We start from the raw sequence: 59893 nt of genomic DNA, 5'->3' as shown, positions 1-59893 counted from the left end.
TGCATTATGTTTAGTTTAAGTGAAACTCCTTTTACACTTATCTCAAGACTCATTAACTGAAAGTAGATAGTGTTTTTGGCTTATTCGTTTCTTCTAAAGACCGCTAGATGGTGGTAACTTTTAAAGCATATGTACGTGAAGGAATTTTCTTTGTCTTGCCCCTTTACGAATGGTATAAAAGCTCTGTGTTAACTAACATTAAATTGTCATCTGTTCAGGAAGCAGATGTCCGAGTATAAGATTTTCGTCCTTAGCCTATCCGTCTCTCCTTTGGGAAATCTCACGACCCGACAAGGGGCTGGACCCCTTCACTGCAGTCCCCCTGCTGGGAATATATCTGGAGGAACTCAAATCACTCTATGAAAAAGATACCTGCACACGCATGTTTATTGCTGCATTATTTACAACAGCAAAAACATGGAACCAACCATGCTGCCCATCAAAAGAGGACTGTATAAAAAAAATGTGGCACATATATATGATGGGATATTATGCAGCAATAAAGGACAAAATTATAAACTTCACGGCAACTTGGATGAACTTAGAGGCTATAATACTAAGTGATCTATCACAGAAACAAAGAACCGAGTATCACATGTTCTCACTCATAAGTGGACCATGAACAACTATCGTAATACTATAAGAAAGGGATTGCCAGTAGTTGGGAAACTGCCAGGGGAGAGTGGGGGCGGGGTTGGCAATAGTAAAAAACTGCCAAGGGATGGGGAGGCACACCTCATCAACAAGGGTACCTGCATAAGGAACATTTGTATACCTAACCCTGAATAGTACCACTCATATTTAAAATAACAAATTTGTTTAAAAAAAGGAAATGTTTGTTTCAGTTTTGCTCTTCGTGTGCTTCATAACTGAAAACAGCTGCTCACAAATGTGTGTGCTGCCAAAAAGCAATGTCATGATGTCATGAATAAGGGGTAATCATTAACTTCAAAAATTGAACTATGCATGGGATCACAAAGAAAACAAATGCTAAAAAAAAAACCACACGATTTTAAAAGATTCTGTGGAGCCGCATGACTAGCTGTCCTGGGCCACATGCGGCCTGCGGGTCATGGGTTGGACCTGCCTGGTCTAGATAGTGTGACAGATATCAAGGAGTGGATATTTCACTGGATGAAGTGTGGGACAAAAGTGAAGGTTGACGGCAGAGAGGTGGAGCGGTCTCTCACTCTAAGTTTACAGGCACCCTGCCTTGGGTGATGGAGCCCCAGTCTTTCCCTGATTTGCTTATTGTCCCCTGAGCCAGGGCTCTCTCCATCTAGCTGATACCCAGAACACACCATGGTGTGGAATTGTCAGTAAATTCCAGCCACTTGCCCTTCATCAGCTTAGTTGGCAGAACAGGTTGGGGGATTCAGGAACTCAGCCCACAAGTTCTCCAGCCACTGGCTCTCTGTCTGGAACTGTGAATCCACCCATCCTGTGACACTCGTTACATAAGTATCAGGCTGATTCATCTCCCAGGTCTCCTCTTAGTCCCTCCATCTTGGACATATATTTTGCAAACTGATCTCTTTGCACAGTCAGGGTTAAGGAATGAAAAGCTGGCAGAGGAGGGGTGATTTATTCTCTCTGCTTGCGCTGGGACAGCCTTCTCCTCCCCCATGGACATTAGCACTCCTGGTTCTCGGGCCTTCGGACTCAGCCCTGGTCCTACACCACTGGCTTCTCTGGGCCTGAGGTCTTTGGGCTTTGACTAGAGGCACAGCATGGGCTTTGCTGGGTTTCCAGTTGACAAACAGCAGACGGTGGGACTTCTCAGCCTCCATAATGATGCGAGCCAATCCCTCATAATATACCCCTTTATGTATATCTATATAGATTCGATTGTTTCTATTTCTCTAGAGAACCCTAATACATTTCCTTTCTGGTATCTTCAATGACTCCTTTTTGTAAAAGCTTCGTTGGAATATAATTCATATACATATCCTACATATATAATTCATATACTATAATTCACTGCTTTTTGTATATTCACAGAATTGTGGAACCATCACCATAATCAATTTTATAACCTTTTCATTACCCCCCAACTAAATCCCGCACCCATTAGCAATTATTCCCCACTTCATTTCAACCTCCAGCCATATCTCTATGGATTTGCTTATTCTGGATATTTCATACAAATGGAATCATATCATATGTGGTGCTTTCAGGCTGTCTTCTTTCACTTAGATAATGTTTTCAAGGCCAGATGTGATGGCTCACACCTGTAATCTCGGCAATTTGGGAAGCCAAGGCAGGAGGATTGCTTGAGTCCAGCAGTTTGAGACCAGTCTGGGCAATATAGAGAGACCTCATCTCTACAAAAAAAAAAAAAATTGGCAAATTAGCTGGGTGTGGTGGTGCATACCTGTAGTCCCAGCTACTTGGGAGGCTGAGGCAAAAGTATCGTGTGAGCCCTGGAGGTCGAGGTTGTGGTGAGGAGTGATCGTGCCACTGCACTCCAGCCTGGGCAACAGAGTAAGTCTCCAACTCTAAAAAATATAATGATAATAATATTTTCAAGGTTTATTCATGTTACATATATCAGTACTTTCATTCCATTTTTGTTATTGAATAATATTCCATTGTATGGATTTATCACATTTATCTTATCCATTAATCAGTTGGTGGACATAGATTGTCTCCGTTTTGGGGAATATTATGAATAACAAATACTGCCATGAATATTCCATTTTTGGTGAACATGTGTTTTCATTTATCTTGTGTATATGCTTTGCAGTGGAATTGCCCAGTCATGTGGTAACTCTATCTTTAATCTTCCAAGGAATCACCAGATTGTTTTCCAAAATGACTGGACCATCAATTACAAGTTAAGCATCCCTAACCTGAAAATCTGAAATCCAAAATACTCCCAAATTCTAAAGGGGAATTCTCATATACTGTTGGCGCGAATATATGCTAGTTCAGCCCTTATGGAAAGCGGTTTGGAGATTTCTCAAGGAACTAAAAATAGATTTACCACTCAACCCAGCAATCCCATTACTGGATAGCTACTGAAAGAAACATAAATGTGTTCTACCAAAAAGACACCTGCACTTGTATGTTTATCATAGTACTATTCACAATAGCAAAGATATGGAACCAACCTAGGTGCCCATCAACGCTGGACTGGATAAGGAAAATATAGTACATATGCCATGGAACACTACAAAGTCATAAAATCATGTCCTTTGCAGAAACATGGATGTAACTGGAACCCATTATTCCAAGTGAGTACTGCATGCTCTCATGTATTTATTTGTTTGTTTGTTTTTAATTTTTTTATTTTAAAGATGTGCAGTACAATTCAGGGTTAGGTATACAAGTGTCCATTACACAGGTACCCTTGTTGATGAGGTGTCCGCCCTCTCCCCTGGCAGTTTCCCACTACTGTCAATCTTGTCTCCCCACCCCCAACCTGGCAGTTTCCCACTACTGCCAATCCCTTTCTTATAGCATTATGATAATTGTTCAAGGTCTACTTATGAGTGAGCATATGCGATGCTCAGTTCTTTGTTTCTGTTATAGATCATTCAGTATTATAGCCTCTAAGTCCATCCAAATTGCTGCGAAGTTCATAATTTTGTCTCCTTTATGGCTGCATAATAACATGCTCTCATTTATAAGCAAGAGCTAAACACTGGGTGCCCACAGGCATAAGAATGGGCACTGAAAGAGGAGGAAAGAAAGGTTGAAAAAACTATCTATGAGGTACTATGTTCACTACTTAACTGACAGGTTCAAGAGAAGTCCAAACCTCACCATCACATAATATATCCATATAGCAATCCTGCACATGTATCCCCTGAATATAAAATAAAAAATTTTTAGATAATAACAAGTAAATAAATCTTTAAAATCTGAAACTTTTTGAGTGCTGACATGATGCCACAAGTGGAAAATTCCACACCTGACCACACAGGACGGGTCATAGTCAACATGCAGGCACACAACCATGAAGATAATAGTGCTAACTCTGCAGAGAAAATGCCTATAGATGACATGATGAAAGCATGTGATGGGCTTCTGGAAGGATACAGCAGTTGTGCTCATAAAAGAACTCCAAATTATGTCTGTTTATACAGTCAAAGAGAGACTTCTAAGACAAGAATCATTGTCAATGAGGCAGATGACTCCAGAGAAAACATCTTAAAAAATCATCCAGCTAGAATGCCTCCTCATCCTTAGAGGACCTATTTCCTGGTCCCTCAACAGTTTCTCCTGTTTTTTCTCACCTAAAAAGATAAAATACAGCATACAACATCCTTTTAATCAAAACACAGCATCACAGGTAGAGCCTGAAATCCTATGCCATTGTTTACCAGCTGACACAGGTATTTTGGAAATGCTACTGTGCTGTGTAGTTACCCTAAGCACATGTTTTTTTCACTATCGTATTTTTTACTTGTAAGTATTTATGTGTGAAAAGTGTAAGAAAATGATTCTTCTAGGTCGCATATATATTCAGAGTCAGGAATGATGGTGATGCCAAAGATTGTCCACATGCGTGGCTGAGATAGTGACAACTTTGCTTCTGATGGTTCAATGTACACAAACTTTATTTCATGCAAAAAAAATTATTTAAGATATTGTATTGCCAGGCATGATAACTCATGCCTGTAATCCCCAGCCTTTGGGAGGCCAAAGAAGGAGGATCAATTGAGGCCAGAAGTCCAAGATCACCCTGGGTAACATAGTGAGACCCTGTCTCTACAAAAAAACCTAAATAGCTGTGTGTGGTGGTATGTACCTGTAGTCCCAGCTACTTGGGAGGCTGAGACAGGAGGATCCCTCGAGCTCAGGGATTCAAGGCTGCAGAGAGCTATGATTGAGCCATTGCACTCCAGCCTGGGTGACAAAGCAAGACTGACTCAAAAAAAAAAAAAAAAAGAAATATATAAAATTACCTTCAGGCTATGTGTATAAGGTATCTATAAAAGATAAATTAATTTCATGTTTAGACTTGGATCTCATCCCCAATATCTCTCATTATGTATATGTGAATATTTCAAGATTCAAAACATTCAAAATCTGAAGTGCTTCTGGTCCCAAGCATTTTGGATAAGGGATACTCAACCCATACCTCTTATTTTAAAATTTCTCAGTGTTCTAAAGATGTAATTACTATTCAATTAACTTTCTTCTTATTTTTCTATGGTTTTATTTTTTTCAATTCATTAATCCCATATGAACTTCATTCAATATATAGTGACAATCTATATTTAGATTTTCCTCCAAATTCATAGCCAGTGATTACAGGTCATTGCTGAGTAATCCTTAATCTCCTCATTGTTATGTACTGCCTTCTTTTACATATCAATTTTTCATATTTAGTAAACTATGGTCCTGATTTACTATTTTTTAAAGACAGCTCTCCCAAATTGCTAAGATTACAGGTGTGAGCCACCATGCCCAGTCTGATTTACTTATACTGTTCCCTTGATCTGTCTATGTCCATATCAGTACCACAGTATTTTAATGACTGCCACTTTATTTTAATAACCCATATGAACAATCTCCCTTTATCACTCTTCATTTTTAGAATATTTTTTATTATCTCAGTTGAACTTTAGAATGTGTGCACCAACTCCTTTGATATTTATATCAATCCCCATCGACTTTTTAAGTCACTATTGCCTTGACTCTACAAATTAATTTGAGATAAGTTATTATTTATACAATATTTAACTATTCCACCTTGAAAATTTCTGGAGGATAAATTTCAAAATATGACCTGCAAATACTTAGTTGTGTGTTTGCTCTGTGGATTAAGGAAGAAGTAAAGGAAAGGCTGGGGTCTGGGGTCTGGGTGACTAAGAGAAATGAGCCAACAGGGCATTGATAAGGGTTATCAGAAAGAAGACAAAAGACCTTTCAGTGTTATGATAGAGTGCAGAAAAACAATGTTTCAGTGCCATAAGAAACCATGTTATTATACACTGAAAAAAAAAATGAAAATGCTGCCCTGTAAAAAGGTATGCCCTTCGTCTCTGGATACATTCAAACTGAGGATTGATGACCAAGTGTCAAAAAGACAGCCCTCTTATCGCTCAGAGTCTGTGTTGAGGTGGTCCTCTAAGAGGGGTGACCTTGGTGTAATTGAAACAAGTGACTAAACTTGTGAAGAAGATCAGAATCAAGAATTGCACTTTAGGTAGTGCTCAAAGGAAGAAGAAAGAAGAGCCAAGAGGAGAGAGAGATGATGTGGCCGATCAAATAAGATAAACACCAAAAAAAAAATCATAGAATCATGAATGACAACAGAGGATCAAGGAAAGGTTGGCTAATAGCCAAGAGAAGGAGAGTAAAATTTAGAAAGTCACTAGATTTGAAGAGCAAGTCATGGGACGATCTGGAGAGTGACGTTCCTGCAGGTTCATGTGACAACAGAATGATATCTAAGTGGCAATGTAGAGTCAAGTGAGGATTTGTTTCAGGATGAGGAGGTTGTGTACACCTGAAGTCCAAAATTCAGATATTAGTGATTAAAAGATAGAAAGTAGAGTAGAAGCTTGACATTTGTGCTTTCATATTTACGGTTCTTACCGCTTGTCATGGGCCTCCATGATCCAAAACATGTAGTAATTTTTCAATTCTGCCAAGACACACATTGGAATCACATGTGCTAAGAAACTGCTACACGGGAGTGGAGTGAGTCACTGATTTGGAGAACATGCCAGCTATCCAACATCTGTGTCATATCATGCCTTGTTACACTCTATTAATCTCTGTACATGCTGTAACTATCTTGAAGTGATGGGGGGTGACTCTGCTTCTTTGTAAACCTAGGTGAATTCATCAATAATGTCGCTATTAAGTATTAAGGTGATGTACAATGGCAAATCAATTTAACACTTTAGAAAATCATCTAAGGGGCCGAAGATGTCGCTTGATGATTCAGGTATTCTTCTCAGCATTTTATGGGGGTAATTATATATGAGAGGTACTCCAAAAAGTGGAATTTTTGAAGCTCTCAGAATATATTCTGTTCCACAGTGGGCAGGTCTATACAAACATACCCCCAAAGTTCAGGAAGCTGACAGGTCAAAGAAAGAGCCTAACACATCAAATTTCTCAGAGACTTAGAAATAGAAGCCATGTCTTGTCTTAGGCAGCCATGAGATGAGGTGGGTTCCTGCATCATTATCTCTAGACCCAGGACTTATATACCATGGGGAAAGGGTGTATGTGCTTCCAAAAGAATGTGGATAACTATTCAAAGGTAGGATTTATGGTATGATAACATTATTTAAGGCTGTTTTGATTTAAGGGCAAGATTCACAGTAAGTACATGTTTTTACACAAGGAATAGTAGATAAAATTAGAAATCTTAGAGGCATTCCTGGAACTGAGGTTAATCAGATTAGCATCCAAGATGGAGTTGCTTTCACCTCTACACATTCCCTAAAACTATCAAGATCAGGATTCTACTGATTAGAAGTTAGGCTATTATTATAGGAGAAACTCTCTTAGGAGTTGGGAAGAGCTAGTTTTTAGTTCACAGGTAGAATAATCTATTTTAGACTCTGGAAAGAATAAAGAATGTTTCTTAGCCTAATTTCCCCAAAGAGCAGAACATCAGAACAAAACACACACACACACACACACACACACACACACACACACACACACGGTGCCAAAAATGTATACACATTTTAAGAAAGGGGAAAAAAAACATATAAATATTGTAATACTCAATATATCCTGGCAACAAAAGATGAATACAAGTCACATTTGACTTCTGCAATCACAAGAGGTGCTCAAAGTGGCTACCATCAGCATCCAGACATTTCTGGAGGCGAACTACTGCAGGGCTTATTGCTATGTGAAGCCTCCCAGATCTTCCTTTGGGCATATCACACACAGTACCATGCGTCTCAAACTTATCATGAATGTGTGTAATTGTTAAGTGTGTTGGAGGTTCTGTTGCATACTCACACTGTACTTCCACAATGTTTTTGAATTTCAAATACCACTTCACAATGGTCTTGCGCTCTTCAAATGACAACCGTGCTCCCGCCAGTTTCTTTGACTTTCCTGCCTGTCCCAGGTGACGCTAGTATTCATTTGACTAATGCATCTTTTGAGCAAATGTCATACTACATATTGTTACCATAATTCAATTCAACTTCCAAAAGTAATACTTAGAAAACATCTCTTAAAATGTGTATACATCTTTTGGCACCTCCATATATACACAAGTTCTTTCCTGGAGACTGTGATCCCTAGAACAGGAATCAGGGCGAGTGAAGTAGTGAGAGTCAGCACAAGGTCTGTTATTGAGTTGCTTGATCCCATGAAGCACCTGAGAAGCCAAATGACACACATCTCAGGACTGCATATCTGGGGTGAGAAAGATAAAGGCATGTATCTGCCAGCTTGAATACCCCATTGGTCAAAGGATCACTCCACTTAGGCATTAACTCTCTGGCACTTCCAGGTTGTACTTAAGAGGATACCAAGGTGTGTCTGCAGTGCCCCAAGCCACAGGGAAGCCTCAGGATGGGAGGTTAGAGGTTCATGCAGCTGAGCAGATGCATGGCAGAACTGGTCACCACCGTGCTGGTTGGATTAGATAGATGTGACTGAAAAGATCTGAAGTGGTGCCTAAGAGGTCCCCAATTCAAGATGCTGGTAATTTAAGAAGTATGGGGGTGAAAGCAGGATGGTAAGAAAACCTAGCCCTGGTTCCTGGCTCTTCTCAGATGCAAGGCCTTCTTATAAGGGTGAGGATGCTGCAATAGAAATGAGTATTTGACACAAGTAGAGGAGAGTTATCAAAGCTGCCGGGGAAGAGCCAACTGGAAGGTCTCATGTCATGGGATCTCTCAAGTGTTATTTGAAGGTGAGTATTCATTCTTTGTATTTTCTCCATGAGTGCCTGCATCCTAGGACTGGGTGTTGAGAAAGCAGACCATGAAGGGGGAATTCAGGGGCACACTGGTATGGAGCAGAGGGAAAGGTCATAGATTGGGGTCATCTGGGTGGGGCTGAAGGCAGTTCAAAAGTAAGGGTGCATGGAGTCAAGGGTGGAGGTAAGAAGAGACCAAGTAAAACCAAAAACACTGATATCTAGAGGTTTTCTGTGAGAATGGAGCAGGGCAGGAGCATAGAAGAAAAAACGAATACAGAGCCCTATCCTGACGGCAAGATCTAGGCACATCAAGGCCACTAGGCAAGGACATGAAGATCCATATCCTGCAGCGAGTAGAGAAACATGGATGCTGAAGTTGCCAAAGAAGGAAGGGAAGGGAAATTGGGAAGGAAAGGGAAACCTCGAGATGACTCCTAAAGTTGCCCAGAGGGGAAGAAACAGTGATAGAAGATACTAGCAGTGATTTGAAAGTGGGTTAAGTAGGCAACTGCAGAGACTTCAGATGAAAATACCCGGAGAAAAGGTGCAGGAAACACTGGATTTGATGGCTTGTGATAAAAGATTTTAGGGAACCAGCATATTAATTAACAATCAAAACCACTGTTCAAGTTTGGAAACAATAAGATTGGCTCTGATGCAGATGCTACTTCTACAAGATAAGTCAGAGGGGGTTGTACAGTCTCACTTTTACTTGACACATTAGCTATTATCTGATTGTGCTAGTAGAACCTGCAATGGTTTTGTAATGAAAACAAAAGAAAAGGAAGAAAGAAAATAAAATTAGTCAAGGACAAAACTAGAATTCAACCTCATTGTGAACAATCACGCGTCTACCACCCACTGGGCCACAGCTGAACAAAACAGGCAGTCTGAGGTGGGGTTTTATTAGTCTTCTCAACACACATTTTTGCTAAGTCAACTTAAACTATGTGACCGGGTTAATGCAAGAGCAAATGGAGACAAGTGCTTTAAAAAGATAGGGAGATAGAAAACCTGGGGTAAATGTTTAACGAGCCACACACAGAGCCAGTCACATGCCATCAGCAGCTATGTGTATGGCCTTCAAGGAGAAATGCCTGCCTCTTCACACTCTACCTTCATCCTGGTGTCTAAAGCAAGAGGTCCCAGAAGGCATCCAGGCCATAAGAAAAGTGGCAAAGAGTAATAATGATAATAGCTACCATTACTATGTATGCCTTCTTTGTGCCCAGTTTATGCTAAATACCTTATGTCATTTACTATTGCTAGTCCTTAAAATAAAGCCATATAAGAGGCAGTGCCAGCAAACTTCCACTTACCTTGTATTGGCCAGCAACAAGGCACTGGTATGTCATTCAGGGCTCTCCTAGCTACAGACAACAGTCAACTCTAGCTGGTTTAAAACAACTAGGAATTCCTTAAAACATATAGATAGCTCCTTGAGTCATTGGGAGGACTAAAGAACCCACTCCAGTTTAAACTCTGAAAGTCATCGTAGAATTGGGCCATCAAGCGAGCTGCGGCCCTTTCCACCATTAAGAAGTTGCTGAAGTAAGAGACCACATTCTCCAGTGCCATAGTCCTTGGCTCCAGAGTCATGCCACACCTGTCACAACCAGGAGACAACTCAGTCAGAAAGCCACCCCCACAGTAGCTGCCAGCATGAGATGTCCAGTAACACTGCTCTCTCTCATCACCTAACTCAATTCCCAAACAAAGACTCATGAACCTCTCTTGGTGACTTCATTCTGAATCAAGTATAAATAATGAATAAAACTTTAATCATATCTAGAACCCCAGCTGCAAGAGACTCTGGTAAGTTGAATATTGGCCCTTTCCAGTCTCTATAGAGAAAGGTGCTGTAACAGAGGTGGAGTCTGCCAAACAACTGTATTAGTCACAATTGTTCTGGAAAGTTGGGGCACCCAGTGTATGGTTGACCAGTCTTCCTCTCCCTCAACCTCAAGCATCTTGTCCACATATATCATCTCATTTAGTCCTCACCACACCTTTCAACAAAGTATATTATTATTCCCACTTTATAGATATGGAAACTGAGGCTCATAAAGTTTAAATACTGTGCAAGAAGGTAACAGAATCCACACCAAGATCTGTTTTGCTATTATCACATGGTAGAATCTATACATTTGCTTTGTTGAAGCTAAACACCCAATAATAGTAGAGGCGCTCTAGTCTTAATTCCCTTTCTTCTGCCTATGAGTCACTGACTCAAAGTAGCTGAATAGGCCTGGTACTCTCCCAACCCCAAACCTTTCCTTAATTGCTTGAGTTCCTCGATCTCATGGATCATCTGAGAATTTACATGTGTCAGAACTGTCTGGGCTGGGAAAGGAGGAAGAATTTATCCATCAACTCACATCCTCCATTGGTTAAAGAATTACTCCAGGAAGGATTATTGCCCTTTCTCCCCATAATTGACTGCTCAGATTCCAGCCATTCTTTAAGGCCCAGATCAAATACTACCTTTCCACAAAGACTTCTCCAGTCTCTCTGGTAGCCCTGCCTTCTCTGAAACTCCCTTATACTCTGTCTGTACCTCCCATCAAACATTTCCCACAATCAAATTATATAATTGCCCCTTCTATAATATAACTTCCTTAAAGACAAATCACGACATTTATCTGTGTTCCTTATATCTCCTGGTGCAATATATGTGTGTGTTAAAGATTCACTGGATGAATAATAAATGAATGAATTTCCTTAGGAAGATGCTCTTGTCTTTAGAATATTGGATAATGTGCATCTGAGTAACTACAAATCGATTGCTCTAGTCTCCTAGTCTTTTAATTAGTGAGACTTTCCTCCATCGCCAGTATCCATCTGATTTCTTCCACATTTAATGAGTCCTCATTAGTTGCTAAGGACTGGACGTTTGTGTCCTCTCAAAATTCATGTGTTGAAATCGTAAACCCCAAGGTCATGGTATTAGAAGGCAGGGACTGGTGGGGCTTGGTGGCTCAGCCTGTAATCCCAGCACTTTGGGAGGCTGAGGCCTGAGCCCACAGGTTTGATACCCACCCCGGCAACTTGGCAAGACTCGTCTCTACAATAAATAAAAAAAAAATTAGCCAGCCATGCTAGTGCACGCCTATAGTTCCGGCTACTTGGAAGGCTGAGGCAAAAGGATCGCCAGAGCCCAGCAGGTCAACGCTGGGGTGGCCATGAGCATGCCACTGCACTCCAGTCTGGGTGATGGAGTGAGACTCCAACTCAAAAAAAAAAAAAAAAGAAGGCGGGACTTTAGAAGGTAATTAGAAGTGATTAGGTGGTGAGGGTGGACCCCTTACGAATGGGATTTGTGCCCTTATAAGGAGCTGAAGAGACCAGACTTCTCTCCCTCCTACCATGTAGGAGGACACAGCTAGAAAGTGCCAGCTGCCAACCAGGAAGCAGGCCTCCACCAGACAGTAAATCTGCCAGCACCTTGATCTTAGATCTCCCAGCCTCCAGAACTGTGAGAAATAAACCTATTGCTTATAAGCCACACCGTTTATGGTATTTTGCCGTAGCAGCCCAAATGGACAAAGACATCAGTTAATGCATTCAGAATTTTTTTTTTACATATTTATTAGTTTTGTGGCTTCTAACATTTTCTTCAAATGAACTTTTTTTTTTTTTTTGAGTTGGAGTCTCACTCTGTCACCCAGACTGGAATGCAGTGGCCACTCCCGGCCACCGCAGCCTCGACCTGCTGGGCTCCGGTGATCCTTCCGCCTCAGCCTTCCAAGTAGCTGGAACTACAGGCGTGCGCTACCACGCCTGGCTAATTTTTTTTTTTTTAATTTTTATTGTAGAGATGAGGTCTCACCAAGTTGTCCAGGCGGGTCTCGAACCCGCGGGCTCATGCAATGCACTTACCTCAGCCTCCCAAAGGCGCGGGATTACAGGCTGAACCACCAAGCCCGGCTCAAATGAACTTTCAAAAAGAAAGAGAAAGCAGGACTACATCTCTGGAGTTGAAATGAATTCATTTTTCTCTTGGAACAACCACTATAGAACAATTTTTACACTAGTGCAGGCATTTACATAAGCAGCAATTCATCAGGCCAAAGAGAGTGGAACAAATCACAAAAGTAAAAGTATCAAGGAGTCGCCATACTCTACGTTTAATCCATTCAATTTCCTGCTAAAGTAGAATTTCTTTCATTTGTGTCAATCTTCGGAGTCAGCCTGCAGCCGCAGTCTCCTCAGTTTCTTCTAGAAACTTCCCAGTTTAGAACTCCCCAAGAGTGGTCAGCAGTCACCAAGGCAGGTTCTCTCCTGTGTGTGGTTAATAAAACTGGTAGGCCAGCCGCTTCCTCCTGGTTGCCATGGAAATGACCAGGCCGCTGGCCCTCTGAAAACGGAAAAGAACAGCAAGTGCAAGACCACGCATTCCGCCCTGGCTTGCAGATTAAGCCAGCTGTCAAGCTGGGGTGAAGGATCAGTGGCCAGGCAGAGGTCTGCGGAGCGGAGAGGCCAGGCCTGGCGGTGGAACTCTGAGATGTAAGTGATTTCTCTGTTCTTTTTTAGAAAGCGCGTCTAGTTTAACAGACAGTTTTTAATAGCTTCAGAATTTCTACTGCATGCAGAAACTGTGACAGTTCGAAGAGCCTTTATCAGGGTCACCACCTTCTCATTGCACTTATATTTCCTGAACATAATGTACACATATGGGTGATTTCATGCAAACATTTCTTAAGTCTTTCAGGCATATGAATTGGCTTCACTGAGATCCTGCCTTTAAAAGGAAAGATTTTCAGTGCATTAAGCAAAGATTAAAATGGTCTTCTCATTTAAACTCTAAACAGATAAACTTACTTCAGGTTAATGTAACAGATATCTCCATGGAATCTGAGCTTTTTGTCTCTATTTTAAAACATCTGGCCATATTTTCTGTTTGTCTTCAATGCTAAATAACAACATGTATCACAGCTCTATCCCTTATTGTGTTTGCAAACAAACTGGGAATTCTCAAAACATTGGCTTATATTGTTTCTTTGCTCTGTTTTTATCTTTTACTAATATTATATTTACTGCCTCTTTGCACACTAGATTTTATAGAGTTTACTTATTAGAAAACAGAAAGAGAAGAAACTAAGTTTAGATGAGCATTAAATTTGGACTGGATAGTTAACTTTTTTAAATTGACTTTTTATTTAAAAGTGAAAAAACATAATAAATATCACAGCAAAAGGCAAGATGAAGGAAATATTTTAGTTCAAAATTAATAGACCATTCACAGTACTGCATACATATCATTGTTTAATAAGCATGTTTTTGGAAAGTTTTTAGCAAAAAGTGTGTTGGTGTCTATTGAGGAAAGGAAATGTTTCAAAAACATTGTGCATACTATAGATTTTAAAATCCATTCTTTAAAAACACCAAAAAATTTTAACTTGTTTGATTTTTTTTTTTTTTTTGAGTTAGTGTTTCACTTTGTCGCCCAAGCTGGAATGTAATGGAATACTCACAGCCACCGCAACCACAACTGGCTGGACTCAGGTGATCCTTTCACCTCAGCCTTCCCAGTAGCTGGAACTACAGGCATGTGCCACCATGCCTGGCTAATTTTACTTGATTTATTGTAGAGACAAGGTCTCTCCATGTTGCCCAGGCTGGTCTTGAACCCTTGGGCTCAGGCAATTCTCTCACCTCGGCCTCCCAAAGTACTGGGATTACAAGCTTGAACCACCATGCCCAGAAATTTTTTTTTTTTTTTACTGACTATAGTAATGCTTGAGAAGCTTTTTTATTGTTTCTTTTTTCGACAGAATAATGCAATATGTTTGAAAGGAAAAAATACTTTGTATTACATTTTTTCTGACAAAAATTGGACATTTTCTGAAAATAAGTTTCAGTAAAGTATTTATGGAAGTGAGTGCTTGTCAAGAGCTGACTTGGATTTCCCAACTTTCTCTTCCACATCAATATTTTTCACTCATTAAAGCTGGTATACTATCGATTCTTAAAATGTAGTACCCAACAGCTCATGTCTATGTCTGTGGGAGCCAGTAGGTTATTGGGCCCGGTGGGGGAAATGGTCCCTTTTCTGTGGGCATGGGACCAAAGGGCAGCTGTGTAAAGCTATGGATCTGAACCCCAGTGATGCCGTTAACTGACGTATACCAAGTCATTTGAAGGAAAAATTTGATGGGTTGGCACTCGTTGGCTAATTTACCCCTGCAAGGACCTGTGTCAAGTAGAAAGGTACTGCAACTATGTATTTTAGTTAGGACTTCCCAGTGGCTCAATCTCTGAGATATTCTTTGTCTCACAATCCATGCTTATGTTAGTAGAAGCAGTATTCATCTCATATTGTCCTCTATTTGGGCTATAAACAAACTTATTTCAAAACCTAATCTATAAATATTTCTTTTTTAAAAAGTGTTTTGAAATATTTATGTGTAATAGAACCAACCCACTGATTCCTTTTGCTTCCCACTGACTTAGTGTCTTTATCTGTTTTATACTGCTATAATAGAACATCTGAGACTAGATCATTGATAGAGAACAGAAGTTTATTTCTTATAGTTCTAGAGACTAGAATGTCCAAGATCAAAGGGCCTGTATCGGCAAAGGCCTTCTTGCTACATCATCCCATGGTGGAAGGCAGAAGGGCAAGATGATGCATTCATGCACAAGAAAGAAACAAAAAGAGATACATATATAGACACACACACACACACACACACACACACACACACAGAGAGAGAGAGAGAGAGAGAGAGAGAGAGAGAGAGAGAGAGACAGAGAGAGAGAAAGACAGAGAGAGAGACACAGACAGAGACAGAGACAAAGAAAAGGGCCCAAACTCATCCTTTTATCAGGAACCCACTCTCACAATGACCAACCTACTCCTGCAATGAGAACATCAATCCATTTATGAGGGCACATCCTTCAAGACCTAGTCATCTTTTAAAGGCCCCACATCTCAAAACTTTTACAATGGGGATTAAGTTTTCTAACACATGAACTTTGAGGGACACGTTCAAAACCACAGCATTTAGCATGAAGATTCTATACACATTTTAGGTTAAAGGCCCCAAAACTAGCATGGGATATGACTTGATCTTGATCCTGGGGTGAGAAACAGCACTATGATTTCCACATGACTTCCTAGAATATATTTGGTTGTCTGAGTTCAAATTTTCACCATTATTAACAGGTTATGTGACCTTGGACAAATTATTTAACCTGTCTGTGTCTTCATTTTTCTGACATGAAAATGGGCCATAATGTCTATCTGTAGGATTATCACAAGGATGAAATGATAGAAAACATATGAAGTACTTAGAACAGTACTTTGAACAAAAGAAGCACTCATTAAACATTATTACTAATGAATAAAAATATGGAAAGTTCCAGATGTCATTCAGTTTTCAATATATAAGATACATGTATCACATTTTTTATTTTAAAGTACACTGTCCCTTATCAATGACAATTTTCCATTTAACTAGTTTAGCCTTGGGAACACAGGGCTGAGGGACAGTAAATTGTTGATGCAGCCCAGGTGTGGTGAATCATGCCTATAATCCTAGCACTTTCAGAAGATGAGTTGGGAGGATTGCTTGAGCCTAGGAATACGAGACTAGCTGGGCAACATAGGGAGATCTCATCTCTGCAAAAAGTAAGAAAAACTAGACAGGCATGGTAGCGGGTGCCTGGAGTCTCGCTATTCGGGAGGCTGAGATGGAAGGATTGCCTGAGCCCAGGAGGACAAGGCTTCAGCGAGATGTGATCATGCCACTGCACTCCAGCCTGGGTGACAGTGAGACCCTGACTCAAAATAATAATAATAATAAATTATATATACATATATATATCACAGTAATATTTCTCCTCTACCTAAGAGTCTGAATCGAGAGCTGTATATTTGACATTAAGTTAGAGATGTCTGTCAGCCATTCAGAAAGCACTATCAAGTAAAATTTAAAATGCTGGACATATGAGCACAAGGCTCAGGGAAGAGGTCAGGACCTTGAGCTAGATCTCAGTTAATCATCCAGTCAGTCGGGCTCGGTGACTCAGCCTGTAATCTTGCGCCTTTGGGAGGCTGAGGTGAGTGGATTGCCTGAGCCCGCGGGTTTGAGACTCACCTGGGCAACTTGGCGAGACCTCATCTCTACAATAAATCAAAAAATTAGCCGGGCGTGGTAGTGTGCGCCTGTAGTTCCAGCTACTTGGAAGGCTGAGGTGGAAGGATCGCTGGAGCCCAGCAAGTCGAGGCTGCGGTGGCCGGGAGCGGCCACTGCACTCCAGTCTGGGTGACAGAGTGAGACTCTAACTCAAAAAAAAAAAAAATCATCCACTCAATATAGGTGGTATTTAAATCCCACAGGGTAGCGTGCAATCACTGAGGAAGGGGATACACAGAGAAGAGAGCCAAGCACTGAGCCGGGGACTTGAGATAATAACAGGGTAAGGAGATCAGATGCCAGCCAAAGAGATTGAAGGAGTGATCTTCAAAGTAGCAAAAAAACCAGGAGAATGTGGTATCATGGAAGAAAGCCCTTCACTCAAACAGAAAGGAGAAGCAACTAAGTCAAATGCTAATGAGAAGTCAAGCAAAATGAGTCCAGGAAATTAATCACTTGGTTTGGTCCGTGAGGGGTGGGAGTCACCGAGAACCTGATGAGAATTGTTCCAATGGAGTGATCACAGCAAAAGCCTGGCTTTTTGGAATGACTTAAAAATCTAACACAGGCTCCGTATGATAACACATTTGCTTATGCAAGCTTATTTTTAATTTACTAATGTAGACTAATGTAGAACTCTAAGAAAAACAGGCTTGAGTCAAGCAAGACTTACTACCTACCTGTGCCCCTAGCCTAGTAAAGTTGCATGAAAGTAGAGATTTGAAGTCAGGGTAAGAGATGAAGCTGGTTTTTAGCTGCTAATAAGCAGAAATCAGCCCCAAACACAGAGGGCAACATAAGTCGTCTGAAAGAGGAATGGAATTCAAATTAGAAAATAAGAAAAGCTCAGCAAAACACCACACACAGACAAAGACACACACACACACACCCCTCAGGACTTGTTCCTACAGTAGTTCTTGGTACCTCTCCTTTCCTAATTTTGATCCATTTCCCATAAAAGGATCACTTTTCATTTGCATCTCTGAAATGCCTGATCTCCAAGGCCATTAATGAAACTAGAATCTTCTCTGTGGCCAGGGTCTGAAGAATTCATTTGGAGTCATGTCTATATGCAATTTCATGGGCACTTTGTGATGCCCAGATTATCTACTGGAGCTCTGCTGTTGTCACAAAACTAATCTTCAAAGAGTCATCAATGAAATCAAGGAGTACTCTTTTTAATAAAATTCTTATTTTGGAACAGTTTTGGGTTTACAGAAAAATTGTGAAGATAAATCAGAAAGTCCTCATGTAGAGTTAAAAATCTTACATTAGCATTGTACAGTTGTCACAATTAATGAGCCAATATTAATACATTATTACTCTAAACTGAAGTCCAAACACTATTCAGATTTTTACCTAATGTCCTTTTTCTGTTCCAAGATCCCAGCCAGGACACATTACTTTTAGTCATCATTCCCTGGAGTCATTTTAAGACTCTTAAAAATCTTTCAAGAAAGCAGCAAGGTTTAAATGTTCTTCGGTTCCAATATCTGTAACTAAAAACACTGAAGGAAAATTTAATTCTCATTTTCTCTCTAAACTCGAATGGTTGGAACTTGAACTTGAACACAGATGAAAGGGGAAAAGCCTAAGGCTTACATCTTGAGGTAACGCTTCAAGGTACTTTATGGGAATGTAATAACATACAACAGTAACTGCAAGATCCGCATCCCCTTTTATTGTTCTGGAAGCAGGTAATTAAAATAGTAAAGGTCTGCCAGTCTTTTTTTTTGTTTCTCATCTCCTAGCAAGGGGATTAGTGTCTGACTCATTTTCCTTGGCAACTTTACACACAAGTAATACTGGCCCAGTAATTTGAGTAAATCTCTTCCTGAGTTAGCTTTGCAAGGCTGGACCCTGAAATGTTAGGGAGTTTTGCAGCAGGGGCTGTTAAAGTTTGTGATGCTCACAAACATCTGTGAAACCAAAGTATACTATCTCTCCTCATGTTTCCCTCAGGCCCTAGAAGCCTTGTGGTGAGATGGAAGAACAGTGATCAGGGCCTGACCTGGGGCTCATAGCCTCCATTCTAGGCAAGTGCATTTCATCCTGTGTCCCCATCAGATGCACAGGAAAGTTGTAAGGCAACGTGTACCCACCTGACTAGATGTTTTGGTAAAGTCACAGGAGGTTGGGGGTGTCTCCTGAGCTTTTGCCAGATGTCCTTCAATGGCTTTTTTTTTTTTTAATTAGGGAAAAGAGTTTATAAAAAAAAGAAAATATAGTTTATTTAGAAAGTAAATTAAAGAAAGAGAAAGAGGAGATTCACCTCCTCAAGGTAGGGGAGGGGGCCAAAGCCAGAAAACATGGTGGCAGTTGTTTTTATGGCAACAAATCAGGGGTTATTAAAAATATCCTCCGAAAGGCCCAAGAAAATTTAAACAAACAACAACAAAAAAGGTACTGTATGGGAATGTAATAATGTACAACAGTAAGTGCAAGATCTGCATACCCTTTTATTGTTCTGGAAGCAGAGCACATGGTCACACCAGAGTCTAGCAAAGCAATGGGCTTCAATGACTTTTCAAGGACAATGCACAGTCAAGGCACAGGAGAATAAGCTCAAATTCCCAACCTCTCACCTATACACAAAAACTCATTATGGTTTCCATATCATAGCTAGGCCATCTGATGAAATTCTTGCTGAAGAAGGTACATTTTGCTTGCTGATTTGATAACACTCCACAATTCTAGGAGGTAAAGGATCAATAATATGCATCATTGACTTTGCTAATTAGGAATTCGTTAGGATAATATAAACATTCATGGGGTACCTCTATGTGTTGGGCCCTCTACTAAGGACTGAGGTATCCAAGACCAGCAAGAAGATATCAGAAACCTGCTGGTTGCGGTAGCTAAGGCCTGTAATCCCAGCACTTTGGAAGGTCAAGGTGGGAGGATCCTTTGAGACCAGGAGTTTGAGACCAGCCTGGGCAACATAGTAAGGCCTCATCTCTACAAAAAAAAAATTTTTTTTTTTAATTAGCCGTGCATGATGGTGCATGCCTATAGTCCCAGCTACTCAGGAAGCTGAGGTGGGAGAATCACTTGAGTCCAGGAGTTCAAGGCTGCAGTAAGTTATGATCATACCACTGCACTCCAGACAGAGGAAGACCCCATCTGCGAAAAGAGAAAGAAAGGAAGGAAGGAAGGAAGGAAGGAAGGAAGGAAGGAAGGAAGGAAGGAAGGAAGGAAGGAAGCAGATTCCCTACAACATACTAACACCAAAGGGTCTGGCATCCAATAAGCAAATTAGTGGGTGAAATTAACACCCAGTTGAGCTCAATGTTTTAGAAACACAAAATATTTGCTTTTCAGTAGTTCTTTCTTACTCATCTTAGTCTAGAAGCCTCTGAGCACTTTATTTCCATGATTAAATCAATTTAATCTCAAAGCAGTAATCCAATTAATACCTGAAGAGATCCTGGCTTTACCAGCCATGGGCACAGGTAAGGCCACATTAACAATAGCTTGCATTTTGCTATATGTATATTTGGCTCATGTTCCCACCTACTTGATACAGGTCCTTGCCTCCTCTCATTACTGTGTCTACAAAATAGAGCCTCCTCCAATGATTTCTTAGAGTCCCCAGGAATGTCTTGCTTGTGCTCAAAATGTTCCTTTCATACGCCCCTGTCCCTGGCCCCCGTTGGCTGTTGACTTGCCAAGGGGCTCCCCACTGATTTGATGACCAGGGAGCAGTGTCCAGGGTGGGCCAAGTCTGATCTCAAGGAGGAGTCAAAGGGCACTGCCTGTCCCTCACTCGCCCCCATGCCAGAGTTGTGCTGGACTCAAGCAGAGAAGTGGGAGAATGCCTAGGTCCAAAGTTCAGTGTCGTACTTTGTCACCTGGGCAGGGACCACTTGTGCCCCACATCTCAGAGTTCTTGCAATCACAGCAGGCAGCTCTGTTTGCACCTCCTCTGAATTCAGTCTAAGGCATAAGTTTGGGCTGGAAAGACACAAGTGCTTCTGTCCCCTCCCTCTGCTCATCCATGTCCCAGGCCTTCACGTATAGTCTTCACCCATCTTTCTTCATCAACAATTCCACTGATGCAAATAACCACCTGGAGACATTCACCCCTCAACTCATAATATAGATCCAGATGCAGCAGTTTAGGCTTGGCAGGGTCCAATACAGGGTGACTATCCTATAAGAGAGTTGAGCTTGGTACTTCAGAATAGTAAGGGAACTTATGACATGGTTACCCTGAGGGCTTAGAATCCAGGTTAGTGAGAAGAATAAACCATGTGAAACAATCATCAAACACTGAATGGCCATGAATAAAGAAGGGTTAGCTTGTTTGGTCCAAAGAACTGGTTTGCTGTGAGGGTTTCGTTTCCTCATAATCTCTGTATTAGTTTCCTGTTGCTGCTATAACACATTTCTACAAATGTATTGGCTTAAACAACACATCTGTATTCTCTTACATTTCGGGAGGACAGAAGTCCAAAATCGGTCTGACTAGGCTAAAGTCAAGGTGTCAGTAGGGCTGGTTCCTTCTGGAGACTCCAAGGAGGAATCCATTCCTTTCCTCTCCCAGCTTAGAGAAGATGTTGGCATTCTTTGGCCTGTAGCCACATCACTCTATCTCTGCTTCAGTTGTCACAATGTCTTTGCCTTCTCTATCTCCTCCTGTGTCCCTCTTATAAGGACCCTTGTGATTATATCAGGCTTACCCAGATAATCCAGGATTAACTCCCTGTCTCAAGTTTCTTGACTTAATCACATCTCTAAAGTCCTTCTTGCCATGTAAGGTAGCATATTTACAGCTTCAGGGGCTAGGATGCAGGTGTCTTCAGGGGCCATTATTCAGCCCCCAACAATATTCCTCAGGCACAGTAGAAGACCAGAAATAAAGAGTTTTGATCACAACTTATACTCCTGCTGTTCCTTTAAACATTTTACACACATTTAAATTACTAGAGATGGAAATGGAAATTGGACAACGTAATAGTCCATTTTGCATTGCTATAAAGAAATGCCTGAGGCTAGATCATTTATAAAGGAAAGGTTGATTTTAGCTCATGGTTCTGAATGGTGCTGGCAGCTGCTGGGTTTCTGGTGAGGCCTCAGGAAGCTTATAGTTATGGAGGAAGGCAGAGAGGAAGCAGGCTTGTCACATGGTGAGAGAGGAAGAAAAAGAGAAGAGGTGGTACAAGACACTTTAAAGCAATCGGTCCTCATGTGGGCTAATAACAGAGTGAGAACTCACTCATTACAAGGAGGGTACCAAAGCCGTTCATGAGGAATCTTCCCCCATAACCCAAGCACCTCCCACTAGGCCCCACCTCCGATACTGGAGATCACATTTCAACATGAGATTAGGAGGAAACAACAATCCAAATAATTTTCATTTATCAGACTAGTTCACTGATAATTTCAGGACCTCCCATTCCCCAGGATTTACAGAAGGACATTTATAAGAGGCCTTTATGTATTATGCTGAGCTTGTTCTTTCATCAATTTTTGGTTTTTTTAGGGACAGTCTTGCTCTGTTGCTCAGTTTGGAGTGCAGTTGCATGATCACACCTCATTATAACCTCAAACTCTTGAACTCAAGCAATCCTCCCACCTCAGTCTCCTGAGTAGCTGAGACTACGGTGCACACCACCACACCTGGCTAATTTGTTTTATTTTATTTTTTGTAGAGATAGGGGTTTATTTTTTGTAGAGATAGAGATAGCTATGCTGCCTAGGCTCGTCTTTAACTGGGTATGTAAGCCACTACACCCAGCCACATTTTTATTACAAGTAATGCATTAAATGAATGAATTAATTTAGATTTCTTTGGAGTGACTTTGGAGTGACTTTGGAGTGACAGAGCATGTTAATAAATTCCTATTTTCGCTATAATTCTGACATCACAAAATATCATAGTTTATGAATGGTACTATAACACTATGTATATTGTAATATACTTATGAGTAGTTGTAATAGTACTTACAAATAATACTGATAGAATATGTATATAGCCACTTGCATCTACTTTGCTCTTACAAATATTTATAAATATAAATAATAATTCTACCCCGTACAGTAGGATTATCATCCCATCACATATTGAGAGAAATAAGATTCAGAAAAGCTCTCTGACTGGCCCAACTATGTACCATGAATTGAACATAAACAATCACAAAAATATTTTTCAATAAGTGTACCTGATCTCAAACTAGGCATAGTAGGGACCAAAGGGAGGCCTAAACTTTACTGTATGATGACCACTTATGTACCTAATCCTGAATTGTACCCACATCTTGAAAAAAAATCGTGTCCTCTTAAAATCTAAATTTCATGCTTGAAGCTAATACTGCCGAAATTCCAACTTGTGAAGACACAAACTTATACTTCTTTTTCTAAGTGAGCAAACATATCAGATGATAGCATAGAGTTTAGACCCTACCATATAAATCCAATGAGATATCCATCACGTAAGAATGACAATGAACTCAGCTCCTGCCTCTCACAATGAACCGTCTAAGCCACAACGAAAGGGAAGTGATCTTCACCAACAGAGACTGCTCAGAGCCCTGCCTTCACAGCACTAGGCGCTGGAAAGGGCATGTGACAATTCATACTGGGGATGGGGGCTGTGCTGCTGTGGCATGTGAAGAAGAAAGAAAAGACAACACATATCGCAGTAAGAAAACATTGGGGAGAGACCCAAATTAACCTTCAACTTTATAAGCTTTGAAATATTAAATGACAAGGATATCATTCCACTCTTAAATATCATCTTACATAGTGTTTATCTCTAACTTACCTCCTGCAGTGCATGTGTGGAACAGAGCCAAAGAAAAGAAAAATGCTAAAAATCCTTTTTGTTCCAGAACTTTACAAGGTCCTACACCTCAAGCCTCCACGCAGTACCTCTGTGAGCACCTCATCCAAGTAACACAGAATAGCCAGCACCCACACTCCTCTCAGACTTCCAATTTAATCCTCGCTATCCCTCTAGCAAGGGACAAGGTAGGGGTAAGGTTTAAAGTGCAAATACCCTTGAACAAGAATGTGTTGGTTTAAATTCCTATTAAAGTTGGGCACAGTGGCGCATGCCTGTAATCCCAGCACTTTGAGAGGCCGAGGCAGAAGGATTGCTTGAACCCAGGAGTTCGAGACTAGCCTGGACAACATAGCAATACCCTGTCTCCAAAAATAAAAATAAGTTCCTATTAAGGCTTATACAATGGAAATTAGACCTCTATCTGAGAGCAGGTTTCCAGCACTGACCATTGGAAAGAATGGATGAGGGGATGATCAAGGAACTGGGACAAAAGCACGTCAAAGGGAACTCAAGGATTAAAGAGACACTTTCCTTACTTCTTAGCTTGCCCAAACTAGTCCTCACTAGCAGTTAGGCTTGCTGCCAGTCCAATGCAACCAATCAGAGGCTCCTCACTCTGTGAAGATGAGCTGTGCTTCGCTCATGGATGTCAGGACGCACAATGGTTGTCTACAGGAGTGGAGGCCCGAGGCAAGCCGAGCTGGGGTGCTAAGAATGGACAGTGAATGCTTTCCTGTGCTGCCCCTTGGGTTCCCCTGCTCCCTACACCACCAGTGGCCTCTGACGGGTTTCATGGGTGTCTCAAATGCATTCTCACAGGAGGGAAGGAGCCCCGTCCTCATCCCACATCCTCCATCATATGCTCTTGGTCCTTTCCATCCTTCGAGGACTGTGGATATTGAAACAGATTTATCCCAAGAGCCTGGAGTTAGGAGAAGTTGGAAAATGGAGAAATGTAAACCTTCAAAGAAAATATAAAAGAGCTGTCTTCTCTGACTCAGAACCACTGTCTAGTATCTTCTCCTCCAATTCAGTCTCTCCCTGGCAGCCTGGGCTACCTTCCTTAAACATAGATCGAAACAGACATCCCATCCCCTGCTACAGAGACCTTCACCACCTCACTTTTGTCTCTTGCAGGAGCCTCCGAAAAGGTATTTACATCCAAGGGGGTATTACAAGCCAGTAGGGTAGAGTTGAAAATATTTAAACTTTCACTTTTATTTATTTTCATTTCAAACGTTTAAAAAATCTGTTTATGTGTTGTTTATAACATAGATAATATGTAAGTATAGTAGTAACATGTATAGCGTTTATAAATTTAAAAAACCAGATCTACTGGGAGGGTTTTAATATATTTTATTGAGGGGTTAAAGAGTTCAGTAAATAAGTTGCTGCCAGCATAAACTCCAGACCCCTTAATTTGGTCAGCAAGGTCCTATCTAACCCTGTCCTGCCTGTGTTCCCAGGTTCATGGACCCCCAAGACATCTTATACTTGTTCTAAACATGCCAAGGACATTAGTCATTCTGAGATTTTGCTCAAGTGATCCTTAAATCTGCAACGTCTCACCTTCCCTAACCCCAGCCCCTTCTCTGCCTAGGCCCAAAAGCACCCCTTTGGAGAGCCTCCCATTTCTTCCTGCCCATCACTCTGTTGGAGCCTTTCATAAGCACTGCCAATCACATTGTCTTATAATTAGTTAGCTGATTGTTAGTTTCCAGAGTACGTCTTAAGTTCCCTGGGAAAATTTCAAGTCATTTGAGAGCAGGGATGAAGTCTTCTTACTTTTTGACTGTCCACAACCTAGGCCAGTATATGTTCCCTAAGTGTTGATTTTGAGAAAAGAGGATGCAAAAAAAAAAAAAAAAAAAAAATCATAAGTTACAAAACAATATTAGCACCTGCTGGATTGGTCAGAGTAGGCTCACTGCTTTGACAAACTTCAATATCAGCGGCTTAGAATAGTTTAGGTCCATTCCCTTATATCACAGATGAATGCCATTAAGGGAGAAAGGTGTGCTCTGTTCAATTCTGTTCCATTCAATCATTCAGGAACTCAAGGTTTCTCCATAGTCTTGCCATCCTTTAGGGCCATCGGGTCTTCCACAGAATCTTCCACCATATCCCATTGGCCAGAACTCAGACACAGGAGTCACTTCATTTCAAGAGACTTGGAAATGAAGTCCAGCCATGTGCCAAAGAAGGAGAGGAGAACATAGGTACTGGTGGGCACTAGAAGGCTCTGATATGCCTAGATCGTAAGATATAAGTTGCTTTAAGCAACTATGGCAAAAACTCAAGTGGTGTCAATGCCCCTAAATTTTTCAGTCAAGATGCTAAAAACTGTGTATCATCATTAAAGCTTTGAGCCTTGAAATCCTCAAAAATGTTTAAAAACCAGAGCTACTATTCAGAATCAATTTAAATATTGTTTTTGCACTGCAGCTGAAGAAATCTCAAGAGCAATTAATACTAGCAACTAACTGTAAGAAGGCAGAGAGTTTGAATTGAGCAGTTACAGACATCAGTTACTTCAAAACAAATTCCACACGGATTCCTTCTCAATCTAGGATTACACCCAACATTTAGATAATGTTTATACTTGACTCCAAAAGGAATGTTTCAAGCTGAACTAGTTCTGTTTATAAGAAGATATACTAGTAAGGAGATATTGAGTCAGTGGGAGGATCACATTTGGATCGTTCACCCAAAACAGATTTGAAATGTCATAAATAATGATGTTTTGAACTCTATAGTCTTCACACAAAATACAAAAAATATCATTGTGGAAAAATCTAGTGACATTCTCCAAATCCTTACAGCAATTAAGAACCAAAAGCACTTTAAAAATGTCATTCAGAAATGAGTTTCACATGAAATTTGAAGTGAGTCGGGCTCGGTGGCTCAGCCTGTAATCCCGCGCCTTTGGAGGCTGAGGTGAGTGGATTGCCTGAGCCCATGGGTTCGAGACCCACCTGGGTAGAGAGACCTCATCTCTACAATAAATCAAAAAACCAGCCTGGCGTGATAGCGTGCGCCTGTAATTCCGGCTACTCGGAAGGCTGAGGCGGAAGGATTGCCGGAGCCCAGCAGGTGGAGGCTGCGGTGGCTGGGAGCGGCCACTGCACTCCAGTCTGGGCAAGAGAGTGAGACTCCAACCCAAACAAACAAACAAAAAAGAAATTTGAAGTGATTTTTATTTTAAAGATGAAGGCCAGATGTGGTGGCTCAGCCTGTAATCCCAGCACTTTGGGAGGCCAAGGCAAGAGGATTGCCTTAGCCTAGGGGTTTGAGACCAGCCTGGGCAACTTGGTGAGACCTCGTCTCTATTATAAAATAAAGTAAAAAAAAATAAGCCAGGTGTGGTAGCACGCGCCTGTAGTTCCAGCTACCTGGAAGGCTGAGGTGAAAGGATCACCTAAGCCCAGCAAGTCGAGGTTGCAGTGGCTGTGAGCATGCCACTGCACTCTAGCCTGGGCGACAGAATGAGACTCCAACTCAAAACAACAACAACAAAAGATGAAAAGTTAATTGGAGGAAGATTCTGAAGAAACTGAGAAAATACGAGTCTGAAACCAGTAAGATGGTCCAGCAAAAAGCAGAGAGTCTCCAATAAAAATCTGAGCTATGACCCTGCAATTAAAGGCAGAAGAAAGCCAGGTTTTGAGCACCCCAAGAAACACACTCCCAATCCAGAAATTGGGGAGCTAGACAAGGCTGTCTCTCACAAATACAATCCCCAAAGTATCTTCCTGGAAAAATTCTTGAAGATTCCATGGAGGTAAAAATGAGGAGTCTTCTAGTAAAGGAGAGCATTTGAAATTCTGGATGCATTTTATCAACATGGTGCTAAGACTGACGAGGTAAGGTGGCCATGTTCACCCTGTTGTTCTTGTGGGCACCCACTGTTCCGACAGCCCACTTTGCCTTTTTCTGATAATGCCCCCTAACTTCCCATTGTAGAACCAGACTTCTGCCAGGGCTGAGCATATGAGTCAGGGAGAACAATGCATTTTTGCCTGGTACTATTCTTTTTTTTAGTTGGTCTCACTTGTCGCCCAGGCTAGAGTGCAGTGGTGTGATCATGGCTCACTGAAGCCTCAACCTCCTAGGCTCAGGGAATCTTTCTGTCTCAGCCTCCTGAGTAGCTGGAACTACAGGCACCCATCACCATGCTTGGCTAATTTTTTGTAGAGACAAGGTCTTTCCAAGTGGCCCAGACTGGTTTCAAACCCTTGGGGTCAGGCAATTCTCTTGCCTCTGCCTCCCAAAGTGATGGGATTACAGGCATGAGCCACCGCACCTGGTACTATTTTAAAAGAGACTTTTTTTAATTTTAGAGTTTGCTCAGCTGATAGAAGGATTGACTATTAGAATTGACTAATGACTATCTTGTCCCCAGAAGGTCTGAGGACAAGATGAGAATAAAGCCTACAAAAGAGAAAGGACTAAAAAATGGAGAAACATCCCTGCCAACCTTTTTTTGAGTAGCTGGATCAAGCCTTGCCTGAAACCCTTCCTTGGTTTTTTAAACAAGTGAGTTATTTTTCTCCACACAAGCCAGCCTGAATTGGATTTCTATAACTAGTAATCAAAAGAGTTTTAGTATACTGACATTTGGTAAACTGTGTTTCCAATAAAAATTCAATAAATTTTTTTTGAGTCCTTACTATGCGCCAAGCACTGTGCTAGAAACTGAAAACATAAACAAAAAAAAAGCTCCTTCAAGGGCTTCCACTCCACTGGAAGAGACACTTGAACCAAGAGTCAGTACAGTGTGATCATCACTATAATAACAATTTGGATGGGGTGTTAAGTCTGCACCTAACCCTGCTTGTGGGTAGAAGATGTCATGATAAGCTTCATGGAAGAGGTAATATCTGAGTAGGGGAGTATTTCTTGAGTGGGAAAAAGAAAAGAAAAACTACCTATATAATTAATACAGGGTGAAAAGAATTTGAAAAATCCTGAAGTAGGACAGAGAAGATTGACAGACTATGGAGGTGGCAGGGGTGGCAGTGGGAAGGGGGAGCCAGGGTCCTGTTGGTCTGGAGCCCTCTCACCTGCCCTGGCCTGACACATCGTCCTCAACGCCCAGCTTTTCATGTGCTTCATTATTGAGACTTGCCCCTGAGGCCCTGATATGAGCCTCACCCCTCACCCCGATAGACAGAGGCCTAGCAAAGGGTGGGGGCAAGGTGATGTACCTGCCTTCATTCTGCATCTTCACAAGCATGAATAAATACACTTTGAAATGAGGGTGTTCACAATCTGTGTTCAACAAACCTAAAGAAAGAAATTCGTGGTAGGACCCAAGGAGAAAAATGCCCAGCTGGCATCTTCGTGGTACCCCATGCACGGGTTACCAGAGATATTTGGCCCCACCGTGTGCCATCTCAGTGAGTCTTTCTGCACCTGACCTCCTTGTTCTGGCCTTCAGGCTCCCTGAGATCCAGGAGGCAGGCAGGGCCCATCCTGAGGTCCATCCTGATTGTTGGGAAATTGCTCACAAATTCCTTTGAGGACTTCCAGTACCACATGTTCAAGCAAAACCAATATCCTTTTCTCTTCCGACCCATTGACCACTTCTGTGTATGCCCAGAAGTATCAGAGTCTGGAAGAACGAGGCAGATGCTTTTCTCACTGGGTTCTGAGCTGATGGATAGATGTTCTTCTCTCTCTTTCCCTTTAAGGCTGGGGTCAGAGTGGGCCAATGGTATTGACAGTATTCCCAGTTCTGGGATGGCAGGGTTACTGGGACATGAAGTCCCAGAAACCTCCGGTGGAATCTGGGACAGCTTATTCTCTAAAATTGTCTTGTAATTAATACATTATTCACTGTTCCTTAACTAAGTGGGGTAGTTACCACCACATTCTAGCACTATTTAAAACTATTAAGCCTCTTGTTCAAGGAGAACGCTAGCGCTCCAAGTTTCTCAATGCTTTCTTTTATTACAAAATATACTTATTAATAAATCCTCTAAGAAAATCCTGTGCCAACTTCAAAATAAACACAAAGCACTATAAATAAACCACCTTATCCAGTCCCCAAAGCAGAACCGACTCTATCTGCTGGCTGTGTGCTTTCAGCCCTCTGTAGGCTCAGCACAGCCTTCTCAGTGCAGCCTCTTTGTCTTCCTCCTTTTGAGTACGAATCCCTGGAGGGCAGGATCCAGGTCTTTTATATCTTTGTTTCTTCCGCCTGGCCTAGGTTGGGGCCTGGCATGTAGCCCTCACCGGGCCCTGCCTAATCCTGACTTTGCCCTTTCCCCTCCCCACGGCTGCAGCCTGTTGTTCCTCACGTGTAGACCTCGCCTGGCCTTGGGCTCTGCTGCCCCAGTCCATTGGAAGCAGAATCAAGTCCATCAGAATACAAGTCCCATGGGAGCTGGGCCCTTGATTGGCTTGTTCTGCTCCGCATCCTCAGGGGTAGCAGAGTGCCTGCCACCTAGTAAACTCCCATTCCATTTTGTGGAAGGAAGGAAGAATGGGAGGCAGGCAGAGAGGGAGGCAGGAAGCAAGAAGGGGAGGAGGCGGGAAGGAGGGAGGGGAGGAGGCGGGGAGGAGGGAGGGGAGGGAGGAGGGAGGGGAGGGAGGAGGGAAGGGAGGGAGGAGGGAGGGAGGACAGCGGGCGAGTGCGCAAACAGTTACAATTGCTGTGAATCAGTGTCTCGCCTTCTGTTCAGATGTACTAGGCTGAGCTTCTTTGTAGCCTCCCTGCACTCCAGCCACCTGCTGATGGCCTCATGCTTCCTGCCTATCTACCGATCCCTGCTATTTTTAGCTTTGATTCCTTCGGATTTATTATTGCCTTGTTTTGCCACTTACCTTACACCCTATGTGATGCATGTCTGCCTAGCCCTGCTGTCACCATACTCTTTGGACATACACTGAACTCCTCGGAATGACCACCCCACCCATCACTCCCTGGCCTTTCGTGTAGTGGCCCTGCCAAGAACTCAGGGCCCTCTCTGTCGGAGGTCTCATGCCACTGTTCCGTCATACCCACGGAACTCAGTGAGTAGACATGAACTGAACTGTACTGTGTGGTTTCTCTCTTCAATCATTGGGTAGCTTGGGGGAAATCTGATTATTTTTGCAAAACTGAAATCTGGCACCTGCTACCATGATGCTCATCTCGTTCCAATCATACCATGAAGGAGGACCATGCATCTAATATATGCCAGGCACTTTAGGCCATTTCCCCCCATACTGGACATTGGTGTTACTCTTTAAATTATGCAGACATCCCTACCTTGATTAGGTTCTTTGGCAGTTCTTATATATGGTTTTGTTTTAAGGTCCTACAATAAATTGACAAAATCAATTTATAATTCATAGCACAGAAGTAGCTAAATCAAGCTAATTGTGATTAACTGGTAGATGATTAGTCTTTTCATTGTCTATTACATGGGTACATTTGTAGGTGGTCAGGAAGGGATAAAAGGATCCATACACAGATTACTATGCTGGAGGTGGGGGAACACATTTGTTTACTTAGAAATAAAGTTTGCCATTAACTAACTGCTTCATTGATATTCATGCTATGTCGTTTAACAGGTAGCGCTTGGGTAGCTGAGTCCAACAAAGAGCTATTTGTCTCCTGAATTCCAGGAAGTCAGATATTGAGGGGGAGGAGGCCATGTGCATGTCTGGGGGTTTGCAGGTACTAAATGCTAGTAACTGGATGTCTGGAGGATGTGTTCACTTGGCTCCAAATCCCTGCTGGTAAATAGGATGCCATAGGCCTCTTCTCTGGCATCTGCGCTGGCTCTGTTGCTGGCATGTGAGCCTCACTGGCAGACTTTACTGGGAGTTTTATGCCTCGGATGAGCAGAGTTCAGAGGCTGCTGGCTCTGGATGAGGCTCTGAGAAGAGAGCTTGAGCCGCAAGTATTGCCTGCCTTTATTAGAACTACAATAAAGAACCATTTACGACTGGTTGTTCTGGGGCCTCCTTTCCCATAGCTATGTGTATAAATGAGAGGCTGTGATAAAGCTGTGTCTTTTCTTTCAGGTGAGTTCTAACGGATTGGCTGAGGAAGGAGAGACACACACACACTGGCCCACGCTGGGCAAGAATGGCACTCCCTCCCAGGTACTGCCTCTTCCTGCTTGGCATGCTGGGCATCTTTGCACTCAATTACCTTACCCAGGGTCAGACAAACAGCACACTCATCTTCACAAAGGAAAACACCATTCGGAACTGCAGCTGCTCTGCTGACATCCGGGACTGTGACTACAGTTTGGCCAACCTGATGTGCAGTTGCAAAACTGTCCTGCCCTTCGCAGTTGAGCAAGCCAGCTACGATGGCCGTCTGACCATCTGGTTCACGGACACGTTTACGCTGGGCCGTCTGTTGAACTTCACGCTGGTTCAGGACCTGAAGCTTTCCCTGTGCAGCACCAACACTCTCCCCACCGAATACCTTGCCATCTGTGGTCTGAAGAGGCTTCGTATCAGCACCGAGGCCAAACAGCCCTTCCCAGAACAGAGCTTACTCATCCACAGTGGAGGGAACAGCGACTTCAAAGAGAAGCCCACGTCGTTACACAGAGGGTGGCAGACATGTTTGTATGTCTCATTCTTAGATATGGCTCTTTTCAACAGGGGCTCATCCTTAAAATCATATAGTATTGAAAACGTTGCCAGCACCGCCAACAACTTTCCTGGCTTTTCTTACTTCAAGTCGTTCCCAGGGTCAAGCAACAAAAGCTATGTTGTTACCTTTATTTACTAACATTATAACTATGATGGGCCTCTGGGAACTTTGACAAACCATGGATAACCTGAACAAGGAATCAGAAAATAAGGTCATGAGACAGGCGTCCTTCCCTACGACTATGCCTCTCTCTCCAACCTCCACTAGCAACACAGACACACATACAAAGAAAGCAGTTCTTTTGGCTCTACTCCGCACCCAACTGTGTGAGATCTTTTGAAAAATACGAAGCAACCAAACAACCAACCTGATTCTTCTAGAGACATGTCTTGGGAGCCAGCTACAGGCTACATCTCTGCAATAAGAAGCTTGTGGAGAAACGTCACATCAGAAGTGGAGAGCCGGGCTCGGTGGCTCAGCCTGTAATCCCGCGCCTTTGGGAGGCTGAGGTGAGTGGATTGCCTGAGCCCGCGGGTTCAAGACCCGCCTGGGCAACTTGGCGAGACCTCATCTCCACAACTTAAAAAAAAAAAAAAAAAATTAGCCGGGCGTGGTAGCGCGGGCCTGTAGTTCTAGCTACTTGGAAGGCTGAGGTGGAAGGATTGCCGGAGTCCAGCAGCTCGAGGCTGCGGTGGCTGGGAGCGGCCACTGCACTCCAGTCTGGGCGACAGAGTGAGACTCCAACTCAAAAAAAAAAAAAAAGAAGTGGAGAAAGCAACGTACCCCAGGGGCTGCGTAGTGGAGCCCCACATAGGGGGCGCCCCCCTAGAAAGGTATCTTCTTTCAAATACTGCCTTTTTCCCTGCTTCGTTTTGTGCCGTTGCTTGGAATTCCAAGTAGCGACTAATGGATTTCAGAGGCTTTGAGAACATGAATTTTACAAAATGATTAGCTTCTCTTGGACTCGTCTTTTCCAAACACCCTGCTGAGAACAGATGCAGTGAGAGAGGGGACTCTTCAGACTGTGCTTGTTGGGGGACACAGAGCAGGGTAAAGTGGCAGCTTAGGACCAACTGAGGGCACAGAGGTTCTGGAGAGAGGTGGGCTGAAATGAAAATTGAAGTTCAGCTAGACGAGGGGCTAGCCTGGGAATCTAAAAACCACTTATAATGTTATTCCTATGGGTAAAAAAAAATTTCTCAAATTACTAATAGATAATTAGCTAAAGAACGTTTAGGGCTCAGTTCATTTGGAAGTTTATGAGTGGAAAGTTAGCCAGGCATGGTGGCTCATGCCTGTCAAGGTGAGAGTATCTCTTGACCCCAGGAGTTCAAGACCCGTCTGGGCAATATAGCAAGAACTTCTCTCTACAAAAAAATGTTAAAAAAGAATTGTATATGCCTCAAAATTTTGCTTAGGGCAAGGGAAAGAAGAACCCCAGGCAAGGTTCTTATCTTCTAGCCCTGCATGTTCCTTTCATTCTCTCCTTCACATCTTTTTGAGTCAGAGTCTTACTCTGTCACCTAGGCTGGAGTACAGTGGACACTCACGGCTACAGCAGCCTCAACCTATGGGCTTAGGTGACACTGCCTCAGTGTCCTGAGTAGCTGGGATTATAGACACCATACCCAGCTAATTTTTTGATTTATTGTAGAAATGAGGTCTCACTATGTTGCCCAGGCTGGTCTCGAACCCCTGAGCTCAGGTGATCCTCTTGCCTTAGCCTTCCAAAGTGCTGGGATTACAGGTGTGAGCAACAGCACCCAGTCTTTCTTCACATCTTCTAGCTTTGCCCTTGCTACACCATTTCCCCTCTTTCTCCTCTCCTTTTCCTCTTTCCTCTCCTCATCCTTCTCTCTTGCTCCAGAAATCAGAACTTAGATGAATACTGTTAGAACTTGTTCAACTACATGAGGGGCTAGCCTGAGAATCTAATAACCACTTATAATGTTATTCCCATGGGTTAAAAAAATGCTCAAATTACTAATAGATGATTAGCAATGAACTTTTAGGGCTCAGTCCATTTGGAAGTTTATGACTGGAAAGTTAGCCAGGCATGGTGGCTCATGCCTGTCAAGGTGGGAGGATCTCTTGAGCCCAGGAGTTCAAGACCAGTCTGGGCAACATAGCAAGACCTTCTCTCTACAATAAAAATCAAAAAATTATCCAGGCATGGTGGTGCATGCCTATAGTCCCAACTGTAGGGAGGCTGACACAGGAGGATCACTTGCACCCAGGAGTTGGAGGCTGTGGTGAGCTGTGATAGTGCCACTGTATTCTAGCCTGGGCAACAGAGTAAAATCTGGTCTAAAAAACAAACAAAAAAAAAGACTGGAAAGTTAATACACTTTATACAACATGGTTGACACAAAATGGTTTTATGTGTGTTGACAAAAGGAACCAAAGCAACATGTTTTTATATCATTGTACAATGAATATTTTCTCTCACAGAGACAACATTAAAGTGGAATATAGACTCCATGACAATTGTGGTACAAATGTCTAGAGTGCCATGAAGCTGAAACAGTATTGCACTCGTGATACCATAATAATAATGAATAGAGGAAACAGCAGCATATCCTGGAGTTGATGACTCTGTCACATTCATTATATTTTTTCTCTTACCCTTAATGTAGAGTAACTGAAATAACCTGAAATTTCTACATTTGCTTAATTGGTGGGGGATTTGGCCATTCGGCTAATTAGCATGAATTCATAATGTCAGTGTTGAAACTAGGCCAAAACAAAGACCAAAGTATGAATTCCAGCAGAAAAAAAATGTGATGACCTCATTACTGACATTGTACTTCAGAGCTAACATTACAGTGATAGAAAAAGAGATGAGAAAAAGGAGGGGAAAGGAAGGCAAGCAAGATATAAGTGAAAATATTAGTAATATATTTACTGTGATTAGTTACTGAAAATGTAACAAGGTGAATTTTTATGACTTTTTATTAATAAAGTATAAAATTAAGTGTTAGAAACGATATGTCTTCCATTTGGTAGTCTTTTTTTTTTTTGAGTTGAGGTCTCACTCTGCTGCACAGGCTAGAGTGCAGTGACATGCTTATGGCTACCACAGCCTCAACCTGCTGGGCTCAGGAGATCCTTCTGCCTCATCTTTCAAGTAGCTGGAACTACAGGCACGCACCATCATGGCTAATTTTTAAATTTATTGTAGAGATGAAGTCTCTCCATGTTGTCCAGGCTGTCTTGAACCCCTGGGCTCAGGCAATTGTCTTGCCTCGGCCTCCCAAAGTGCTGGGATTACAGGTGGGAGCCACCGCACCTGGCCATTTGGCAGCTTTTAATAGTGTCAAAGCCCTTTCACATATGTTTTAAGTGATTTGAGAAATAATTGCGGGCCAGTGAGACTTAAGCCAATACAGAGGGAAAGTTAATTTAGTTATAGATCAAGTCTGAGGTTTCCAGTTTTCTGGACTGAAAAGATGATTCAGTTTGTGTTGTGGTGGGAAAAAGAAGGAGAGAGAAAATGCACCAAACAGACATGAGGATATATGGCATCTAGCACTCAACCACAGGACCGGGGGACAGCAGGGAGTGGTGGGGATGGCAGTGAAGTGAGGGTGTGTACCCCACCTGAAGGGCCACATGGCTCAGCTCCAGCTGAGTGCTCCCACAGGAGAATACCACTGGGCCATCTCTGATCCTCCAAGATAATTAGGAATTCCAGATTTTCATGCAAATTCCTATAAAGTGTAAATGCTGACATGCCAGCCATGTGCGGTGGCTCAAGCCTGTCATCCCAGCACTTTGGGAGGCTGGGGTGAGAGGACTGCTTGAGCCCAGGGGCTCGAGACCAGCCTGGGCAACTTGGTGAGACCTCATCTCTACAATAAATCAAGAAGAATTAGCCAGGTGTAGTAGAATATACTTGTAGTTCCAGCTGCTTGGAAGGCTGAGGAGAAAGGATCACCTGAGCCCAGCAGGTTGAGGCTGCAGTGGCCGTGAGTGTGCCACTGCACTCCAGTCTGGGCAACAGAGTGAGAATCCTACTAATAAAAACAAAAACAAACAAATAAAAAGTTGACATGCCATAGCTTTATTGTTTGTTTTGTTTTAAATAACATCCTGTGGGGCAAACTATGTCAATGGTACCCATCTCGCCTGGGGCTAGCAGTGTGTCCTCTCTGGCCAGTGGTGTACTGGTAAAAGTTTAACCACCAGCTCTCAAAAAAAAAAAGTATGCAGATACATGTACGTAGTTTATTATAAATTGTACTGAGGTAACCTGCAGTCCTAGCTACTTGGGAGGTTGAGTCGGGAAGATATCTGGAACCTAGGAGTTCATGGTGGCAGTGAGCTACTGCACCTCTGCATTCCAGTCTGGGCGACAGGGTGAAACTCTGTCTCTAAAAAAGATATTTTTACTAATATAAAGGATCTGTAGTGCACAGTTTACAAGTGATAATAGAATAAGAATTACTCTTTATTACAAACTCTATGTACACAATTCTCAAAGAATGCTTTAGTTGATTTTTGCCAATCTCATGTATCTAAAGCCCACCTAGAGTTGCAATTGATGAGCAGGTATGGTTTTGGTATGAATGTTGGTTGATACTTTCATTTACATTAGGAAGAAGAGGAAGATTAAACAACAAAGTTGTATGTGGGAATGTCATTTGGAAGTCAATGATGTAAGCAATTTCTTTGCTGAATCAAATAACAGCTTTCAAATATTGAAGGGCTGTTTCCTAAGTTTGGGGGACTAGTCACAATGTAAGGGTTATAGACATGACACACTTTTAAGTTTAATATGCATTGTTAGCATTTTCTCTATCATACTCAACAAAATACTAAATCAAACTCTGATATGTAGTGTTTTCCAATTGCACTGGTGTAAATACTGCCATCATAACCAATTTCATGCTATCAAGAGAACACAGAATTGAGAAAAGATACACAATAAGAGGGTATCATGTAGCATTTTCACCCTGCAGATACAAAGATATAACATCAAGAACATGAATAATAGTAAAATGTGGCAAAATAATTAGGAAACAATGAGTTCTGAATATTTATTACTTGGGGTTTTCATATAATTTATTTAATTGAAAGTTTCTATCACTTAATTTTTAATAATGACCATGCTCAACAACCAGCTTGCTAGGAAAGCAGCAATTTGGAATAAAAGCTGGCATGCCTAAAGTCTTTGGGAGGCAGGGGATGCTTACTTCCTTTGGCTGCCTACATGCATACATGCTTAAGTCCTTTCTGGATAGATTATGCTCAAGTTTTCTTTCTTGACATAGGCCAGAGGCCCTGATGTGCAGCAGGTTTCTTTAGTCATCAACTATGACCTTCCTACCAGTAGGGGAAAACTATATCCACAGAATCGGTCAAGGTAGCCTGTTTGGCCATAGGGTGTGGCTATTAACATGGTGACAGAAGAAGACAAGAGGACTCTGAGATATCACAGTGTTGCTGACCTCATATGAGAGGGACTGTTTTGCTACCTAGCCCCAGCCAAGACTCAACCTTAGGGGACTGAGGAGGGGGGAGGGAAGAGAACCAAGGGATGAACATCTTGTCATTATTTTCCCTTTGAATAAATGTCACTTTTTGAGGCAAAAAAACCAAAAACAAAAACAGCTTGCAAAATTCCTGAACATTTACCAGTCAGCTGTCATGAGTGAGTTCACATCTGTACCAGTTCTCCACTGACTCTGGGAGAACAGAATCCTGAAGGAACTGAGTGAAGACAATGCGTTTAGGGTGCGGAAACTCGCTTATAGTACACACTGAAATGTCTGATTCCTACAATTGCCTGAGTTAGAGGTAGATATTAGAGGGCTGCACCTACCCTCCATGCAGTAGCCTAGTCCTCAACATCAAGAGTTATGATCCTGAAAAAGTCCCTAAGGTGGGAGATGGAGTATTGTGGAATTGAAGGTCTTACAAGAAAAATTAATTAGGGGTTAAAACTCTTGAGTGAACTAGGAAAGCCCCCCAGAAAGAAAGAAGGAAAAAAGGAATGAAGAAAAGTTATGAAAAACATTTTGTATATATTAAATTAGTAAATATGGGAATTGGACCATCCATTTACATTTCCCAGACTTGCTCACAAATAATTTCAGCATCTCTTTTTCTCCAGAATTTACAGGGAATGTTTGTAAATCTGATGTGATTTGTTCCAGCGATGATGATATGCAGAGGCCTTTTTGTGTTATGCATTTTAAATTAAACCGAGTCGGGCATGGTGGCTCAAGCCTGTAATCCCAGCACTTTGGGAGGCCGAGGCAAGAGGATTGCCTGAGCCCAGGGTTCAAGACTAGCCTGGTCAACTTGGAGAGACCTTGTCTCTACAATAAATAAAAAAAGTAGGCAGGCATGGTGGCTTGCGCCTGTAGTTCCAGCTACTTGGAAGGCTGAGATGGAAGAATCGCTTAAGCCCAGCAAGGTTGAACTGTGGTGACATGAGTACGCCACTGCACTGCAGCCTGGGCAACATAGTGAATGCCAACTAAAAAAAAAAAAAAAAAAAAAAAATGTAAAACAAGCCCCTAGTCACAACTCAGGATAACACACACAGTCATGTTTACCCAGTCTAGACTCTAGAAAAGCAATGAGAGGAAGCTATCTCTTCAGAAAGTACACGTCTTCTAAAGCCAATTATAAGTTAATTTAAATAGCACAGGCACCATATATAGACAAATAAAGCAGGAAAGATGGCTCAGAGACAGATCCTAATTTAAAAAAAAACAAGTACCTGCTAAGAATAAAATCACAAAACAAGGAAAAGAAAATCAATAAAAGATGTTAGAATCGGGGGTGGGGGAAGGCTAGAAGGTTACACATTAAAAACAGCATTGTATTTGGGGATGATGTTAAAAGTGATTTTTTTTTCTTCCTATCTCAGTCTTCAAATTTTTTTTTAAACACCTAATTGAGGGTGGGCACAGTGGCCTATGCCTGTAATCCCAGTATTTGGGAAGGCCAAAGTGAGAGGATTGTCTGAGCCAGTAGTTCAAGACTAGCCTGAGCAACTTGGTGAGCCTTCGTCTCTACAATAAATAAAAACTTTAGCCAGGCATAGTGGTATGCACCTGTTGTTCTAGCTATGTGTAAGGCTTAGCCAGAAGGACCATCAGATCCCAACAGGTTGAGGCTGCAGTAACTGTAAGCATGTCACTGTGCTACAGCCTGGGTGACAGAGTGAGACTCCGACTCAAAAAAGAAAGGAAGGAAGGAAAGAGAGAAGAAAGAAAATAAAAGACAAAACACATAATAGAGACTTAGAAATTGGGGGAGTGGTAGAGGTGTGGATGATGAGAAATTACTTAATGGGTACAATGTACATTATTCCAGGAATGCATACCCTAAAAGCCTTGACTTCACTACTACACATTATATTTCTGTAACAAAATTATACTTGTACCCCAAGTGTAATTTTTAAAATCTACATAATCACTTTTATAATAAAGAAAACCCAGCAATAGTATTTTTACATAAACAGATGATACTGGAACAAGTCTTACTATTTAAAGTTAGTCTTACTTCATAATAAACATCAAAATGTTAGATGAGATAATAGTAAAATGAAGCTATCAAACAATTTAAAAACTTAGAAGGAGAACTCCTTCGAGTCCCCTCCCACTGTGGGAGCTTCTCTGTCCTCTCAATAAATTCGGCTTTCTCACTTTCTGGCTGTCCCTGTCACACCCTCATTCTTCCTGGGCATGAGACAAGGACCGCAACCCTGAAAAGCTGGAGAAGATTGTTGGAACCGAAAAGCCATGCACCCCAGAGGATGACTTGCCAGCCAACGAAGCCAGCTGAACCAGGAGAGCTGCTAGAAGAAGGCGAGACTCCAAAGTTGAGACACCCAAGGGGCTAAGCTTGCCAGCCCACTGAACGAGCAACACTCTCAGGGCTTGGCTTGCCAGCCCATTAGAGCTGACACTTCCAGGGCTAGGCTTACCAGCTCCTCGATGACCCTCTCTGAGGCTTAGTTGGCTGACCCATTGAGCTGATACTCTCAAAGCCCAGGCTGACCTGAAAAATCCACATCAGTTTTGGTACCCAAACATGGGGCTCGACAGAAGGACCATCAAACTCCAAATGGTGATACAGATGGAACATTGTATGGAAGCTTCTTTCTATCACGACCTCTAGATCGCCCTCCGGAGGATCCCTAGCTGCCATCCTCATACAACATCCATGATCAGCAGGAAGTAGCCATCGTCCTTATGGCAGTTAGGGTTACTACTCCAGAGGAGAGGATGAGGCAGGAGATAGCTAGAGAAAGACTAGGTAGACAGACAGGAGGTCCTCTGATAACAATGTAGCGAACTCCCAGCAGGCCTCTCAGGCTCAGCATTGGTAAACAAGCTCCCTGCAAGCCTCTCAAGCTAGAGTTTAGGTACTCATTGCTGGGATCGAAAACCAACCAATCTGCTCACCATTAGGCCCCCTACCTCCTGCCGATTGGTCCTTAATACTGACCAATCAGAACAGCTACAGCTCACAGCTAGTGCTAGGCAATCAGCTTGGATTTATTATGTAAGCCCTTCCTGACTCCTCCCAGTGTAGGAGCTTCTCTGTCCTCTCAATAAATCTGGCTTTCTCACTTTAATAAATAAATTAATTAATTAAATAAAATAAAAACAGAAAACAAAGACCAGCAATCTTATAGAGTAACAAGAAAATAAGCATGCAATTTTCATAAGCTGAAAAGAAATAGTCAATAACTGAACAAAAAACTTTTCCTCTAGTAAGAGAAATGAGATGGGAAACTAATATTTCATCCATTAGATTATCAAAACATAAAGTTACTTGATAGTAAGTTTTGTTATGCCTACAGGGAAATAGAGATTCTCACACAATATTGATGGGAGAATAAACAGTCATTTTGAAAAACAATTTACAAATGTGTCTTAAAATGTACGCAAAGAGCCGGGCTCGGTGGCTCAGCCTGTAATCCCGCGCTTTTGGGAGGTTGAGGTGAGTGGATTGCCTGAGCCCGCGGGTTCGAGACCCGCCTGGGCAGTGAGACCTCATCTCTACAATAAATAAAAAAATCAGCTGGGCATGGTAGCGCGCGCCTGTAATTCCGGCTACTTGGAAGGCTGAGGCGGAAGGATCACTGGAGCCCAGCAGGTCGAAGTTGCGGTGACCGGGAGCGGCCACTGCACTCCAGTCTGGGCAACAGAGTGAGACTCCAACTCAAAAAAAAAATAATAAAATGGACGCAAAGGCTAGGTGCAGTGGCTCATGCCTATAATCCCAGCACTTTAGGAGGCCAAGACAGGAGGATCACTTGAGTCCAGGAGTTCAAGACTAGCCCCGCCAACATAGAGAAACCTCATTTCTACAAAATAAAAATAAAAACAAAAAATTAGCCAGGGATGGTGGCACGTGCCTGCAGGTGGAAGAATCGCCTGAGCCCAGAAGGTCAAAGCTGTGGTGAGCTATGATCATGCCACTGCACTTTAGCCTGGGCAACGGAATGAGACTCCAACTAAAAAAAAAAAAAATGTAAGTCGGGCTCGGTGGCTCAACCTGTAATCCCACACTTTGGGAGGCCGAGGTGAGTGAATTGCCTGAGCCCGCAGGTTCGAGACCCGCCCAGGCAAACTGGTGAGACCTCATCTCTACAATAAATAAAAAAAAAATTAGCTGGGTATGGTAGCGTGCGCCTGTAGTTCCAGCAACTTGGAAGGCTGAGGCGGAAGGATCACCAGAGACCAGCAGGGCGAGGCTGCGGTGGCCAGGAGCAGCCACTGCACTCCAGTCTGGGCCACAGAGTGAGACTCCAACTCAAAAAACAAAAATAAAAAATAAATAAATAAAAATTTTTTTTAAATGTATACAAGCCAGAACCCAACAATTCTATTTTTCTATATCTACCACAGAGAAACATCCCCCACCACAGATACACATGTCAATTACTCAAAATTCATTTAGCTGTTCACATATAAGTGCACTTTTCTGTATACATACTATATACTTCAATAAAAAGTTTTTAAAAGAAAAGAGTGAATAATATGATTAACACTTACGTAACTATAATCCAGAATTGACAAATATGAACATTTTGTCACATTTATTTTAAGATTTTTTTTTTTTGAGTTGGAGTCTCACTCTGTCACCCAGACTGGAGTGCAATAAAAGCAACCTCGACCTACTGAGCTGCGGCAATCCCTCCGCCTCAGCCTTCCAAGTAGCAGGAACTACAGGCGCGTGCTACCACACCCAGCTAATTTTTTATTTATTGTAGAGATGAGGGCTCACCAAGTTGCCCAGGCGGGTCTCGAACCCGCGGGCTCAGGCCATTTTAAGATTTTTGAATGAAAGAAATAAAACCTGCAAAGAATTTATGAGCTTTATTTAGTAGGCTTGTTGTTGATTATAATATTGACATAACGATTCTGGAACTATTTTATGTGTATGATAGGACTGTGCAAAACAGTAAATATGTAGAAGTTTTGGGGGGTCCAGGGTTCTAATGTTGGAAAATATGAACTGAGGGAAGGAGAAGAAGCAGCCTGGGGTGTTGGCTTGGAATTAAAGGTATTAATACAAATTCGTGATTTTTAAGACATACGTTTCTTGACTTCATTATTCTAAGAGGGCCAAAAGCCCTGTGACAAAGAACACACTCAACACCTAAATTTTGGTTTATCAATACCATTTCCCATTAAAACAAACAAATGAGGCCAGGTACGGTGTCTTATGCCTGTAATCCCAGTACTTTGGGAGGCTGAGGCGAGAGGATTGCCTGAGCCCAGGAGTTCAAAATCAGCCTGGGCAACATAACAAGGCCTCATCTCTACAATAAACAAAAAAATTAGCCAGGGGTGGTGTTGCGCACCTGTAGCCCTAGATACTTGGAGGGTTGGACACAGCAGGCCAAGGCTGTGGAAGCCATGATTGTGCCACTGCATTCCAGTCTGTGCAACAGAGTGAGATTCCGACTTAAAAAAAAAAAAGGGCCTTGAAGAAATAGCTGATTCCAGGGGACTGTAGCAGCAAAAATATAAGGTAAGAACATCTTATTGTAGCAGAAAGTAAGAAAAGTTCAACAAGTTTGTGGGGGAAGTAGCAAGATGATACAGGAGCCCTGTTAAAGGGTTTTATTTATTTATTTATTTATTTATTTATTTATAGAGATGAGGTCTCACTATGTTGCCCAGGCTGTTCTCAAACTTCTGGGCTCAAGCAACCCTCTCGTCTTGGCTTCCCAAAGTGCTAGGTTACAGTTGTAAGCCACTGTGCCCAGCCAGTATTAAAGTGTTTTATTGGCCAAATTAGAGACAATCTGAATTGGTCAAAATGATCAGTTATAGAAATGGATTATAGTGTATTAATTTGAAAAGATTTCATGAGTCTGTACTATCACTAAAAAATAATAAAAATAAAGAAATAAAAAGTGGGAAGGGGTAAGAGAAAGTTCTACTTTTTAGAAGAATGGCAACTAATAATTGTATTCTAGAAGGAATAATAGAGATAGCAAGTCAATATATCACAAACACCAGAGTAATAATGAATTCTGAAAATAACAATTAATGGTTGCTAAAATGATTGAATGAAATATTGAGGAATATTCACACAGTCTAAAAGGATCATCATTCCACAGATTACTTATGAATGACAAATGGAGAAAGGTCCATAATTATTGAGTGATTAAACTTATCATAGTGTGCTGCCTGATGTGATGCACTGAGGACATTGCCTATGTAGTATTTTTGCTGAAAAAAAATGTTAAACTTACATCTAAACTGATATCTAAATCCAAATTGAGGGACATTCTGAAACAGACACACACACACACACACACACACACACACACCCCTGACTGTACTCTTCAAAAATGTCAATGTCATGAAAGTTAAAAAAAACAAAACAAAACACGGGCTGTTCTAGAAAAAAGGAGACTAAATGGTTATGACAACCAGATACACTGCACAATCTTTACTGAATCCTGGACTGGGGGGAAAAAAAGCTATGAAAGACATTATGTTAATGGTAAATTTCCTAAATGTGTAACTGTATTCCAGTTATGTGGGGGAATGCCCTTGTTCTTAGGAGACGGACACTGCAGTATTTAGGGGTGCAGTGTCAGGATGTCTGCATGTAACTTTCAACCAACTCAGCAAAGATAAAAAGAGAAAGCAATGTGCAAAATATTAACAGTGATGAATCTAGATGAAGGGTGTTCATTGTACTATTCTCGTTTTAACATATTTGAATTTTTCCAAAATAAAAAGTTGGGGAGCCAGGCACAGTGGCTCCCCAACTTGTAATCCCAGCCCTTTGGAAGGCTAAGGTGAGAAGATTGCTTGAGTTCAGGAGTTTGAGACCAGCCTAGGTAACACAAGGAGACCTCGTCTCTACAAAAATAAAAAAAATTAACCAGGCATGATGGCACGCACCTGTAGTTCTAGCTACTAAGAAAGCTGAGGTAGAAGAATTGCCTAAGCCCAGAAGGTCAAGGTTGCAGTGACCCATGATCATACCACGCCTCTCCAACTTGGGTGACAGAGCGCGACCTCAACTAAAAAAAAAAAAAAAAGTTGGAAAAAGAATGAAGTATGTATATGCACTTATAAGGAAAGCGCTCTAAATTCCAAGTTTAAAGGGAAAAGTAAGTTATAAAATGACACATAGAGTATGATACCATTTAGTTTAAAAATACGTATAACATTACTATAGATAGATAGATGCTGTGTCACTACAGGAAGCCTAAAACGGTCTAGATATTTTGAGCAGGGAATGATTAAACACAGGCCTGCAAAATCTCTGGAAGGGCTGGAGGAGTGGAAATTAGGGGTAGCTTCTGCACTAAGAAGTTGATGGCAGGCTACCCTTCACACCAGAGATCAGGAAGCTGTCATTGCTGGCAAGGCAGCCACCGCTGTCGCCAACATCATCTCTTGAACCCTAGAGGAAGTTGAGGACTAGACACTGTTAGCCAAGCGTCCTTGATTGCCACAACTTCTAGAAACCCTGTGCATCCTGTTGCTGCCTGTTCCGAGTTCCTATATCCCCTTCAGCCAGTAAGTCAGTTGACCAAGCCTCTTTACCTGCTGGGATAAACCAAAACTTTATTCCTGGGGGTCTGAGCCCTTGGCAGTCCCGCATTGGTTGGAATGCAAGAGTCTTCCTTTGACATTTTCCTCTAAATATGGAGACACTAGGAACTACCTCCCAGCATAAAGGGTTTTGAGAAGAGAGGTTATATGAGGGGGGACCCAAGAAAACTCTGAACTTATTTATAAAAAATTGCATATTCATTCTTACATGTTTAAACTTCAGTCACCTTAAAGTACTCTCCACCTGATGCAATACACCTATTAAGATGCTTTTTCCACTGCTCAGAATGGTTTTTGAACTCGTCAATTTTGATGCCTTTTAGTTCTTTTGCCATTTTTGTTTCACCTCTTCCATATTGGCAAAAGGTTTCCCTTTGAAGACTTTTTTCATCTGGGGAAAAAATAAGTCGCTTGGGGCGAGATCTGGTGAATAGAAAGGGTGGGGCACCAGGGTCATGTGGTTTTTGGTAAAAAAATTGCTGAACTCTCAGCATGGTGTGGGCAGGTGTGTTGCCATGGTGGAAGAACCAGTCACCAGTTTGCCACAACTTGGGACATTTCTTCTGCAACACAGCTTCTCACAACAACGCTAACTGGTACACTGATACTGACAGGTACATAGAAAACTTACCTAGCAGGAGAAACCTGTACTACAAGGGGCATGTCCTCCAAAAGATAATTCCGTATTTTCTTGGGTCCCCCTTCCCCAATATAATCACCATCTCATGGTACGGGAAAGTAAACGTACCAAGAAAACACATTACCAATACTGGATAGATACATTTGTTGAAATCTCTCATTTGTGTGATCACTTAATTGACTGGATTTGGGGTGGATTTTGGTTTTGTCCCCTCTCCCCCACATTTTTTTTTTTTGCTGGTGTTTTATATTTGATTCTCAGCCCTTGCCCCTGATTTCATCTCTTCATCGACATCTTTCCCTGTGTCTGCCCCCCTTCTCTTCCTGAATCCCTTAGCTCCCCTCTAACCCAGGGGCGAAAGTGTGGAGGGGAAGCCACAGGTCTGAGATTCCATCTGCCCTCCTTCCTGGAGCTCAGAGGGAGGCAGGAGAAGAAGTGGTGTCCCTAGCCACCCAGCACTGAGGAAGAATGGGGCTCTTCCCACTTCCCCTTCTCTTTTTTCCCTAGCTCCAGGACTGGGCCACTTCTGGATGGGGCAGCAGGTCCCAGTTCAGCTCACACTGAGAATGTAAGAACTACAAACAAGATTTCTATTAAGTTTTGTGTCTTAAAAAAAAAAAAAAAGCCTTTACTATGGTTTTATTGAGGTGATAGAACGAATTTTTTTTTTTTAAGTTGAACATTATCACTTTTTTTTTTTTTGAGTTGGAGTCTCAATCTGACGCCCAGGCTGTAGTGCAGTGGCACGCTCACAGCCATCCCAGCGTCAACCTGCTGGGCTCCGGCGAGCCTTCCGCCTCAATCTTCCAAGTAGCACAAGTTACCATGCCGGGGTAATTTTTCTATTTATTGTAGCGATGAGGTCTCACCAAGTTCCCCGGGCTGGTGTTGAACTCGCAGGATCAGGCAATGCAGTCAGTCACCTTGGCCTCTCAAAGTGCTGAGTTTACAGACTGAGCCACCGAGCCTGGCCCATTCTCACATTTTTAACCCAGAGTGCATTTACCTTTTACTTTACTTAAGTAAAGTATTTGTTTATTGGTCTGTTAAGAGCCATTAGCAATTCTTGAGTTTGTTTTGGGTGATTTGCATTTTGCTTTAAAAAAAATACACCTTCTGTAGAATTTCAGCTGTTGTCACTGGGTTGCACATAAAATTGTCATGATTAATGTGCTTCTTTCTAATCTCTAGTTATACCTAAACTTGTGGGGAGGTATGTGTTTCATGTTGTTCCTTTATTGGGCTTTGATTTTTCTTTGTAATTCCTACGTTTTAGTTTTCATTTATTTGATGATATACTAATATAGTTTTATCTTTGAATATACCTACTTCCCACATTCTTTGAATTGTTTTACCGTTTTTAATCTTTACTAAGATTATTTTTTATAATTATCAAATTAATTTAAAGCTATGTTATTCTCTGAGTACCTTGTTGGCTATGTATCACATATTTTATATGAAATATCAATATTTGTTCATTTCTAGAGGTTTAAGATAATTTATATATTTTATTTCCTCTTTGATTCAGAGATTAACTGTTCATTAATTAGTAGTTAAGGCTTTTTTGTTTGCTTTTAATTAGGAAAGGTTGCTCAATTTATTGGATTTGGTTTCTCATTTAACTTTTCTTCAGGTTGGAGAACATAACTGTAAAATCTTTGTTTTGGAGAATTTGTTCAGTTTTTAAAAATTGTTGCCAGGTTAATGATTGATATTAATAAGTACTTCACAGATAAAGTAGTCTCTGTTTAGAAAGGACAGGTTCTCTCTTTGTATTTATCTGTCTTTATGTATCCATTCATACATTTGCGCTCACTTATTAAAATCTCACATGACTTTACATACTTTTTGACCAATGAGTCTGTGTGACTCAGAGAAAGGCATATTAAAATATTCCACTGTGAAGAACAAATATGCTAATATCTTGTTCCCACTTGAAGTTTGTATTTATGAATTCAAAACCAAACAGGTAAAGTTTGTTCATCAGGGACAGATACAGGGCCATTTTCTGGTTCAACTATGGCTAGGGTTTTGCTGGAGGAGTACCACAAGGAAAATGGGGCAGGAAAGTTGAAGTTATGGCATGGCAGTGATTATGATCTTGCTGCATAAAATACAATATGCATGTGGAGGGAAACAAAGGCAGGAAGAAGAGGATGGACAGTGAAGAGTGATGGGTCCATTGGACTGGAGGTAGACCAAGTAGATTGAACCAATAGGAGTGAGCAGCTACCGGAGAAGACTCCTAGTATAATAACTTCTAGTAACTTGGAGAAGGTTTAAGGTGCAATCACTATGGTAGGTGGCTGTAGTGGAGTGGTATATATGATTATTAAAGGTAAGTTTAGAGAACTAAGGCGGCAAGAAGGTAAACCACTTGGATATTGAAGCCATGAGAAAGAACGAGCAAGTGGATATTCCTAAAGCAATTCTAGAAGGTAGGGCACCAGAAGTTAAGTGCTAAGATTATAAGTGGTTCTTATTTTCTTCTTTGTACTGTTCTATATTTTCTAAAATTTTAAAATGTGCTGACAGTACTTTCATAACTAGAAGTTACTTTTTAACATCCATTTGCAGTTTTTAACAAATTTGAAGCTGCATCTGATTTATCTCTCCGTAATCACACTATAAGCTTTCTATTTTTTATTATTTGAGTCAGGGTCTCACTCTGTCACCCAGACTGGAGTACACTGGCACAATCACAGCTCTCACTGCAGTCTTGAACTCCTGGGCAAAAACGATCCTTCCCACCTCAGCTTCCTGAGTAGCTGGGACTACAGGTGAACACCACCACATCCAGTTAATTAAAAAAAAATTTTTTTGTAGAGATAATTTCTCACTATATTACCCAGGCTGATCTTGAACTCCTGGGCTGAAGTGATCCTTCTGTCTCGGCCTCCCAAAGTGCTGGGATTACAGGTGTGAGCCATAATACTAGGCCTTCATTCTATAATCTTACTGTATGTTTATTGTACAATTTTGCTGCCCTCTAGTAAAACTAAATAATACAGAAAAACGCATTAATTCTAATTCTTCCTTTATACCCAGAGGGTATGTTTATAACTCTGTTGTGTTCAATAATGTACTTGCCTTAAATTTGTTTTCAGGAAGGGCAGACAATAATGTAAGAATGATACTGATTCAATAGGTGATAACTGGGTTCTTTCAGAAAGGATGCATTGCTATTTTGCCTTTTAATTGGTCACACTATTCTTAAATAATATATATAAAGTATCCATTGTGGGCTGGGTGTGGTGGCTTATGCTTGTAATCCTAATACTTTGGAAGGCTGAGGTGGGAGGATCACTTGAGTCCAGAAATTCGAGACCAGCCTAAGAAACATAGTGAGACCTCATCTCTACAAAAAATTTTAAAAATTAGCGTTAGCATGATGGTGTGTGCCTGTAGTCCTAGCTACTTGGGAGGCTGAGGTGGAAGAATCACCCGAGCCCAAGAAGTCAAGGTTGCAGTGATTCATGGTATGCCAATGCACTCCAGCCTGGAAAATAGAGACCCCAACTCAACAAATAAAATGTCCATTGTGAATAAATATCTTGTACTCTAGTTCTGAATTACACTCTTCCACATACTAACACTAGATGCTAAATACTGAACTGGATAACATGATTTCAACTGTTCATTGCATATGAACTGGTCCCAAGAACAGTTTACTAAAGGAGACGTCCTCAGGCTGTTAATTGTAGTCAACTCGCAGGAGAATGTTCTTTCTCAATCCCAGAAATTCTCAATTTCCCAGGATAAAGATACTTAATGGCCTTTGACACTGTTGAGGCTCAGAAAGTGATACCCCAAAGTATGGTGCCTTGGCATGCTGAGGACTTTGAACTAACAGAGACTGGAAGGCCTCAGAAGCAGCCTTACAACCAAGGCCTCTCTGACCTTCTCCTGCCCTCCTGACTCTCACTCCTCTTCAAAGCACAAGGAGGGGCTCTTTGAACTTCTCTTATCTGCTAAAAGACAGATCCTCCAAAAAGGAACTCATTTGTCACGAGTCTCCTCTGCAGGAATCTCATCAACCAGGGAAGACTGACTGCATTCCAGGAGAAAAGACTGAAGGTCAACACCATGCCCAGACAGATTTTGTCATAGGCTGTACCACCTATTCACCTTTCCCCCAAATTATTTTGTCTTAAGTTGCCTGCATCCCTCCTCCACTATCCCTCTTTGAAGGTATATAAACTTCTAAATTTCACTGGGTTACTGGGTACTCACTGTTTCCTGTGATACCCCTGTGCATAAGTCCCCTATATATGAACCTTCAAGTTATGAACTTTCAAAGTTGCAAATGTGCGTTTGCATGTCCAGTCACGTAAGTTAGTTCATAAGTCTGGCATACATTGTCACATGCATGCATCCTCTACAAGTAGTTGTGCTTTTGTGTACTTTACTATACTATATAGAGTATAATAGTACAGTATTTTTATTTAAAGTCCAGGGTGTCCAGAAGCAAGTGTAAAAGCAACAGTGACATAGCTGGTATAGTGATTGTTAGTTGGGTTCCTAGGCTAACTCTGTTGGACTTATAAACAAACTGGACTTACAAACATGTTCTCAGAGTGGAACTCGTTTATATGTAGGGGACTTACTGTAATATATTTGTATGCTTTTTTCTCCTGTTAATCTGTCAGCTGTCATTTGATTTCATAGACTCAATTATCAAACCTTCAGAGGGTAGAAAGTTTCCTTTCCCCTACAGAACACAGAAAAAATATACCCAAGTTGAAATTTCTATCATTTCATATTTGTGAATATGTAACACCCTATTACATATCAAGATGTAGTACCCTACTGATTTCTTTCATAGAAATTAACAACAATTAGTAATTTTTGTTTATATCTCCAGCACCCCACCACAGTTCTAAGAGAAAGAACACACCAGTCTTATCCACTGTTGTATTCCTACTGCCTTGCACAATGTCCAGAACATTGAACATATTCAATACATTTTGTTGAATGAATGGATGATAAGGGAAATATCTAGCTAAATAACAGATGCATTTTTAAAATAAAGTAGGATGGACAAGGTAACTTCATTAAAACATTACTTATTTTTGCTATGACATTCTCAGTTTGGATTAAGAGAAATTTCACTAACTTTCATTTGGTTGAAGGACGTGTCATTTTAGAAAATCAAAAACCCATTATAGCTGAATTGTTGAATGACTGTCCACTGGGGAGACTAATGTGGCCAAGAATTTAAATAATAAATTTTTTTTTTTTACAAAGAAACTCTGGATCTTTTAAACTTAGATTGAGTCAAGGATAATGGTCTGATAGAAATGATCATTTCACTGAATTAAATTCAATGGCTACATTTTAATAGAGTGTGAGAAAAGGAATTTTATAAATTATCTAACATTTCAAACTAGGACCATTTACATGCTCTATATGGAGGTACTTGTCTGAATTTGCAGGTAACCTCCAATAACTACATACTTGCAAGGGAAATAGTTTTCCTCATTTTTACCTGCTGCTTAAATGCCTTCCTGTGAGGATACCTGTGTGTATATGGTGGTTCATGCCTGTAATCCTGGCACTTCAAGAGGCTGAGATGAGAGAATTGCTTAAGGCCAGGAGTTTGAGATCAACCTGAGCAATATAGCAGACCTCGTCTCTACAAAAAAATCAAGAGATTCGCTGGGCATGCCTGACTGTAGTCTTAGCTACTTGGGAGGCTGAGGCGTGACTGCCTGAGCCCTGAAAGTTGAGGCTGCAATGAACTGTGACAGTGCCACTGCACTCTAACCCTGGTGACAGCTCACACCTGGAATACCACTACCTTGGGAGGCTGAGGTGAGATGATTGCTCAGGAGTTCAAGACCAGCCCAGGGAATATAGTGAGACCTAGTCTCTACAAAAAACAAAAAACAAAAAAAACCCAAAATATAATCCAGGTGTGATGGCTTGTGTCTGTACCGCCAGCTACTAGGAAGGCTGAAGTGGAAGGACTGCTTGAGTCCAGGAGGTCAAGGTTGTGGTAAGCAGTAACTGTGCCACTGCATTCCAGTCTAGGTGACAGAGACCCTGACTCAAAAAAAAAAAAAAAGGCCTAGCATAGTGACTCACACCTGTAATCCCAGCACTTTGGGAGGCGGAAGTGAGATGATTGCCTGAGCTCAGGGGTTCGAGACCAGCCTGGGCAACTTGGCGAGACCTCGTCTCTACAATAAATCAAAAACTTAGCTGGGTGTGATGGTACATGCCTGTAGTTCCAGCTACTAGGAAGGCTTAAGCAGAAGGGTCACCTGAGCCCAGCAGGTTGAGGCTGCAGTGGCTATGAGCATGCTACTTGCATTCCAGCCTTGGTGACAGAATGAGACTCCAACATAAAAAAGAAAAAGAAATTTATTATAAGGATTCCAGGGGACATAAGGATCTAATGGAACTCACAGACAGGAGTGCAGTCAGCTGCAGAGTAGTTGAGAACAAGGGCTTAGAAAGGCACTGGAATACCACAGAATATTCTTTGTCCTCTTCTGCTTTCTGGCACATCTGTTTCATTCTTCTCTCCTGCTACACTGACTAGTTTTCCTGGCTCCTGAGTTGACGTGGTAATTTAAGGCTTTCCTACAGTTTTTGAGTTCGCTGCAATTTCAGCCATAAGCAGGAACTCATTGCTTCCATTTCAAGGGTAAAATCCTGAAAGAATCTAACTGTCCCACTTTGGATCAGTCAGTACAAGGTAACCTGGTGTCTTAGTTCATTTTGTGTTGCTATGAAGGAATACCAGAGGTTCAATAACTTATAAAGACAAGAGGTTTAGTTGGCTTATGTTTCTGCAGGCTGCACAAGGAGCAGGACACCAGCATTTGCTTCTGGTGAGGCCTCAGGAAGCTTCCACTCATGGTAGAAGGTGAAGGTGACCTGGCATGTCACATGGCGAGAGAGGGAGCAAGAGTGAGGGGAGGAGGTGCCAGGCTCTTTTTAACAACCAGTTCTCATGGGAACTAATAGAGCAAGAAGTCCCTCATTACCATGAGGGTGGCAGCAAGCCATTCATGAGGGATCTGCTCCCATGACCCAAACACTTCCCAACACTGGGAATCAAATTTCAACATAGATTTGGTGGGGACAAATATCTAAACTTCATCACCTGCCTTCCTACCGCGTTGGGAGGGGGTGCTCTTCTCTCTAGAGGAAGCAGTTGCCAAAAGTGGAGGAGAGATGTCTACTGTTACTTTAAGAACTATTCTACCTCAGTATTTTATAATACAGTGAGATCTTGTTTTGGGAATTAAGGGATGTAAATTATGAAGAAATTTATATCAACACTTATCACTAATTAAATGAACAAATAACATCCAATATCATTCAGTCAGCAAATATTTCCTGAGAGTCTATTGTGCACCAAGTGCTATTCAAGGTACTGTGAAGATAGCACTGAACAAAACAAAAATCTCTTGCCCCACTATCTTAGTATGGGTGTGTTGCTATAACAGAACACCCCAGACTGAGTAATTTGCATAGAACAGAAATTTATTTCTTACAGTCTGGAGGCGAGAAAGTCCAGGGTCGAGGGAGGTGCATCTGGTGAAGGCCTTCATGCTGCATCACCCATGGGAGCAGACAGAGGGCATGAAAGTACAAGACAGTACAAGCGAAAGGGTCAGGACTCAGGCCTTTCATCAGGAGCCCAATCCTGAGATAACTAAGCCACTAATCTAGGGATAACAGGATTAATCCATTCGTGAGGGTAGAGCCCTCATGACCTAATCACATCTCAAATGTCTCACCTCCCAACACTGCTAAATTGGGGATTCAGTTCCCAACGCATGAACTTTGAGGGATACAGTCAAACCATAGCACCCATGAAGCTCACATTCTACTTTTAAGTTAATACAGAACTTCTTCATCAAGGCAAAGTCTAAAGAAATTTAATAAATAATTAAATGACGTATTCAGCTTTTTTCCCAGATTAAAATTATTGAGATGTCCAGAGTTATAGTTTTAGAAGAAAAAAAAATTCCTAGACCAGGGATTCCTAGATTATTAGGCTTCACTGCCAAATACAATTTTTTAAAGATAAAATAAAAAACTGGAGAGAACGTAAACCTTTTATTATGTTTCAGTTTGCCAAATAAGGGCATAAAAACAAATATATACACTACTGTATATTATCATCCTTATTTATAGAAATAAAGAGATTTTCTCATCTTAACATGAAAGAGAAAGACATCATCTAAAAATAAAGGGCCATTTTTTCCAAGAAAGGACATTTGCTTAGTCCATATGGACTGTCCTTCTTCTCTTTTAGCAGCTGATGAGGGAAAACTTTTCACAGGTTCACAGACCTGCATTTGGTAACCACTGTTCTAGACAACAGGATCTAAGGCTAAGCTGGCAAACAAAATTGTTTTGCCTATTTTGTCTGAATTTATGGGCCAATTAATCCATGTAAAGTCACATTTGGTGGGAAAAAAATCTAATTAGAATTATTGCTTAGAATATAACTTCTTAAAAAGAACTAATTTACTGATTCAAATAAATGGTTAATGTAACAGTTCTTTGTCTTTCCAGAATACTAGCGTTGCAGTATTAAATGGTGAGACATACTGTATTAGTAAACAAATGAATCAGTTTAATACTCAAAGCAAAGAAGTACTTTATCAAAAAACTGGTTTCTGATAATATACTGGCTGACAAACAATTAAAATAGCTATTCAATTTCAGGAATTTAATTTCCACAACATTTATAACCTCTGGTAGGAGGGCCTCTGCCTTGCTTGGACAGCAAGACAACTTTTAAATGACTTTGCCTTTTAATTACCTGAATAGGTAGAACTGGCAAAGTTATAAATACATCTGTTGTATTTCAGTATAACACACACTGCATGATGATGTTTTGATCAATGACAGACTGCATATATGATGGTGAACCCAAAAGATTATGATGGAACTGAAGAATTCCTATCATCTAGTGACATCGTAGCCATCATAGTGTTGCAAAACACATGACTTGTGTGTGTGGTGATGCTAGTGTATACAAAGATACTGTGCTGTCAGTAGTTTAAAACATCTACAGTTATGTATGGTATTTAACACTTGATAATGATAATACTGGTTTATGTATTTATTATACTTTTTTTCACTTAGAGAGTACTCCTACTTTATGGGGCAACCCCTTCGGGTCCACTCCCACTGTGGGAGCTTTTCTGTCATCTCAATAAATCATGCTTTCTCACTTAAAAAAAAAAGTTAACTGTAAAACAGACTCAGGTGGGTCCTTTAGGGGATATTCCAGAAGAAGTCACCGTTATCATAGAAGATGAGAGCTCCATGTATGTCATTGCCTTTAAAGACCTTCTAGTGGGACTAGATGGAGAGGTGGAAGACAGTGATATTGATGATCCTGACCTGTGAAAGCCTAGGCTAATGTGTGTGTTTGTGTCTTTGTTTTTAACAGAAAAACTTTAAAAAGTAAAACAAGGCTGGGTGTGGTGGCTCAAGCCTGTAATCCCAGCACTTTGGGAGGCCAAGGTGAGGGGACTGCCTAAGCCCATGGGTTCAAGAACAGCCTGGGCAACTTGGTGAGATCCCATCTCTACAATAAATCAAAAAATCAGTCGGGCTTGGTGGCACATGCCTGTGGTTCCAGCTACTTGGAAGGTTGAGGCAGAAGGATCACCTGAGCCCAGTAGGTGGAGACTGCGATGGTTGTGAGCGTGCCACTGCACTCCAGCCTGGGCGACTGAGTGAGACTCCAACTAAAAAAGAAAAAATAATAAAAATAAATAATAAAAAGTAAAAATAAATACATAATTTTAAAAAGTAAAACAAATAAAAATGTTTAAAATAGGAAAAAGCTTACAAAATATTTTTGCAAAGCTGTACAGTGTGTTTTAAGCTAAGTGCTATTACAAAAGTCAAGAGGTTTTAAAAAATTTTTAAGTCTATAAGGTAAAAAAATTACAGTAAGCTGCCAGGCTTGGTGGCTCAGCCTGTAATCCCAGCACTTTGGGAGGCCGAGGTGAGTAGATTGCCTGAGCCCGCGGGTTCGTGACCTGCCCGGGCAACTTGGCAAGACCTCATCTCTACAATAAATCAAAAATCAGCTGGGCATGGTACTGCGCACCTGTAGTTCCAGCTACTTGGAAGGCTGAGGTGGAAGGATTGCCGAAGCCCAGTAGGTCGAGGCTGCGGTGGCCGGGAGCAGCCACTGCACTCCAGTCTGGGCGACAGAGTGAGACTCCAACTCCAAAAAAAATTACAGTAAGCTAAGGCTTATTATCTATTTATTTATTTATTTTGAGTTAGAGTCTCATTCTGTCCCCCAGGCTGGAGTGTAGTGGCACACTCATGGCCACCCCAGCATCAACCTGCTGGGCTCCGACAATCCTTCCACCTCAGCCTTCCAAGTTCCGGAACTACAGGCATGTGCTACCATGCCCAGCTGTTTTTCTGATTTATTGTAGAGACGAGGTCTCACCAAGTTGCCCTGGCTGATCTCAAACCCGCAGGCTCAGGCAATCCACACACCTTGGCCTTCCAAAGTATTGGAATTACAGGCTGAGCCACTGAGCCTGACTAGGTGTATTATTAAAAAAAATAGGGGTGGAGGGGAGGAAAAAAACAAAACAAAAATATTTTTAAAAAAATTTTGTGGAGCCTAAGTATACAGTTGTTTATAAAGTCTACAGTAGTGGACAGTAATGTCCTAGGACTTAACAGTCACCACTCACTCACTGACTCACCCAGGGCAACTTGCAGTCCTTCAAATTCCATTCAGGGCCAGGCTCAGTGGTTCAAGCCTGTAATCCTAGCACTTTGGGAGGCCGAAGCAAGAGGACTGCCTGAGACCAGGGGTTCAAGATCAGTCTGGGCAACTTGGCAACACCTTGTCTCTACAATAAATCAAATATATATATATATTAGCAGGGTGTGGTAGTTTACACCTGTAGTTCCAGCTACTTGGAAGGCTGAGGAGGAAGGATTGCCTGAGTCCAGCAGGTCAAGGTTTTGGTGGTGGCCTTGAGTGTGCCACTGTACTCCAGCCTGGACAACAGAGTGAGACCCCAACTCAAAAAACTAAAAACTAAAACTCCATTCATAGTAAGTGCCCTATACAGGTGGACCTATTTTTTTTTTTTTGAGTAAGAGTCTCACTCTGTTGCCCCAGCTGCATTGCAATGGCACGCTCACAGCCACCCAACCTTGATCTGCTGGGCTCAGATGATCCTTTCACCTTAGCCTTCCAAGTAGTTGAAACCACAGGTGCATACCACCATGCCCGGCTAATTTTTTGATTTATTGTAGAGAAGAGGTCTTACCAAGTTGTCCAGGCTGGTCTTGAACCCCTGGACACAAGTAATCCTCTCGCCTCTGCCTCCTAAACTGCTGGGATTACAGGCGTGAGCCACTGTGCCAGGGTAGGTGTACCATTTTTTTTATACCTTATTTTTACTGTACCTTTTCTATACTTAGAAATGTTTAGATACACAAATCTCACCACTGTGCTGCAATTGTTACAGTATTTAGTACAGTGACATGCTATATAGGTGTGTAGCCTAGAGCAATAGGCTATACCATATAGCCTAGAGTACTGTAAGCTATAACGTGTAGGTTTGCTTAAGTACTCTATAATGTTTACATAATGAAGTAATCACCTAAAGGTGCATTTCTTAGAACATACCCCCAATTGTTAAGTGATGCATGTCTGTATCTTGGCTTGACTTTAAAATGACAAATGCTCTTCCCTCTATATCCATATTCAATCACTACTTTTACAGTGAGATATCTTTTTGAAGTTTGAGGCCAACATATTGACACATTCTGCTTCTGGATCTTATCTTTGCTAGCTTTACCCTAATTGTTTTACTGCAAATCTGTCTCTTGGTTCAGGTGTCTAGAGGCTGACTAGGCACAATTTGAATCTCCTGTGATTAGAAATGGGAGTTCAATTTCACCAGTGAAACATTCTACTGGAATCAAAATTTAAACCAATGCTGAACAGCCAGAATATAAGAACTGAGAGTGATGTGAGTAGAATGGAAACCAAATGTTATTAACTTTTTGGATTAACTGGAAGAAAATGTGATAGAGCATGTTCTTTGTTCCAAAACAAGGTTCTGGGTGGGCAGATTTCAAATTCATCAAAGAAAAATCAGAAAGAAGCGGCAAATGTGTATGAAATGGAAATTCTTGGAGGGCTTAGGATCTTCTGCTTCAATTTAGAATTTAAATCTCAGTGACAGTTTGACAGGATGGTGTGGGCAAACAGGTATGCTAATGTTTGCTGGTAGGAGTACAAGTTGCACAACGTCTATGAAGAGCAATTTAAAATTAGCAAAATCACAAATGCGTATGTGAGGGGCCAGTAATTCCAATTCTAGTCTATCCTACAGATGTGACAATTTTTCAAAGCATGGATTATTATGAGGTGGAAATAACCTAGATATCAGTTTTTATGGGACTGGTTCAATAAATTATGATATATTCCAACAATGGATCGCTATCCAGCTGGGTAAAAGAAGAATGAGACCATGCTTTATGTACAGATATAGGCCGATCTCCAAATTATGCCAGGCTATGTTTACACACCATCTATGTAAAAAGGCATAACTTATTAAAATATGCATATTTATTTATGTTCATAGACTATCTCTGTAGGATCATGAGAAACTTTAACATTGCTACTGAGGAAGCGAACTGTAAGGCTTCTAGTCATGGGTGGGCTTTTTTATTTTTCTTTTTTTTTAAAAAACTATACTGGATACCTCTTGAGTTTCAAAACATGAAAATGAATTCACATACACCCATGCAAGCCCGAAGGAAAAATTACTAGTCTGGTGACGACGAAAGGGAAAGTATGTGAGCTCAAACTCAGATTCAAATCACCCTGTTAAGGTCTTGTCGGCTAAGATCGTCCCTTTGTGACGCAGCCTGAACTGTCACAACGGCCCCCACGTCGATTTTCCTTCCGTTTGTTTCTGAAATTCACCGTGCTTCGGAGAGGAATCAAAGAACTGCAAATTTGGCATTCTTTGAAACACACTACAACACTTTTGCTTTCCTTGTAACTACTAAGAGATTGGGTACAGGGAGTATCACATCAGGCAACATTTTATCACAAGTGGAATGCAGTGACTTTGAAAGTGCTCTATAGCTACAAAGCTGTAAAAATACGAAGTGTTACTCAATGGACTTACTAATAATTACTGTAGTCACACCTCAAGTTGCAGTTTCGAGAGAAACAGTCCTCTGTGCCACACTTTTCCTCCCCAAACCTGGCCTCTCCTTCTGGCTCCTCCCCTCCTTCTCCTCCCCTAGTCCAGCTCTTGGCGGGAGGTTTCCTTCCGTGACCGCTCAGCGTAAGTGCGGAAAACGCACTGCAGCAGCAGAGCCTGGGAAACCATAGAGTCTACTCTTTCTTTTCGTCTCGATGATCCTCTTCGTGATCAGCCGAACAACGCCGGAGTTCCGTGCCAGTAGTTCTCCAAGCCTACAGGGGGCGGTGCAAAGAACTGACGGCCTCACAAAAGGCGCGGGGCGCTCTCTCTCTCGCTCGCTCTCGCTCTCCAAGTATTGAGAGCGCGTGGGGGCGCAAGCGCACGCGCGCTCGGAGGTGCGCGGTAGCGAGAAGGACTCGACCCGGCGAGAGCTCTGGAGAGCGCGCGTGCGCCGTCGCGAGCTCGGCGCTGCCGGGGCTGCTGTGTGCAAGCGAGTGTGCGACTGCCGTGCTGGCCGCGGGGATGTTCCGAAAGGCCCGACGGGTGAACGTGCGCAAGCGGAACGACTCGGAGGAGGAAGAGCGGGAACGTGATGAGGAGCAGGAGCCGCCGCCGTTGCTG

At 41.7% G+C, this 59893-nt stretch overlaps 2 protein-coding genes across 2 annotated transcripts in view; both read left to right on the top strand.

Moving 5' to 3' along the window:
* The first annotated feature begins 31868 nt into the window (after nt 1-31868).
* Nucleotides 31869-32811, top strand: CUNH21orf62 (chromosome unknown C21orf62 homolog). Its single transcript, XM_008068458.1, has one exon. It carries the CDS (start codon nt 31869-31871, stop codon nt 32526-32528), a length of 660 nt encoding a protein of 219 aa, XP_008066649.1. The 3' UTR covers nt 32529-32811.
* Nucleotides 32812-59678: 26867 nt separating this feature from the next.
* The window catches only part of PAXBP1 (PAX3 and PAX7 binding protein 1), a 42280-nt gene continuing 42065 nt past the window's right edge, over nt 59679-59893 (top strand). The window contains 1 exon segment of the mRNA XM_021717767.1: nt 59679-59891. Coding sequence (XP_021573442.1) covers nt 59795-59891 — 97 coding nt within the window. The 5' untranslated portion in view covers nt 59679-59794.

The sequence above is a fragment of the Carlito syrichta genome, unplaced genomic scaffold, assembly GCF_000164805.1.
Source record: "Carlito syrichta isolate Samal-C Ts95f unplaced genomic scaffold, Tarsius_syrichta-2.0.1 Scaffold310961, whole genome shotgun sequence".
Classification (NCBI taxonomy): domain Eukaryota; kingdom Metazoa; phylum Chordata; class Mammalia; order Primates; family Tarsiidae; genus Carlito; species Carlito syrichta.
The sequence above is the reverse complement of the archived record's forward strand: the minus strand, read 5'-3'. Positions and strand labels throughout refer to the sequence as shown.

Coding starts and splice junctions, on each gene's coding strand:
- CUNH21orf62 (XM_008068458.1), top strand. CDS start 31,869: ATGGCACTCCCTCCCAGGTACTGCCTCTTCCTGCTTGGCATGCTGGGC.